Raw genomic sequence first — 69,258 nt, forward strand, 5'->3', positions numbered from 1 at the left:
TGGCCTGCGTACACTCCTTACTTAACTCTCTGTTTAATTGCAAGTGAAAACACGAAAAAAGGAAAGGAAAAAAAAAGGACCGTGCCTCAAACAACAAAACGAACAACGATCCGGAAAAACGGATCCTCAAGTCCGTTTTTTTCTCTTATTGTTCGTTTCGTTTCACAAAGTCCCGTTTGGCAAACTTGTGTCCGAGTGTTCTGCTTCCATTGGAAATAAGGTATAAAGGATATATCCGACTAGGCAACAAGTTACTCAAAATGTTATTGCAACTCAAACAATTTTGTTCGATATGCAATTATTATTTCGCGTTTTCGCGTTTTATATTTAAAGAATATTTATTTCTAATACCATCATTATAATTGTTCATGATAATAATTATACACAAACAAATGCTAAATTTCTAGGGTGCGAAACAGTTGGTTCGATTTTAATTGTTAACTTATTTGCTTTTAACTCATCTCGCTCGTTTGAAGAGTGAGTGAGACAGTGAGAGAGACAATCACCATGGCAACATTAGAGCGTAGGCTCCGTACAAGTCGCAGTCGGCAGTGAGTCGACTTTATAGAAGTCGCAGCCGGCAGAGCGTCGACTCGGTAGAAGTCGCAGCCGGCAGAGCGTCGACTCTATAGAAGTCGCAGTCGGCGCGTTGATGACGGGTTAATGACAGTGGCTATTGATGACACGCGGTACTGCAGGGTTATTTCTTGTGCATGTGTGTGTATATATATATATATATATATATATATATAATCTTCGTTTTATATATTAAAAAGGTTAAATGCAGTTTAATGACGGACACTGGTACTTATGTGTGTGAATATGCCTCTGGATTAAATAATATATATATATATATATATTAGTATATATCTATATATATATATATATGTATATATCTATATATATATATATATGTATATATCTATATATATATATATATGTATATATCTATATACATATATATACATATGCTTGGACCAGCGGATCACAGTGAGACGAAGTAGAGGGTAGATATTGGCAAGCGCTTAACCACTTAGAAAAGAAGAAAATTCACTGTGGGTGGGCATATTTATGTAGGTATTAACTTGGATGCATATATATATATATATATCTACTAGCTGTACCCTGCCACGTTTCTCTGTGGCATATTGTGGTTACACGCATTAGAAATAAGTCTACCGATTGTATTCTCTTTGAAGATGCCAAGGTGTCCTTCGACGGGCTCGCCTCGTTTTCGTCGCGCGAACACTCTTTTAGTGGCATTCCACGTGTAAAAAGAGGGCACTTCTGAATACATCAAGGTTCTGGCAAAAGCATCTTCCTGGCATAAGGTGAAGAAGGCAGTCAGAGTTGTCGCCTGGGCATCTTGAGCATATTCCTGCATGTGGCGTGGACCTATGTATGAGGATACAAAATCGTGAGCTTTTCAACGTTGGTTGTATTACGGTTATTCATCACAGCATCCCGCAAATGGATATATTTCTCGGACCGAAGCTTCGTCTGATTCCATCGGAGGAACAGCAAACGTTCTGTTTAAATTTTTGCATACATATCGACAATGTACTAATGAAACAACTGACGACATTTCAATATATGATTGTCATCGGTCCTTCGAACCATTAATCGGTATGAGTAAAAGTTCATCGCGCTGCACTTTTTATTCGTTTCTACACCATTGACTGGATCTAACATCCACATATTGAAATGGTATCCATCGGCACCATCCCAGAAAATGAGTGGATACTGCAAAGCATCGTAATAACGGTGAGTTTCTGCGACGTTTACCCATCGATCGTTTCGTCGATAGAGAATAATATCTCAAGGTTGGAACTAATTCCCTGACTATGACAATTGCCACTTCGTCTATAGTTCGAGCATTATATCTCCTGATATGGTCTCCAGCAGGCGTTTTGTCTGCATGATTGACAATTTTATGGGTATCCGAAGGCATCATATCGATTGCTGTTTTGAACAAACGCACCAAATTGTTCCTTTCGTGAAAAAGGTTCTGTAGCTGCGAAATAATGTGCCTCTTCAGCGAGGTATTGATTCCATAACGTGCATCTACTTCATCTCCATCATCACCAATGAAGTACATTTGAAGAAATGTGTGTTCGCTGTCTGGGAACGGAAGCAGGGAACCAGCTTTGTGATAGATTTGTCCTTTGATTTTAAAAGTTGGCATGAATTGCGCATTTATAATTTCCGCTCCAAATGACGTCATTTGGAAGCAAGAGTTGTATTTCCTAATGTTCGACAGGAAATGCTTCGATTTAGCTGTAGATCCAGCGAATAGAGAGTGCAGAGGCTCTGGTGGTGCTTCAAGTTGAGGCAATTTCACTTTCCCGAAAGCGCAACACAATCCTTTGGTTCGTTTTTGAATTTGAGAGCTTGACAGTATGTGCACACCTGATGCATCCGGCCAATAACGACATTGCGATTCGAGCTATAATCAACAGTTGTATTATATCGGAATGCAAGACGATTGTATTGCAGATTTTGATCTTCTGCAAGCTTTAAATGCGCTTCAGCTACTCTTGCCCTGTCGCATTCATTATTTTGAGAGTGAATCAAATCGATTGCTGCAAAACGCAACTGCCTAACTCTCAATCGTTTTCTTTTAAGCCTCTCTGCTCGTACATATTCGTAATCTTACGTCTTTTTGCTTCTGTATTGCGAGTACGACGACCCAAACTCGACTTCTTGGGTGGCATGACTTCGTGTCTTACTGAAACTGAACAAAAAAAAAAAATTTTAATCTTCTATTTCTTCTTTCAATATTTTTGGGATGTTTGACAGGAAATGCTTCGATTCAGCTGGCTGCCTGTAGAGGGCGCAGCAGTTGGGGCACGGGGAAACGCGAAAAAAAAATGATATATTCGCAACCGCAATTAAGCTATCAACATCAAAAGTAGACAATAACCGAGCTGGAACCTCAACGCATGTTGTGTCAAAATTTGGGCTTAAACGGTTCAGAACTTTTCAAGTCTATAAAGGAAGTAGACACGAACAGATCATTTATATATATATAGACTTAGCACTTTTCACTTTGGTCGGAATCTGATGAAAAGAAAAAACGCCGATGGAAAAGGAATATGGCGACCACGGACGAATGGACTTTGGAAGGCGAGTCGTACTTATCTTTGAAAAAAATCCGCAATGGGGCACTGGTGGGATCAGGATAGATCCGGCGATCGAAGGACCATGAAAAGGAGTGGGCGGATGGTGTCCAAAAATCTGTAGCCGTCGTCAAACCAATAATTCGTCGGCGGCCGATGGCAGGGGTTGATTGAATGTTCTTGTTGTCGTTGTTCCACGTGGTGTTCTTCCAGAAAATAAAAAAGCGTAGTTGGGCTTCGCTTCCACTTTGGTAGTTTTTATTAGGCACTTTGATTAGAACTGAAACTAAAGCCCCGCTCATGGGCTGCTGGGACCGTGGAGTCGCCTTCGGCTACCGGACGAGAAGGAGCGAGCGACGACCGGGAGCGGCGAGAGCTCGTGCTCCCACACTGCTGCTCGAAATTAAGCGCCCTTGTGGCGCGAACACATACAAGAAAGGTTACGGTATATCATTTACAAAAAATAATAATATCAATAAACAAAAACGCATTCAAAAAAACTACTAAATAAGCTACCTAACATAGCGTTAACGAATTTCGATATATTGAAGTTTGCCTTTAAAAATATTCCTCATTTTCGAGGAGTTTAAATGAAAGATGAAATACCGAAATTACCTCATCATTCTGAATGTGGAATAATAAATTTAGCAGACTCGACATCAGAAGGAACGCATTGGGTAGCCTATTATAAGAAGGGAAAACACTCGTTTTACTTCGATAGTTTTAGGAACTTACAACCTCCATTATGTGGAAGGTTAAACCGAGCGTTTTAATTCGTAATTCTTTATTTCACTCCACACAACCGAATGTCCCATTTCTCCCGTTTCACATGATCTTTACATCTCTTAACATAGGCTTAACACACATAGGCTCAACATACATAGGCTTAACACACATAGGCTCAACATACATAGGCTTAACATACATTGGCTTAACATACATAGGCTTAACATACTTGTCTCTCTGCTAGCCTACTACAATTCGGCCATCCTGACCATCTGGATCCCCTTATCCAGGTTTCCTTTGAAATAAACATTTTTTTTAATCATTTCCTTATTTTCTCATAGTGAATTTATCGAATAATGGTTTCTTTATGATTTCTTTCGTTTTCCTATCCAAGCTTTTATGTTTTGAGCACTCCAAACACCCCTGTATGGATTCCGAGAAACTTGAAAACCTTCAACATCCTTTAACAAAAACCCGTCATTGCAAAGCACTTTAACTATTACATACGGGCCCTTATTCTTTGGTATTAACTTCCTAGCAACTCCCGTAGTACTGTCAAAATTTGTAACCATTACGTAATCTCCTATAGTATAATCCTTTAGCTTTTTTCTTGTTTTATCATAATATATTTCGTTATACGCCTGTGCACGATTTTGATTATCCATAGCTAGTTTTTCTGATTTTCTCTAAGCTTTCTACCTGTGTTGTATCGTTAATTTCTTCCAATCTCTCCCTGAGCTCATCAATAATTTGGGCTTTTTGCTCTACACCGAAGAGCATCTTGCTAGGAACTTGTTTAATACTTCGGTGTATAGTGTTATTGAGTGTAAATTCTACTTGCTGTATTATATTGTCCCAGTGTATTCCATTTTCAGGTTCAGTTAATTTTGCTATCAAAGGTCCTATGGTCCTGCTTATGCGTTCCACTTGTCCATTTGCTTGTGGGGAACCTGTCGCTATCTTCAAATGTTTAATATTGTTTTCCGTTGTAAATTGAGAGAATTCATTAGATGTGAAACAACTGCCTCTATCAGAAACTATACATTTCGGTTTGCTGTACGACCTGAAATAATCGGCTAAAAGTTTTAGAACTTCTTTTGTGCTTGTCGTCTTTGTCGTATATAATCTAACAAATTTCGTGAACCCATCTACTATTAAAAATATGTGTTTATTTGCTCTTCCTGCCGCAACTGGTCCATAATGGTCGATGTATAACAATTCAAAAGGCTTATCCCCTTTTGGAATGCTATGTAAGAAATCTTCCAGAGTTTGGAGAAATTGCTACACATTTTAGGCAGTTCTCTATGTGACTTTGGCATTTTTCTTTGATGTTCTTAAACCAATAACCCCTCGTTATCGCTTCTATCATTTTATCCCTGCCAATGTGCCCAAGCTCATTGTGGTATTTGTGCAAAACGTGACTTTCCATTTCTTTAGGGACAAAGAATAATAAACGGTCGTCATTAGTTTTCCTTTAAACAACGCCATTTCTCATTTCGAATAGTTTGTGCTGATTTCTTTCTAGTTCTTCTTTGATTTGTTGTATTTTTAAATCTTTTGATTGACAGATCTCTTCAAAACTAGTGGTTTCTGCGACTAAAATGTTACATCTGCTCAAAGCATCTACGTGTTGCATCTTTGTCCTGGATCTATGGATGAGTCCATAATCATAATTTTGAAGTTCAAGTGCCCATCGTGCGATTCTAGGATTTAATTCGACTCTGTTCGAAGTAAGCGTTAGAGAATTGCAATCGATTATTATTTTGAAATGTCTGCCTTGTAAATAGATTCGAAGTCTATGCAAGGCGTAGATAATGGCCAGAGCTTCCAGCTCAAAGCTGTGATACTTTGCTTCAGTTTCAGTACTTTGCTTAGAAAAATAGAACACGGGATGGAGTTTTCCATCTCCCTTTCTTTGCATCAATACCACACCAAAGCCCATAGAACTTGCGCCGCATTGCATTTCAACCTCGTCTTTGTGATTATAAATGGCTAAAACCGGTGCCTCTATAAGTTTTTCCTTAAGGTTTAAAAAAACAATTTAGCTCTCATTCTTCAAAAGAAAATTCCTTATCTTTTTTTTAAATATCGTAAAGTGGCTAAGCTAACGTAGAGAAATCTTTTATAAATCTTCTAAAGTAGGAGCATAATCCTAAGAAACTTTGAACGTTGTGTACTTTTCAGAAACTGGAAAATTTTTAATAGCATCAATACCCCTGTCATCAGCTCTGATTCCTTTTTTATCAATGAAAAATCCCAGATACTTTATACTGGATTGCATAAACTCACATTTGTCCATACGAAGTTCTAATTTGTTGTTAACCAGTCTTATGAACACTTCTTTTAATACGATTAAATGATCTTCCATGTTTGCGCTGGCTATCAATATGTCATCCATGTAAACGATGACTTTTTTTGCGTATTAAATCCGAAAATATCTTATTACAAAGCGCTGGAATACTGCTGATGCGTTCTTGATGCTCATGGACATCCTTAAAAATTCGAATTGTCTTAGGGGGGTGACAAATTATGTATATTTCACAGAATCTGCGCCAACGAATACGTGAAAATATCCATTTTTTAAATCTAGTTTTGAAAAAACTCTTTTATTCACTAATTTGTCTAAAAGGTCGTCTATTAAAGGCAACGGATAATTGTCCTTTATTAAGACTTTATTCAATTTTCGATAGTCGATGCATAAACGCAAATCTCCTGTTTTTTTCTTCACCAGCACAATAGGAGAAGCATATTCCGAGTCACTGTTTCTTTTTATGCCCATGTCTAAATATTCGTCTAGCAGCTTCTGAAGCTGCTCCTTCTCACTAAAAGAAAGCCGCCTAGGTGAGCATCTGAAGGGTTTAGAATTGTCTAAACTAATTTTCATGTCGCACTTGGTAAAAGGGGCATCTGGTCTTTTTGCCTTGACACAAAATTCTACTTCGGTGGTCTGGAATACTCTCGTAATCGCTTTCCTTCAAGGATTGTATTGCATTTCCCGTCTCGGTGTCGACCTGTTGGGGTCCGGTGTTGGAGGTACTGGTCTGATCCTCTCCAATTATCTGGCAGTCTTCCTCTTCTGGCAATTGACCTCGTTGTTCAGGTGGTATTTGGCCTAGACCCGCCATCAATTCGGTTTTAACACCTTGGGTTGGCAGCCCCAACGCTGATAGCCACCTTTTCAGCTCGATGACCGAAAAACCCTTTAAATCAATTTCGTTCATTTCGTAGATTGATCCCACTTCTGAATTTGTGGAAGGTCAAACCGAGCGTTTTAATTCGTACTTCTTTATTTCACTCCACACAACCGAATGTCCCATTTCTCCCGTTTCACATGATCTTTTCATCTCTTAAGATAGGTTTAACAAACATAGGCTTAACATACATGGCTATCTGCTAGCCTACTACAATTAGAATTAATAAGATATTTGGGTAAAAATATATATATATATATAAATGCTCTGTTCGTGTCTACTTCCTTTATAGACTTGAAAAGTTCTGAACCGTTTAAGCCCAAATTTTGACACAACATGAGTTGAGGTTCCAGCTCGATTATTGTCTACTTTTGATGTTGATAGCTTATCTGCGTTTGCGAATATATCAATTTTTTTAGCGTTTCCCCGTGCCCCTACTGCTGCGCCCTCTAAAGGCAGCCAGCTGAATCGAAGCATTTCCTGTCAAACATCCCAAAAATATTGAAAGAAGGAATAGAAGATTAAAATTTTTTTTTTTTTTGTTCAGGTTCAGTAAGAAACGAAGTCATGCCACCCAAGAAGTCGAGTTTGGGTCGTCGTACTCGCAATACAGAAGCAAAAAGACGTAAGATTACGAATATGTACGAGCAGAGAGGGAATTATTTATTTATTTTTATTTATTTATTTATTTATTTATTTATAAAAGAAAATAGCAATGAACTGCCATTCTTAAAATTATATTGTACCCTTACCTCTGCACAACAAAAGGGAGTTTTTTTTAACGATGTGCTCCGACTCACATCAGGTTGGCAGAGGTAAGGATAGGTAGGTTAACAGATTTTGGATATTTAACTCGATGACGATGTGGATCCCAGTGTAATCCACGTAGAGCTAACAAAAGGAATTGTTTCTGATCAGATTCAATAAGGTCTTGATACTTCGCATATTGAGGTTACCACACACACGAACAATATTCAAGAATAGGGCGAACGAGTCAGATATAAAGAAGTTTTGATGTGTAAGGATCATCAAACTCCCTTGACCATCGCTTAACAAAGGCGAAAACCCCTCGATCTTTACTAATAATTAGACCAATGTGGTCATTAAAATTAAGGGTGTGGTTAAATAGGACTCAGAGATCTGTTACCGTATAAATGCGTTCAAGATCGCACGCACCTATAGAGTAATTGGCGAGCAGGCAATTCTTCCGGTAAAATGACATAAATTTGCATTTGGAGTTGTTGAGAAAGAGGAGATTATTAATGCACCAGGATTGCATGTTATTAAGGTCAGTTTGCAAAAGGTTGTGTGAATGAGAATTCGTCAATGGCAAACAAAGTTTGACGTCATCTGCGTACATCATCACACTTGAGTGTAGAACCACTTCAGGCAAGTCATTGATAAAGAGGCCGAACAGAAGTGGCCCATGGTGGCTCCCTTAAGGAACGCCAGAAGAAACAAAAACCCGGTTTGAGAGAAAGCGCTTAAAGGCAACACGTTGACTACGGTTGGATAAATATGTTGCAATCCAGTTAGTCAATAAAGCAGGGAAACCAAGAAGCGTAAGTTTTCTAAGTAATAGTAGGTGATTTACCGAGTCAAAAGCCTTGCTGAAATCGGTGAAGATAACGTCTGTTTGAAAATTTAATTTGAAACCGTTTCTAATGACAGCACAAAATTCTAGAAGGTTAGTAGACGTTGATCTGTTTTTCATAAAGCCGTGCTGAGAGGGGGACATAATTGACCGACATTGGTGCTGCAGCTGCGCAGTAATCAGAAGTTCGAATAACTTTGGAATAGCACTAAGCTTTGCAATACCTCTGTAGTTTTCGATATTAGATTTACTGCCCTTTTTATGGAGAGGAATGATGAAAGATTCCTTCCAACTTTCTGGGAAAAATGAAAGACGAAGCGACATCTGAAAAAGAATTGACAGAGGTCGGCATAAAGCACCAGCACAGTGTCTCAAAACACAGCTAGGAACGCGATCAGGACCAGAAGAAAAGGAAGGTTTTGGTGTCTTGAGGTTCTGAAAAACATCGTCTTCGCAAATAGCGGGCATGAAAGTGGAATTAGAAAGTGGAAGAGAATAAGGATACGAAGAGGTTGTATTGTAGCCAATGGATGAGTACGTAGACTGGAAAAATTTTGCGAACAGGTTCGCTATATCAGGCTCGTTAGACGCGGACTCAGTATTGAGATGAAGACAAGAAGGAAAATTTTGGGATCTTCGTTTTGAATTTACAAACGCGTAAAATTGCTTAGGATTAGCCTGAAACTCATCCCTACACCGATTTAGGTGGTTTCTGTAGCATACAGAGTTGTAGGCTAAGAATTTTGTGCGAGCTGTCAAGTATCTAGAAAGGTCCACCTGTGACCCAGTCCTAGTGAATTTCTTGTGAAGCCTCGACTTCAAGTTTTTAAGGTAAGATAGTCGACGAGAAAACCATGGGGGCTTGTAAGACGCGTCAGGTGAAGGAAAGGATGGGACATAAATGTCAAAGGCAGAATATAAAATATCGTAAAAGCGCATAACCATGTTATTGGGGTCGTCTAGAGAATCCAAAAAAGTCCAATCAGCTAGGGATAAATAGGAGTTAATGCCATTGAAATTAGCTCTGCGGAAGCAGCGAAAAGTTGTCGGTTCAACTTCTGGACTAGGAAGTAAAGGAAACGACGCTTCAAGAATTATCTCCAGAGTGGGATGATAAGCATCTTCAGGATAGGAGATAGGGTCAATTCTTGAGACAAGGGCGTTGGCGAACTCGGACGCAAAGATAAGGTCCAAGATTTTATCACTACAGTTCTTGACGTAGTTCAATTGGCCCAAAGAAAGGTCAATAAGACCTTGGACTAAGTCATGAGCTGCAGTGGGAACCAGAAAATTGGTGTCTGGTGATGGCAACCAAGATATGGAAGGAAGGTTAAAATCGCCCATAGCTATTAAATGGTCATTAACACCCAGAGTTGAGTGAATTCCCTGGATTAAGGACAGGTGCTGTAGATAAATAGTAGCGTCAGACCGGGGTGGGATGTAAGAGCATGATACATAGAGAGAATAGTCGTGAACTTGAACACGAACCGCAACAAACTCCAAAATATTATCTGAGTAGGTTGTGGGAACCAGTTCAGAAATAAGGTCAGATTTCACGGCAATAAGAACGCCGCCGCCAGTACGCATTTGACGGTCACGCCTATAGACAATATAGTTGCCAGCGAATAATTCGCAATCGGAAACAGAGGAGTTAAGCCACGTTTCGGTGAAAGAAATAACGTTGGCATCGAAGGAGGCACTATTAGCGTGCAGCTTGCTAAGTTTCCCTAACAAACTACGAGCATTCTGATAATGCAAAGAAAACGAGTTAATTAGTTTTTTGGAGGCCTGGTTGAGGGAGTCAGGGGCACTCCAGCCCGTGGGTTGCTCTTGTAAAGATATTCGTGAACAATAGCATGTACGGGCCATACGGAAGCATCAAGAACCTTACTATATAACGTGTCGGAAAGTGCAATTTTAAAAGAAAAAATATCTCGTTTCTGCTTAAAATTGAACTTTGAGACATAGAATTCAGTTAAAGGAACATTCAATTTTTTGCTCAAGTGGATCGCGACATCTTTCACGGTTGCATCAGGATTAAGGCGAGAGACAAAAACAAGAGGGCTCGCAGGGTCTGCAACAGGCAAAAAATTATTAGGAGAGGCTTAAGAGAAAACGATTGAGAGTTAGGCAGTCGCGTTCTGCAGCAATCGATTTGATTCACTCTCAAAATAATGAACGCGACAGGGCAAGGGTAGCTGAAGCGTGCAGAAGATCAGATATAATCCAACTATTGATTACAGCTCAAATCGAATGTCGTTATTGGCCGGATGCATCAGGTCTGTTTATACTGTCAGGCCTCTTCGATTGAATCAGACGAAACTTCGGTCCGAGGAATATATCCATTTGCGGGATGCTGTGATGAATGCTGCAACTCTTTTGAAGGATGGCAAAACTGCTCATTCTACTTTTAAACTTCCACTATCCGTCAATCTTGAACAACAATCTACATGTTCAAAACGCAAAAATGGACCTATTGGTAAATTACTAAAAGACGCCTCATTGATTATGTGGGACGAATGCACGATGAGCCATAGAGCACATATAGAGGCCGTGAACCGAACCTTACAGGATCTAAGGAACTCCTCTGCAGTCATGGGCGGGATTACTTTTGTATTTGCTGGAGATTTTCGACAGACTCTACCCGTTATTAACAGAGGCACGCGAGCAGATATCATCAACGCCTTCAAGATAATAGAGAACGACAAAAGACGTTAAGAGCGAGAAGTCGCAATCAAGCTTTAGCCCACAGTAAAAGATCGGCTTTTAGATACGATCCACAGATTGATTATGCTCATCAGTCTTCAATACAAATCGGCGATATGAATAAGATATGCCCTAAGTGTTCAGCAAAAAAATGGGTCGATGAAACAAATGGAATGTGCTGTTCTTCTGGAAAAGTTAGTCTCCCAAGTATTCAGGAACCACCACAGCCAATAAAAAATCTTTTGACAAATAATCATTCGCTATCTAGACATTTCATAACCAACATCCGTAAGTACAATAGCCTATTTCAAATGACTTCATTTGGCGCAAAAGAAATAAGAGATGGTAATTTTATGCCAACTTTTAAAATAGAGGGACAAGTATCATCTTATTGGTAGCCTTTTACCACCACCAGGCCAAAATCCACAATACTTGCAGGTATATTTCATTTCAGAAGCAGATCAGCTATCATTGAGGTCAAACATAGCTCCAACGCTGAAAATAAATTTAATTAACGAACTACAGACCGCACTGAATAACCACAATGTATATATACGAAGCTTTAAACAAAACATAGAACGCAATTCTTCAGATAATTTAAAATTAATTATTGATTCCGACCGCCCACCACAGACAGCACACCCGGGTAGATACAATGCTCCAGCTGTAAACGAGGTAGCCGTTCTCTTGGTTGACGAAGAAAAAGGCCCCAGAGATATAGTGATCGACGGAAGAGACGGCCAACTTAAAAGGGTCTCTGAGTTACACCGATCGTATGTTCGTGAAAGGAGAAGACGGTTATTATTTAACCATTCCGCAGGAAGGTACAGCGCGTAACAAAACTGTGACGTGCATGCAATTTTATGCATTTAGGTTGATGATTAGAGCTAACTGTTTTAATGCATTACATTATTACAGGAACTTATTTAGTCAATATATTGTCGATATGATGGCAAAAATGATATCGGAACGATTGAATTACATATGTCGTAACCAACAGAGACTAAGGGCTGAAGAATACATTCATCTCAGAGATGCTTTAAATCAAGACGGAAATGTTGACCCATCAAATATAGGTCAACGCGTAATCTTGCCATCTTCATTTACAGGTTCTCCGCGTTACCTGCATGAAAAAACCCAAGACGCGATGACTTATGTCAGAAATTACGGGAGACCAGACTTATTTGTCACATTTACGTGCAACCCCGAATGGCCTGAAATTAAAGCAGAACTACTACCTGATCAGCGATCTTTCGATCGTCATGACATCATTTCAAGGGTGTTTCATTTGAAAATGAAGAAATAAATGTTTTACTCATGGTCAACTGTATGTTGGTCTATCGCGAGTCGGAGCCCCTGAAAATCAATTTATTTTGCTGCCACAAAATAAAACAACATCAAATATTGTTTAGAAAGCACTAACTAAATAAATGTAATGAACTCAATAATTGAAAAAAAAGGATGAATATGTGTCATATTATTATTATTATTATGAATGTGTTAAAATTGACTAATCTAAATGTAATGTTTAATTCCCGTGCGAAGCAGGGACGGGCCGGCTAGTAATTGAATAAAACACTAAATGCATTGAAAAAAAGTTTTCAGAGTTAAAACAATTTAAGACCCAGAATATTATGGATTTAGAAAAAAACATTTAAACCTATAACTCCATAGGCCGTCAGCCGGCAAGATAGCCAAGAACGAGGCTGAGGGAAAAACTGACCCTCGGTATGCCGAGGACAAGGCCAAATTCCTTGCGAAGATCGCGGAATTCGAGCAATACAAAGCGCTAAACCCATCGGCGTTCCAGCCCTCGAAGGCGAAACGAATTCGTTCACAGGAAGTGAGCGAAAGCGCACCTAAGAGAGCGAAGGACCCACAGGGTAAGCCGCGAGCGACTAACATTGTCAGCAAGACAAAGAAATTTAGCGAGGTGGCCAGAGACAGTCTGGCTATGGCACTGGTGGACGAGCTACATGACGACGGTCGCCTGCTGTCGGAGAAGTGGGAGGAGATCGAGGCCAAGTTGGCCGACATGGTGACCGACTAGTTGGTTAGCATGCCGACCGGTCCCATCCCCTCCTTCGACTCCTCAGACGTGGACAGAGGGCACCGGGTTATCAGGTGTGACGGGTTCTCCGGAAGCTTCCTGGCGGAGTTTGTGGCTAAGATCAGCGACACATGGGCTAGCCTTAAGATTAGGGTAGTCCACGCCAGGGAGATCCCAAGGAGACCCAAAGCTCGCATCTGGTTACCAAAGAGGCAAACTGACCATGCCAGGGTGATTGCCTATCTGAGGGCCCAGAACCCAGACATCCATACAGAGGACTGGACCATCCTTAGAGCGGAGCAGGAAATGAACTGGACTAAGGATCCAAGGATACACACTACTGTGCACAAACTCGAATGGTAGGTCCAGGGCCTGCATAGTAATTAAGAATCATTTTAATGCTTTTCTCTGTCCCAATCTAAGCAACCCTGACCTAGCAGTGGCCAGATTCGTAGTGGCGGATGGGAGCGGAGTCACCATTGCATCGGCATACATGGCCCATGACGAACCGGCCCCGCCTGAGCCGGTAATCAAGCTGCTGCAAGGGGCGGAAGAGATGAAGACGACCCTGGTGCTCGGGTGTGATGCGAGATGCAAGACACACGCTCTGGGGGAGTTCGGAGACAAACGAAAGAGGTGAGTCACTCTTTGACAATATTATTTGCAGAAACGTTACGGTATGTAATAAGGGTAATACGCTGACCTTCATCTTTCCGAGCACGGAAAATTTTCAAGGTTGGGAAGAGGTGTTAGACCTCACCTTACATATAGAACAAAACAATTACAGGGTCGAAAACTGGAGGGTATCGACAGAACACTCCTTCTCAGACCATAAATATATTTTCTTTGAACTAACGATGCCAGTTAATAAACAGGTGCCAAAATGGAACCCCCGTAAGACGGGGGTAAAAACGGCAGGAGAATCAAGACAATATCTATTGCAAAGGCACTCGACAAGGAGGTGGAGAACCTAACGAACATCCTCAACAACACCTTCAATGAGGCATGTAAGCTAACGTTCTCGACCGCGAGAAAGTCCTTCAACAACAGCTATGTAACTCGGGATTGGGAAGCATACAAAGAAGAATTTACAAAAAAGCAGTATATAAGACCAAGAAGAAGTTTTGGCAAAACTACTGCGAATCACTAAAAGGCATAAAGGACACGGCGAGAGTAAGCAAAATTCTCGCCAAGGTGCACATAAGCCCTACCCTGATCAACAGAGCATACGGCTCTGCTACGACTACAATTGAGGAGCCACTAGAGCTACAACTAGTAGACTCCCACTTCCCAGGAAGCCTAAGAGTGAGCTCAAAACCCGAGAGGGGAACGATCGCTCAAATGGACACGCCAACGAAAGACATCATTACCACTAAGCGAATTTAGTGGGCAATACATTATTTCTATAAGTACGAAAGCCCGGGCCCAGACGGCTTAATACCGTCAATGCTACAATCAGTCAAGGATAGCATTTGCAAATGGCTAAAAGCCAATTACGATGCTTGTATAAGACTGACGCACACCCCCCCCCCTCATATTTATACCGAAACCGGACCGAAGGGGGCATATCCTAGCAAAGGATTATAGATAAACAGCGCTACATGTAGTTCTACATCATGTCGAGAAGACATTACGACACAAGCAATACACAATGACCGCCTTCCTAGACATCGAAGGCGCGTTCAATAACGTGAACCCCGACTCTATCCTGGGCTTCCTCAACTTGTTACGTATTGAGAGAGGCATTAGATAGTGGATCGGAGTCATGCTAAAGAGCAGGACGATCACAGCCGAACTGAGTGGCACTTACCTCACGCGGACTGTGAAGAGAGGCATATCTCAGGGCGGGGTATTATCGCCCCTAGTCTGGCTCACAAATATGAACGCCATATTGACAGATCTCAATACGGGTGGAGTTAAAGCAGTTGCATACGCAGACAACGTAGTACTGCTAGTATCAGGACCATACCCTGACGTTATTAGCGAAATATTGACGGGTGCGCTAGATCGATTAAATAAATGAGCAAAAACCTGCGGACTAGGTATCAACCCCACTAAGACAGAGCTTAGCTCTGCACACTAAGAACTAAGATACCACTCTTCAACATGCCCAGTATAAATGGCATGGAGCTAAAACAAGCGGAGCGAGCGAAGTAACTAGGAGTAATTCTGGATAAAAAGCTCTCATGGAGAGAAAACATTGCAGAAAGAGTAAGGAAAGCAAGCATTGCATTCTACTCCTGCAGGAAAATGTTTGGGAACAAATGGGCACTGCACCCAAAGATAATTTTATGGCTCTACTCAGCAGTGGTACGGCCAATACTAACATACGGAGCCCTACTATGGTGGCCGGCACTAACTAGGGTTTACAACAGAACGAAGCTGACACGGATACAACGGGCAGCGAGTGCGGGGGTCGTGGGTGCAATGCGCTCATGCCCCGCGGCTGCTCTCAACGCTATCCTGGATATAATGCCGAAAGAACTGTTCGTGAAGGACATTGCAGCACAGAGCGCAGTAAGACTGAAGGCAAGCAATTGCTGGAGGGAATACGGCGCCGGGCACGGCAAGATTTTTGGTAGCAGCGGCATAAATACAAACGTTAAGACCGACTACATGATCGCGGAGATGAAATTCGGGAACGCATTCTCGACCTCATACCCATCAAGGGAAGACTGGAGTAGGGGCAAAGTAGTAGTGTAGAACGAGGCTCAAAAATGAGCTGCGGCGTAGGGGCTAGGATCTACGCTGAAAATTGGGGAATTTAAAAGGCTTTTAATCTCTCTAACTCAGTGACGGTCTTTCAGGCTGAGTTACTAGCCATAAGGGAAGCAGTCGAACTTTCCTTAAGGCAGGACCTTAGGGGCAACAGAGTTCGAATCTACTCGGATAGCCAAGCGGCTATAAAATCCCTAGCTGCCGTGAAAATGAACTCACGACTAGTGGCAGAATGCATGAAGGCCCTTAACAGACTTGCTGACAAAAATAAAGTACACGTAACATTGTAAAGTACAAGTACCGGGACACAACGAGATCCCAGGAAATGAGAAGGCAGATGAACTAGCCCGTTCAGGCTCGGCAGGGCAAAGTACAGACTTCGAATTACCGATCTCCTAATGGATCAAAAAGGAGCTTAGCTCTAATTGGAGGCCCCAGTATTGGGCCTCACCACTGAAACCTACCTACCTACCATAACTTCATAACATCCATTAAATGAACTTGTTAATCATAATAATAATAATATTAACAAAAAATTCCTGTCCAATACAGGGGGAGACAATCAAAATGATCAATTTGAATTTGACAAAGAGAATAAAACTCCGCTTAGAAAAAAAGGAAACTAACATTTTACACTGCAGCTACAAAAAATTTAAAACCTAAATATGATGCATACAAACCATTGGATTGCATATTAAAAAGTGATGATGAGTATGATAATATTTCTGGTGGGGATGAGGTGGACGAGAACGATCAATTTTATTCCCAATCAGCTATAGATGATGATTCTTCACTCTCTACACCTGATTATCACTCACATCAATCATCACCAGTATTATCAAACCAAGCGACTGCTCACACAACTCAAACCTCCCCCATGCAAAAATGACTCTGGTCAATTAATGTTTGGGAATAATCAATTAAATGTATCAAATAATACAATTGAGTTTGAGGATGGGCAAAACTGGCAACTCACTAGCGGATTATATTCTTTAATATTTCATCATCTTCCAAAAAATTATAAAACACATGATCTGGAGCTATATAGAGAAATTTTCTACCAAACGGACGGAAAGTACTCTCCCTCGAATAATGGATATCGCTTCCTACTAACAGTAACACACTCTCGAAATTAGCGTAGGGTGAAGCGTTTAAGTGCTTTGCAGCTAAGGCTGCAAAATATGTTGTTGAAGCAATGGAGAAAATATTTAAATCTGGGCGTGGAGTACCAAAACATCTACAAACATATGATAGAAAAAAGTTTTTTAACGAACAATATAAGTCTTTGATAAAACATCAAATAAATCATTATTCAACATTTAGTACTTTAAAGCTAGAAACACACGATGCAAACAATTTGCAGCAAGTTGATTGCTGCAAACAAATTTGCACGTTTAAACACGAGTGAAAACATTTTGCTGCAAACAAAAAACTTGCAAAGTTGTTTTGCAGCAATATTTGTTGCTTGTCGTCTGTATACATTTTTTGACAGCTATCTTGGTTGCGTCAACTGTTTGCTTGTTTGCATGTGCTGTTTGCTTTCAGTCGTAGTATTGCAGCAAACAAAGCACAATGTGGTTGTTCCAAGACCATTTTGTCGTGTTCAGTGAAGCAAAAAGTCTTTTGCATATGTATTGGTATACACTCACACGCATAGGCAAGCGTCTGTATTGCAGACGAAATATACATATATATATATAAAAAAAAAATTAAAAAATATATATATATATATATATATACATATATATATGGGCAATTCTCTGGAGAACGCAACCGTGGCCATAAAATTAAAACTCAGTAAATGTCTGTTTTTCTTACATATGTTTATAGCGAATATATTGAATTTAACGAAAATAAGCTTATTTTACATTTATTCATAAAATATTTCGAAATATTTCAATGCAAAGTCGAAGGCGGGGAAATTTCTGTTTCGAACATTTCTACCGCACGTTTTGTTTTGATTATGTCTTTTAATGGAGAGTCACTATGTATTGATATTCCCACTTTTAAATCTTTGTTTACATTCAAAGAATATAAAGGAAAGGTAAAAGAAACGATGCGATACCCAAATACGGTAAATTTTCAACAGAAAACATAAAAGAATACAGCAAGAGTCTCTTGCTCAGAGCGAGAGCGAGAGAGTATGAACTGTTTCGGTTGTGCTCGCAACGAGAGCGCAAGAAAAAAATAGTTCGACAGTTATTTGCTCTGCTTGCAAGCAGTGTCAATAAAAAATAAAAACACGTGTAGACAGTAACGCAATATATTGCACGAAATAGCCATGCAAAAGTTTGCGTGCAAAACAAAAATTTATTGGAGCAAGAAATTTTCTTGCAATATTTGCATAGGTGTAAACATTTGTGCAAACTTTTGCTGCAAATTATTTTCAACTTGCTGCAAATTGTTTGCATCGTGTGTTTCTAGCTTAAAGGCTTCAATTGTTGAGAGATTCAACAGAACATTAAAAGAATTTATGTGGAAAGAGTTTTCTTTCAACGGGAGCTATAAGTGGGTTGAAATCTACAAAAAGTTAATTAACTTTTACAACAACAAAATACATAGGACTATAAAAATGGCTCCTATCGATGTAAACGTTGAGAATGATTAACACATCTTAGGAACGGTATACAATAATATAAAAATGTTTACAGGTAGCAAACTGAAAATTGGTGACAATGTTCGAATTTCAAAATATATGGGAGTATTTGAGAAATCGTACACTCCTAATTGGAATGTTGAAATTTTTAGGAAAGACAAAGTTCAAAATACAAAATTTCTATTAGAAGATTTAAATGGAAATCCAATTAAGGGTGGATTTTATAAGGAAGAGCTGAAAAAACTAGATTTCCCACTACCTACCTAGTTGAGAAGGTGCTTCAAAGAGAAGGAAAAAGATGTCTTGTACGTTGGTTAGGTTTCACGAAAACCGACGACAACTGGATAAATAACTCTGAAATTTTATAAAGAAATAAAGACACAAGGAGTTTTATGTTTTCTTTTGAATATTTATTTTTATTTTCTTCTTTTGATTCAATTTTAATCTTATCTTAATATTATATACACATTAGATTCAATTTATTTTTATACCCTTGCAGGGTATTATAATTTCAGTCAAAAGTTTGCAACGCAGTGACTATATAAATATATATATTCTTGATCGGGATCAACAGCCGAGTCGAACTAGCCATGTCCGTCTGTCTGTCTGTCCGTTTCTAACCAAACTAGTCTCTCAGTTTTGAACTATCTGAAACTTTGTAGTTAGTCTTCTATATACTCTCACTCGTATATATGTCGGAACGGGCCAGTTTGGACGATTATATCATATAGATACCATAGGAGTGATCGGAAAATTTTTACAAAAAAAATAATAACATTTTCAGTTTTCAACAGAATTTAATAAAATTTAAGATATTGCTAATTTATATTATTCTACAATTTTGTGTAAAAAAAAATCGTACTACTATATCATATTGCTCCCATAGGAACGGTCGAGCAAATAATAGAATTAAAATTATACCTTTTCCATTTTTCAACAGATTTTCATATTATACTATTTATATTATATACTAGCTGTACCCTGCCACGTTTCTCTGTGGCATATTATGGTTAAGAGGGCACTTCTGAATACATCAAGGTTCTGGCAAAATCATCTTCCTGGCATAAGGTGAAGAAGGCAGTCAGAGTTATCGCTGGCCGATTCAGGACTCTTTCTTGCACATTTTTTTCTGTGAAATAGACACGTTGACCATTCTCCAAATGGACTGCCACGTTTCTCTGTGGCATATTGTGGTTGAACGCATAAGAAATAAGTCAAACAAAAAATAATCATTTTCAAATTAATTTAATTCTGTAATACTTGTTGGTATACAATATTCTTTGTTTCTCCATTCTCCGCGTAAATATAAAGACTTTTTGGTTTTCCGACTCGTGAACACGCAACATATAATTGTCCGTGTGAAAAACAATCTTCATCCAAATCCAGACCACACAACTCCAGAGATTGACCTTGAGCTTTATTTATGGTCATTGCAAACGCCAAACGAATGGGAAACTGCAATCTCTTGAACTGGAACGGTGTATCTGTCGGGATCATAGGAATCTTAGGAATGAGGACATCTTCACCTTTGAAAGGACCAGTTATGATCGTTGCTTCTACTATGTTGTTCATCAATTTCTTGACTGCGAGTCGCGTACCGTTGCAGAGTTTCGGCTGTTTTATATTCCGGAGCATGATAATCGGCACACCTATTTTTAATTTCAATATGTGTTGTGGCATTCCAGGCAGATCAAGTGAGTTTAGAAATTCGGTAGGGTAATTAACTGCTTCATCTGCCTCCACAACGGTATCTATCGACTTATATGTAATTTCGTCAGTTTCTATGCTTTTTTGGATTACATGATTGAGCTGGTAGACATCTTTGTTCTTGGCAGCGAGAATCGCTCGTCCACTGAGCCAATCGTGATTCCTATAATTTATTCGGATATTGGGGAACACTTTTTGGATAAGTTCTTCCTTCGATGTAACTAAATTACAGAAATTCCCGGGCAATACTATTTTTCTCGACGTCTCATTGACTGACAGCTTTCCGTTCCCAATGTCCAGTAGCTGTCGTGAGAATACGTCGGCTGAGTCATCGTTCTGTAACTGGACACGCATATTCGTCTTCAACTGTAATGTACGTACATGTTTCCACAATATAGAATATTTCAGGCAAGCATTTATCTCGTCAGCTGGTGTCGATCGGGAAATCACAGGCAACGTTCGTCTGAAATCCCCTGCGAGCAATATTAACGCGTTCCCATGCATTGCTCTTAGCCGCTCAGTCTCTCAGAAGGAGGCCCGTTCTTCGTCAGTCATATTCGTAATCTTACGTCTTTTTGCTTCTGTATTGCGAATACAACGACCCAATCTCGACTTTTTTGGTGGCATGACTTCGTTTCTTACTGAACCTGAACAAAAAATAAAATTTGTATCTCCAATTTCTTCTTTCAATATGTTTTTAATGTTTGACAGGAAATGCTTTGACTTGCCTGTAGAGGGCGCAGTAGTAGGGGCACGGGGAAACGCTAAAAAAATAGATATATTCGCAACCGCAGATAAGCTATCAACATCAAAAGTAGTCAATAACCGAGCTGGAACCTAAACGCATGTTGTGTAAAAATTTGGGCTTAAACGGTTCAGAACTTTTCGAGTCTATGAAGGATGTAGACACGAACAGAGCATTTTTATATATATAGATTATATAGCTATTTTATATTATTCTACAATTTTGTGTAAAAATTTACGAAACTGGAAATACCATATAATACAGCTGCCATGCAAAGGATCAAAAAATTAATAGTAATTAATTGTAGTCCGATTTTCATAAAATTTTTCACAAAATTGTAAAATAATATAAAAATGGCTATATCTCAAATTTGATCAAATTCTGTTGAAAACTTAAAAAGTTATAATTTTTAATTGTATTAATTTCTTGATCATTCCTATGGGAGTGTTCACGTCAGAAGGCCCTTCGCGGCGCCGCCTCTGTCCACCGAGCCTACAAAGCTTAGGCCGCTCTTGCACTCCCGCAAGTCGGCTCTTCGCGCACGGCTCATCGAGCTAGTATAAGCGCTCCCGCGTCCACTCTTCGATGATCGCGAACGCCCGCTCCCGAGTTCCCGAGCTTCGCTCGCTGCTAAGCGAGCTGAGGGACGGCTAGTTCGCGCTCCACTTCCCGGGCCCGCTCTCGCACTGTTAATCGGTCGGGAGCGCGGCCCTTACATGTAAGCTATTTAGTACCATGTATGCAGCGCAATAAAGCTGACGATTTTTGAATTGCCCACGACGCCCCTGCCTTACTCTTCAACTTCTCTTGCGACGTGGGAATTTTCACTTTGGTTACATTTTCCAATACAGGATCTTCAGCGGCAGGATCGCCTCCCTACAAACATTGGTCCTTCGAACCGGATCCGGATATCTTTCCGTCCTTTCACCAGCAGTTCCCGGTGATGTTTCCGCTGAGATAAGTATATGCTTGATTCCGTCTTGTTCTCGCTGCCGGTCTTAGACAGTGGGCCGAACATTTAATTTCGGTCGCACCGCTGCAAAATTGATTGTTTTGTTCGTGTCAACTCCCCGTCCGAGTTTTCCTGACACCACGGCAGTGAGAAATTCCACTTTCTATTCGCCTCCGAACTTCGAAATTTTCCATCCATGTCCGTTTTGTGTGCGCCACCATCCTCCTCGCCGTCTCTTCGATTCCCCGTTGTTCATCCACTTGCCAACGGTCGAGGCCTATGTGCAGTCACATACACACACACGCATTCTAAACTTGTACTAATATTTCCGTACAAAAAAAGTTCTCCGTGAACAGTGAAATTGTGTTTCAAAAAGAAAGGCATAATTAATATTGGCCAGCCGGTGTGTGCTTGTTGCGGGAATTCCCCCTGCTCGCCGAACAGTCCGCGGCTTCCACAATTTTTCGCTAATTTTTTGTGCTGTATCCATACACAATTTTTGCTGTTCGCACAATTCAATACAGTCCACTTCTCGACGCTCCACTGTGCCAATACAAACCCTACAGTTTTTCAAGAAACAAATTTCGTCAATCAAGGATTTAAAATTATCCGAATTTTATAAATCCTATTTTTATTTATATCAATTTAAAATACATACATATATTGGGCAAGCTTTGCGCTATTCTGCGCTGAGCATCGATCTCCAAGCTGTTACATACATATATACACACGGCCGCATAAGGGCATATTAAGCGATTATTTGTCTTTTTTTCGTCTCCTCTTCGTGCCTAGAGCGTGTACAAGCACCTGCACTTATACATTCCACAGCCGAACAGTGCCTACGAGACAAAATCCGCCACCTACAGCTTTGGAGAAATTTCGTAAACCAAGGATTTTAAATTATCCGAATTTTATTTATCCCCTTTTCTTTTATATCAAGGAAATACCAATTTACACACCTACATCCATACATTGGGCAAGCTTCGCGCTATTCTGCGCTGAGCATCGATTTCCACAATCTACATACATATGTACATATATTGGGCAAGCTTCGCACTATTCTGAGCTGAGCAGCCAAACTCAAACTCAAACGAGAGTGTTTTTTTTTGGTTTTAATTGTCTTCAATTTAACCGGCGCAACGGCTGTGTTGTTGTTGCCCTGTAGTTCTTTGGGTCCCCCACTCACCACTGCTTTGCCGACGGCTTATCCCAGTAAGCACTTTTCCGCGATCAAAAAATGCATGTTTGTTTTTTAATTCTACCTTCCCGGCGCTAATATAATTAAACATCTGCGGCTCATAGTTCAACATCCATCCAGATCCAGAATTTAAATTTGATTAATTAATTTAATTTCATTAATTTTTAATTTAACCTTTTCAACTTAGCCGCCGCAACGCCCGTGTTGTTCTTGCCGCTTAGTTGTTTTGAGTTCCGCCCATATGCACTGCTTTGCCGACGGCATGACCCATTGAGTTTTCTCTCAAACAAAAGCCAAGGTTTTATTTCGAGCATTTCGGATCCGTGATGAATAAATTTGGCAACAATTAATTACTTCCGACCAATACGTTCCTAAATCCGTATTTAATTTATTACGGGATCCATTCACATTTCGTGACCAATTTCTAAGCAAAATGTAAGCACACTTCCATGTCCGAAATATATTGAAGATAAAGAGAAAATACAAGGATTTCAATTCCCAAATTCACTACTAGGCCGAACTACCACCCATATACAAATAATATATATATCTATACTATTATATAAAGAGGAAAGGTTTGATTTTTTGTTTGTTTGTTTGTATGAATTGAATAGGCTCCGAAAGTACTTGGCAGATTTGAAAAATTCTTTCACTGTTGGAAAGCTACATCACTCCTGAGTGACATAGGCTATATTTTAATAAAAAAAAAAATAGGCATCCTTACTAAAATTACGATAACGTAATCCAAGGTGTTAAAAAAAAATATAAAAAACTACCTTACATCTACCGCCCTCTACAGGCAGCCAGCTGAATCAAAGCATTTCCTGTCAAACATTCAAAACATATTGAAATAAGGAATTGGAGATAAAAATTTTATTTTTTTTGTTCAGGTTCAGTAAGAAACGAAGTCATGCCACCCAAGAAGTCGAGTTTGGGTCGTCGTAATCGCAATACAGAAGCAAAAAGACGTAAGATTACGAATATGACTGACGAAGAACGGGCCTCCATCCGAGAGACTGAGCGGCTGAGAGCAATGCAGATGCACAAGGAAGAATCAGCAGAAAGACGAGCAGATAGGCTTGAGAGAAAACGATTAAGAGTTAGACAGTCGCGTTCTGTAGCAATCGATTTGATTCACTCTTAAAATAATGAACGCGACAGGGCAAGGGTAGCTGAAGCGCGTTTACAGCTTGCAGCAGATCAAAACCTGCAATACAATCGTCTTGCATTCAGATATAATCCAACTGTTGATTATAGCTCGACTCGAATGTCGTTATTGGCCGGATGCATCAGGTCTGCATATACTGTCAGGCTCCTTCGATTGAATCAGACGAAACTTCGGTCCGAGGAATATATCCATTTGCGGGATGCTGTGATGAATGACCGTAATACAACCAACGTTGGAAAGCTCACGATTTTGCCATCCTCATACATAGGTAGTCCACGCCACATGCATGAATATGCTCAAAATGCCATGGCATATGTTCGTTGCCACGGCCGTCCAGACTTATTTATCACCTTCACATGCAATCCAGCTTGGGACGAGATAGTACAGCTGTTATTTCCTGGACAATCGTATAGGGATAGGCATGACATCACAGCCCGTGTTTTCAGACAAAAGCTCAAGTCACTGATGGATTTTATTGTGAAACATGGAGTTTTTGGATCTGTGCGGTGCTGGATGTATTCAGTAGAATGGCAGAAGAGAGGATTGCCGCATGCGCACATACTGATTTGGCTGTATGATAAAATTACTCCAGATGAAATCGACGATGTTATATGCGCTGAGATTCCACGGGCCGAGGTTGATACGGATTTGCAAGAAGTTGTCATCAAGAACATGATCCATGGCCCATGTGGTACCCTCAACCCATGTTCACCATGCATGGTAGACGGAAAGTGTTTAAAGCGATATCCTCGAGCATTTACAGCCAACACCGTAACAGGGGATGATGGATATCCTCTGTATAGGAGACGGTCAACTGAAGATGGAGGGACTTCGGCAAATTTAAACATGAGAATTGGTGATATTGAGGTAGACAATCGTTGGGTGGTTCCATACTCACCACTATTGTCAAAATCATACAAAGCGCACATCAACGTAGAATATTGCAATTCCGTGAAATCGATTAAAGGCAGCAATATGGCAGTTTTTGGTGTTCAGGCAGAAAATGGTGACAACAATGCAGTACGAGTTGTCGATGAAATATCTCAATACCAGGCTGGAAGATACATAAGCAGTAACGAGGCTGCATGGAGAATTTGTTCGTTCCCCATTCATGAACGCTATCCAGCTTTAGTTCACTTGGCAGTCCATTTGGAGAATGGTCAACGTGTCTATTTCACAGAAATAAATGTGCAAGAAAGAGTCCTGAATCGGCCAGCGACAACTCTGACTGCCTTCTTCACCTTATGCCAGGAAGATGATTTTGCCAGAACCTTGATGTATTCAGAAGTTCCCTCTTAACCATAATATGCCACAGAGAAACGACGCAAAAAGGGATGAATATGTGTCATATTATTATTATTATTATGAATGTGTTAAAATTGACAAATCTAAATGTAATGTTTAATGCCCGTGCGAAGCCGGGACGGGCCGCTAGTATATATATATATACATATATATATATATATATATATATAAATTCTAAAATACAAAAGAGTTGTAATTTCAAATTAAAATAAAAATTAGTCCTGTATTTTAATTAGGCCCGATTCCGTGAATCCGTTTGGGAAGATCCCAGTCCGCATCTTCGCGACCCTCTCCGCCTAACTGAAAGTCCACTGCTGTCTGCTCAAGAGCAAACAGCTTTAAATACGAGCCCAGCTCCATCGTCAAGGCTCACTCGGTCGACCACAAAAATGGCTCAAACCGCCATCGACATTGCGTTGAGGAAGTTTATTGCCACGACAGATCGTGTGAGTCAATTTGAGGCAAAGATCCAACCTATAGATGCCCCAGAAACCACCCAGCCCTCTCCTACCACGTGTCAAGTGCGTCGCGACAAAATTCGGGCTTTGTGGGAAAAGGTGGAGAAGAGTTACGAGAGCTGCTCCGAACTGCTCCCCGTGTCCGACGACGGCGCGGACACGTCAACGGTGTTAGAAACTAAGTATAGCTACTGCTACTCCGTTTATTCCAGGTGTGTGGCCCAGCTGCAGGAGATAATAGAACGGGGCGCGGCCCAGCCAACTCTGGCTTCCAGCAGCGTCCACACACCCCCTTCCACCGGGTGTCGTTTACCACCGGTAGACACCGAGGTGTTTGCGGGCGATTATCTTCGTTGGCCCACGTTTAGAGACCTTTTCACGGCGGTATATATTCATAACCCTCGTCTCACCCCGGTGGAGAAATTGTTCCACCTACTCTCCAAAACCACTGGCGAAGCGCACGCCATTGTTTCCAAGGCCCCGCTCGCCAATCAAGGTTTCATCTCGGCGTGGCGAAGCCTCACCGACCGCTTCGAAAATCGAAGATTATTGGTAAACAGCAAGTTGAAAATCCTCTTCAACATCCAGGCTGTCCCTCAAGAATCGGGAGTCTCGCTGAAAGAGCTGCAAAGCACCATCCAAAGCTGCCTCACCGCCCTACAGATGTCCTCCATTCAAGTTGAGGCTTGGGATTGTCTTTTGGTGTATATGGTTTCCTCAATGCTTCCCAAAGTAACCCTTTCTCTGTGGGAACAATCCATCCACAATAAAGACAAAATTCCAACTTGGAACGAGCTAGACGCGTTTCTAACCGAACGCCATCGTACGCTGGAGGCCATCGACGACGTTACGCCTACCAGCTCACGGCATTTTCCGCCAAAGATGGCGACTCCGAGGGCCCCAGCGCCCCGGAAACATTCTTCTGACTCCAACACCCAGAAGGTGTGACCTGTGTTCCAGGGAAAACCACCCCCTGCGAAAATGTCCCCGTTTCCTCAAAATGACCGTAGTCGAACGATCAAATATCGTCCGAAGAAAGCAACTCTGCTTGAATTGTTTGGCACGAAGCCATCAGCAGCGGGATTGCCCCAGTGTTAACTCCTGCCTTACATGCCGCAAACGGCATCACACCCTGCTGCATCCCAAAAACTGTTCCTCCAGTGTTCAGATTGCTCCTGAACCTTCCAGCCCAGTAACCGCACCGATCCAAAGGATATCCGCGTTCTCCACGCGAATCACTTCTCCCAATGCCTTAAATTACTGGGTACCCTACAACATCAAGAGCAGACGTTCCCGAGGTATTACCCTACCCATGCCGAGTGTGCAGCGGAGTCCATCCGCTTCGAAAATGCCACAAGTTCCTCAGGCTTAGTGCTGAGAAGAGGCTCAGCGCGGTGTCCACCAAACGCTACTGTTCGAACTGTTTGGCCCACGAACATTCCCAAGGCAAGTGCCGCAGTGGTGACCGATGCAAGACGTGCAATCAGCATCACCACACGCTTCTGCATATGCCGGGAAGTCCAGTTCCCGCACCCCGATTGCAGCATCGGATTACTCCGTGCTCCCAATTCGCTTTATTTACTGACCGCTCTTCTAAATGATACATTTTTTTTTCCAGTCCGCTTCGAGAAGATGCCACCGCTTCGCACCATGCGAACGCTCTGATCAGAGGTCCAATCCAACCGATTCCGAGGTTGCCACCGAACTTCATCCGCTACCGACGTCGACGTCTCCTCTACGATCCTGGGCCTCTCCCCCGCCCTCCTCAGCCACTCCACGGCCTCCGTCCACCGCACCACTCCGGTGCGCATAGGCAATTTCCGCCGCTAGCCTGGACACCCTGCAGAACGCGACAGTGCTTATACAGAACGAATATGTTGCAACCCGAGTTGTTGCAAGGGGGGGGGGAGAATGTTCACGGCAGAAGGCCCTTCGCGGCGGCCGCGGCGCCACCTCTGTCCACCGAGCCTACAAAGCTTAGGCCGCTCTTGCACTCCCGCAAGTCGGCTCTTCGCGCACGGCTCATCGAGCTAGTATAAGCGCTCCCGCGCCCACTCTTCGATGTTCGCGAACGCCCGCTCCCGAGTTCCCGATCTTCGCTCGCTGCTAAGCGAGCTGAGGGCCCGCTCTCGCACTGTTAAGCGTAGCTTATCGGTCGGGAGCGCGGCCCTTACATGTAAGCTATTTAGTACCATGTATGCAGCGCAATAAAGCTGACGATTTTTGAATTGCCCACGACGCCCCCGCCTTACTCTTCAACTTCTCTTGCGACGTGGGAATTTTCACTTTGGCTACATTTTCCAATACAGGATCTTCAGCGGCAGGATCGCCCCCTTACAAACAGGGAGCTATAGGATATAGAAGTCCGATTTTCATATAATTTTACACAAAATTTTAGTGTAATATGATGTTATTATTTATGTACAATTTTTGGATCTCTCATTTTATCCATCGAAATATAATGCCAAATTAAATTTTCTTCGAATTTGTCGAGCGCACTTTCAGTATCATCTAATTTTCTTTTGAAAGTTACTCTCTCAGCCTCATTATTTGGGGTGTCTTCCAGAGCCGACAATCGGATAAGCCAAACCTTTGAATCTGCTTCTAGAGCTGTCATACAGCCTTCAATATTCCTACGAACTGTTTTATAATGACATATTGCTATAGTGGAAATTCCATCATTACCTATTACTCTTTTGTCATCCTTATTATCTAAAGTTTTTTAAATTTTTAATGTACTAACTTCATGCCCTCTCGACCTAAACATGTACATGCAATCACTGTCTTGTTGTCCTGTGAACAAACAATTTTTATTTTATTAAAAGTAATCTTTTCCAAACAACTTCGTTTCACTCCCTTATTTTTCTTAACACATTTTTCAGGCTCGCTACTTACACTCGCTGCTGTATAGGCATACATTTTCGAGCGAAGACCCACAAACTCTGTCGTTGACCTACCTAGCAGTTCATCTTTGAAGAACCCTAAGCGCTTCTTATTACACTGCTGGAAATTATATAGTCTAGCCAATTGATCTGGATATTCAGATGTATCAAATTTTAAAGCAACATCTTTACGAATGTCACTATATAAATCCTCCGTTTTAATAGAGTAGATAAATGAATCTGTATCCATATAATTTATTTTAAGTGCATTTTGAAATTTGGGTTTCATATATGAGTAATGAAAATCATACATTTTCCATTTGGATAACTACAACTCTACAAAACACAGGTATGTTGGCTTATCACAAACGTTATGAAGTCTATTCATTTGAATTGCATACATGTTTTCACTAAACTTTGTTGCACTATGAAAATTGGACCTGGCTATTAAGTCCCTCGCACATAATGTAGGACGCCCACCTTGGGGACCCACAGGTAAGGCTTCCCATTCTGTTACTAGGCGAATGTCCTTGCGCTTTAAGCTATTCTCCATCGTCTACCCGTAGACACTGTTGTTTAAAAGCTTAAAAAAGTCTTTCTCAAAATTACTTTTAGCCCTAGTCCTATGCTCTGTGTTAATATCAATATATTTCTTAAGCCAAGGTTTTTGCTTTAACTCGAGGATACTATGTACCTTTTTGAGCTCTAAGCCATTATCTATACACTGCTTTAAAGTTTTACAGTGTACGATATATTTGGTTTCATCACAAAGATCGGCTATTAATTTTGGAGTCTATGAGGTTTTTGAAAGGAGCCTGCTTACATGACAGAAAGGCAGGTCATTGTGTTCATTGTGAAGCGAGAATGGATATTTCAAGTCTACCTCAAAAATATTTATTTATTTATTTATTTATATAAAGCTAGCGATTGGTTGTAAACTAAAGGCGAACATAGGATATTGAGCATAGGCTGCTGTGGCCTACCGCTCGATTATATATATACAGATTTTAATATTATACAAAGGACTTAAAGGCTAGATTTTGTGGGTGAGGTTGGCTTTGTGGAGAAAGGAGAGGATTTTCATTGCATAAAGGGCAAGTGTTTTGTATTGTTCTATTAATATAGTGGGCGTTTGTGATTTGTGTGTGGCCTAGACGTAGTCTATTGATTATTATTTGTTGTTGTCTGCTAAGGTTTGTGGTTTTGAGGGAGTAGTTTGAAGGGGTGTTGAGTGCAATATGTTTGTACCAATGGTTGCATTGGTTTTGCAGATCTTTTTCTATGTGACTGTAGTAATTTTTGAGGTGTTGTGCGATATCTTTGGCTTTGAAGTTTTTGGTAAGAATGAGTGGATAATTGTAAGCTTCCTTGGCTGTTCTGTCCGCTCTCTCATTCCCTTTTATGCCTATATGGCTTGGGATCCAGATAAGTATAATTTTGGGGAAGAGTTTGGTTATTATGTTTCTCATTGCGCTGGGGTAGTAGGAGTGGTTGTTGGAGTTGGTTATGGCTCTTAAGGAAGATAGGGAATCAGAGCATATAGCGAACTTCCCTGAATTTTTCTTGTAGAATTGTACCGCTTCTAGTATGGCTATAGCTTCGCTTGTGAGGACAGAAGAGTAATAGGGTAGGAGTCCGGTTTTAATGGTGTTGTGGTCGTTGGTTGTGCTAAAGCTAACAATGTCGTTAGTCTTTGAGCCGTCGGTGTAGAGGATTTGATGGTTGGGGAGGGAGTTTTTTATAGAGTGGAAAAGTTGGTGGAAGGTTATAGGGGGTGTGGTGTTTTTGTTGTTGTGGGATATGGATGTGTTTGTTGGATGGGTAGTTTTCAGCAGGGGAGAGATGGAGGGATAGGGATTTGCAGGAGTCAATTATTGTATCAATTGTGCTGGGGTACCTATATTTTTTTTTTTTTTCGTTTGAGGAATTTGCCAATGGATCATGCGAGTGGATCAGTTTAGTTGCTAGTTTGCTAGTGTGGTATTTTTGTCTGATTAGATTAGGGCTTATTTTTGATTCAGTCAGCAGATTATTTGTTGGTGTTGTTCTGAAGGCACCAAGCGCTGCTCTTATAGCTGCGTTTTGTGAGGATTTGAGTCGGTTAAGGATGGAGCTTGGAGCTTTCCCGTAGATGGGTAGGCAGTAGTCTATTTTGGAGATGAGGAGGGAGTTTGTGATTTGGATGAGGGTGGCGGTGTTGCAATTATATTTTTTTGAGGAGAGGTATTTAATGATGTTAAGGGGATGGGAGAGGGATGTTTTTAGGTTGTTTATGTGAGAATGCCAGTTGTACCGGTTGTTGACTGTCAGGCCAAGGATTTTTATGGAGTCGGTGGTAGGGATGTTAATTGAGCCAGTGACTATTTTTGCTGTGCAGTTTCTTTTTCGGCATATATGTAGGACTTGACATTTCTCTAGAGAGAGGGGGGATCCAGAGGATGAGCACCATTCTCGGATATGTTGGAACAGGGTTGTAAGATTGATTTGGGGGTTTTCGTTCCGGTTGTGTTGGATAATAAGATGGAAGTCGTCGGCGTAGGCAGTGAACTTGACTTGTTTTGAAAGGGAGATAATGTCGGTTAGGGAATTGTAGGCTATTAGGAAGAAGATGACTGAGATAGGGGAACCTTGTGGGATACCATTATCGAGGGGGAAGCTATGGGAGAGGGATGTGCCGTTTTTTATTATTATTTTCCGGTTGGACATAAAGTTGTGGACGTATCTTATAAAGCGGGGGCCTAGTTTCCAATCCTCCAACTGACGGATGAGGGTGTGGATGCTAATTTTATCAAGGGCTTTAGCAAAGTCAAGAGATATTATTGTTAAGTATTTTTTTAGAGACAAAGATCTGGTTGCTAGATGATCTACGTAAAGTAGACTATCTAGAACAGATTTGCCTCTTTTGAAGCCGAATTGGTTGTTATGAATGAGTTTGTTTGTTAAAACAAACCACCATAACCTTTTCGCTAGGATTTTGTCCACTTTGGCCATGGAAGGGTTGAGTGAGAGGGGGCGGTAGGAGTTGGGGTTGGTTTGGGGTTTATTGGGCTTGAGGATGGGTAGTACGAGGCTGATTTTATAGGATTGGGGGATGTGGGAGTCTAGGATGTTGTTGAAGTGGTGGAGGATTCGAAGCTTATAGGAGATGGGTGCATTTTTAATCATAGGATAAGAAATGCGGTCTAGGCCAGGTGTGTGTCCTTTAAGAGAGTTTATGGATGCGTTAAGTTCAATAAGTGCAATGTTTTTTTCAATTTCAAGGGCTGTTGGGGATAAGGGGTAGGGACAGGGTGGTGTAAGGAGAATTTTGTTGGTGCGGAATTCGGTAGGGAAGTTGGAGTCCTTTGCCTCTTTTGACCATAGGTCTCCGAGTGTATTGCCTATTTCGGTTGGATCTACAGAAGTTGTTTGAGTGGAGGGGTTGTGAATGCTATGTATGTGTTTGGAAGGGTACATTCCACAGAGCCGTTTAATGTTCGCCCACATTTTTGTTGGGTCGGAGTTTGGGTGGATTGCAGATGTGAATTTTAAGATGGAGGATTTTTTGGCTTCCCTAATGGATTTTCTGAAGATGGCACTAGCTTTTTTGTATTCGATTATGTTTTCAGTGCTGATGTTGTTTTAAAGTTCGCCATTTGAGGTTTCTATTTTTTTCTGTAGAGCTAGAGTTTTGTTCCACCAGGGAACAGTGTGTGGGAGGGAGTAGGTGGTGTTCTGGGGTATGGATAGGTGGGCAGATTGGATTAGGATTTTTTTAAGAGTAGCTGCTTCCTTGTTTGTGTTACTACTGGGTTGATTATGAGTGGACTGATTGGAAATATGAGTACTAAAGAGGTCCCAATTGGCATTTTTAAGATTGAAGGAGGGTTTGGATGTGAGGTTCGGGGATGAATGTGTAGGGAACATTGAGATTAGAATAGGGAAGTGCTCACTTCCGTGTAGATCATAGAAGACCTTCCAATAGATCTCTGGGGCGATATTGGCTGTGGCGAGAGAAAGGTCGATGTGTGTAAATGTGTTGTGTGTCGAATAGTGGGTTGGAGATTTGTCATTTAGTAATGTGTAGTCGGATCTGTCAAGGAATTTAGCTATTGTGATGCCTCTAGAGTTGGATCTAGGGGAGCCCCAATAAGGATGCCAGCTGTTAAAATCCCCTAGTACGATAGTAGAGGGGGATGTAGGGGTTAGAACATTTTCTAAGTTTTTAATGTTGAATTGTTTGGTGGGGGAAATGTATGTGCATATGAGATCTATTTTTCTTTTTGAATTAATTGTGACGCAAGTGGCTTCAAAGTCTGGGCTGAGGGTTTTATTGGAGTGTGAGATGGAGTTATGCACCAATAGTGCTGCTCCTCCGAAAGCGTTGGTGCTGTCACTGCAGTATAGGGAGAAGTTTATGGGGATTGGTAGGGAAGATGTATTGGTGAGGTGGGTTTCTTGGAGTGATATGATTTGGGGGTGGTGATGCTTAATGAGGATTTATAATTCTGAGTAGTTTTTTCTGTTGCCTTTGATATTCCATTGTATAATATTTAACATGATTAAAATGTGTCCATTTCCCCCGAGTCGCCAGATGCGTCAGAGTTATTTTTGGTGTTTGGCTTAGGTTTTTTAGCATCTTTTTTCATGGAAGCAAATAATCTTTTAGGTGTGTTTAGGGGTAGGGTTTTTATAGATTTGTTTAAGGACTTAGTGGTTGTGGAGGGTGTAATCTTATTGGTTAAGTTGTTACTGGAGCTGGGGTAGATGTCGGCGTATGATATAGGTGGTGATCTGGTTATTTCGTGGTTGCTGGGTCCGGGTCCTTTGAGTTGTTGAGGTTCATCTGCGTTCCGGCTTTGCTGGGAATTTTGGTTCTTGATGACAGATGAGTAGGAGTGCGGTGTGTTATCTGAGGTGCGGGCCTTGACGATTGCGTGGGCTGTTTTGTTGTCGCATTTGTGTGTCCTTTTTATGGCTTGAAGCTCTTGTTGCGTGAGGAATACTGGGCATTTTCTGCTAAAGGAGTTGTGTGGGTTTGTTTGTTTTTGCTCTTCGTTAAAATTGATGCATTTCTGGGGTCTTGTGCATTTTTCGTTTGTATATGGCTCTAGGTGTTGTAGTGATCCGCAGTTGTAACAAATTTTGTTGTTATTGCAGAATTTGTTAAGGTGGCCGAATTTATAGCAATTGTTACATCTTAGCGGCAGAGGGATATAGGTCCTGACCGCTGTTCTCTGGTAGCCAATCATGATGTAGTCGGGAAGGTTGTGTGTGTTAAAGGTGATAGTAATGAGTCCAGTCTCTTTAAGAGAGCCGTTGTCGTGTTTTAATATCTTCCGTACGTCAGTTACTTGTTGTGCCGCTAGTTCTTGTATTATGATGTTCTCTTCAATTCCTCTTAAGTCGTTGGAGTATATTACACCTTTGGTGCAGTTAAGAGAGCTGAGTAGTGTAACTGTGACGTTTATGGTAGGAGCGAAACTTTTGAGCTGCATGAGTTTCAACGCTTGTACATTTGTTTTTGTTTTAATGAGCAGTGATCCGTTGCGGAGTTTCTTGCATTCTTCAATTTCTCCACCACAGGCAAAATCAATTTGTTTTTTAATGAGGAAAGGGTTGACGTTGTTGAGGTCAAGGCCGGGGTCAGATCTGGAGACAATTAGATACTTAGGTCCTGGGGATTTCAGGAGCTGTCCAGTTGGTACAGCATTTGCTGGGTCGGGGTCAGGGGGGTCCCCCATCCCTACGACTCTGACTTGTACCGTTGGTAGTTTTTTCAGTTCTCTTGCACTTGTACTTGTACTTGCACTTGCACTTGTACTTGCACTTGCGGTTGTTGGTAGTTTTTGTAGGTTTTTACTTGTATTTATTATTTTATCTTTTTTACAAGCATCCACATACATTAAATATTCTGACTCCTTACTCGGGTCAAAATCTTCAAGATACTTGTGGTTTGCTTTGGTATATCTATGACTACTTTGAACAAGTTCCCCTCGAATTCCAGACTGAATATATGCAAACATATCAATATCAGTCAGTAATTCGAGGGGTATTCCTGTAGTTTTCAACATCGCATCCCATGACAAGCCCGGAGTTATATAATAATGAGCAGGATCGAGTTGGTAGATATTTGAACAAATAGCCCTAACGTTCTGAAAAACGTCTGTGAGCAACAAAACATCTGTCTTTAAGTAGAGTTCCAAATAATCTCCAAGTGTTTGACAGTTGAAGTGACTCCAAACCTGAACGACATGATGATAATCAGCTTCAGAGCATTCGGAGTCTGTTAATTTACTATAAAATTTTTCGCGAGGTGGGAGAGAGGTTTATAATAATTTTTGATCAGAATCCAAGTATTCATATGGGAATACACCTTTCCTACGAAGTAGGGAACAATTTTTTTCGTTTAGAAATTGATTTCGAAGAACTTTGAAATCCCCTTCATTTCAATTTCCTGCAAGTGTGCCTAGGCTAGAGGGCATGAAGCGAATGGCATCTAAAAATCTTATTTCCATCTTATTTTTCACTAATGAAATATATTCTGATATGGAAATATATTATTCCTTATTCAAAGGAATTATTTTAACTTCTAACTCAATCTCCCCGAATTCTTTCACAAACAAGTGTGAATCGTATTTGGAAAGATTGTGGAAGAAAACAGGTATAAAATCTCCTGTCTTGTATTTAAGGTTGCACTCACTATGTGCTGCACCTCGAAATTGCCCTATAAAATGGCAGTGATCCCTGAATCTATCGCTACCTAAAATTCCCTTACATGTATGACAATTAACGGCCTCGTCAAAATCATTCGAATCCTGTGCTCTCATTTGTGTACTACAACATAATTCATGTAGTTTTGGTATATAGCGGACAAATCGAATTTAAACTATCTACAAAAGTGTGCCTAACATTTAATCCGGTCTAAGATACAAATTTTTCTAAAGAGGGGTCGAATGAATAGGCGAATAATAGGCAAAGGCTACCGGGACATGCTTTTTTACTAATTGAGTTTTTTCACTTACATCTATAGTTGTGGGCTCTTCGAAGTCTGAATACACAGCGAAGGGCACCTCCAGCTGGCGATGGACATTCTTGAAGTTGGCTACATACATATGTATATATTTATTTATTTTTCTTTTATTTATATTTTTTCTTATTTTATTATTATTATTATTTGTATATTTATTTATTTATTTATTAATTTATTTATTTATTTATTATTATTAATTACTTAATTAATTAATTTTTTTTTTTTTTTTTTTTTTTTAGTGTGCTTACCCGGAAATATTCTTGATCCACACATAATGTCCGGCTATCGGTGGTTGGTCCATCCAGATATAATAAATTAATATGGTGTTACTTCTCCGTTTCATTTGTAAAGAGGGTCCAAAAATAGTGTCCTTTTCTTCGCCATACCCAAACACATTAAGACTTATGGGAGAGTTTTGTTTGACAAATACATTTATTTTATCTGTTTTTATTGGGAATGTTAACCCAGTAAAATCGATCCTGATGTTGTTTGTGTGTATGATGGTTGATTTGATATCAACACCATAAACACTACACCGCTCACCCTTTTCCTTTGGGTTTAATCCGGATACGATTGCACACTTAAAACAGAAAACATCCTTGTTCTGTACATTGATGCATGCTCAACGGGCTTTAAGGCGTGCAGGTTGATCGAAATATTCCGATACTTTGAGAGGAACACATTGAAGCATGTTAAACTCCACCCTAAGTATGCATCTTAGGGTCCATCCACTGTCGTTCTCTTGGAACTCATTCATTTTCGATTTTATACTATCCGTATGGGAATCGTATAAATCAAAGAAGTTGGATGATATCGTAACCAAAGTCATCTTATTTTGGAACGATTAAATTTCCAGTTGCGTTTCATGTTCTTTTATTAACATGTATTCCGCAAACAGCTCAAAATTTATTTTTGAAGCTGTATGGAAACTGAAGACTCTTCCAATATGAGGGAGCAGCGCCTGGCCCGCTTCATACAAAAATTGACCAGGAATCCTTAGAGCTGCTCCGTCATTCGTAAACATATGTATATGTACATATAACATGGTGATGCCATTATTGGGAAGGTTCTGCTGACAGGAGTTACAGAAAATTCCTTGCATGTTGTTTTAGTTGATGTTGGCATACATTTTGGTAGTGATGGTGTTAATTAGGGCGGGTCATTACAAATTTTTTTTCGACTTCGAAACGCTAATAGGGCTTACAAGTTGTGTACACATGTCCAGAATACATGTGCAAAATCCGATTGCTGTGCGACGATGTCTTCCGTCTGCGCATTGACGACAAAAATAAAAAAATTTTAGGTGAATGTATGGAAAATTTGGAATTTTGGTAATTTTTTTCTGTATCAATGTTCAACTTTTACTAGCCAAAACGAGAAGAGAGGAAAGCCATCGAGGATAACAGAGTTAACAAGAGACCAATTGAAGATGAGTTTGCCAGTGGTTCAGTGTGTGCTAGTGACGATGAAACAAGTGACAGTGATATAAAAGACGCTGACTTTAGTGTACCCGCTTTATCTGCTGATAGATCTAGAGTGAAACTGCCTAGATTGACCTCTTTTGCCAGCAAGTGTGACAGATTTGGAATTGGAGACAGAGCTGCAGCATCTCTTGCATCATCTCTTTTCCAGGATCTTTCACGGCCAGAGGTTTCCTCTGGCAAAACAATGCCATCTACATTGAAAGGCCCACTTATTATTGACAGGAGCAAAGTAAGACGTGAAAGGACGAAAACACAGCGTCAAGTCACAAAGAAAGAATGTCGAGATACAACCATTGAAGCTTTATTTTTTGACGGCCACGAAGATAATACTCTTACGATTGAATCTACGAGTGATGGCCGGCAACACCAAAGAGTTGTTAAAGAAAACCATTTATCCCTCGTAAAACAACCCGATGATGAATATTTTGGTCATGTGTATCAGAATCTCATAAGGCTGAAGAAGAGTTTAAGTCTATCTGGACTTATCTTCAAGAAAAGACCTATAGTGATTTGTTGACGCTAAAACTCGTGGGATGTGACGGTGCTCCAACAAATACAGGAATACACAACGGCATTATCCGCCGTATGGAAAAGGAACTTGAGCGGCCCCTGCAGTGGAACATTTGTCAATTGCACACTAACGAATTGCCATTGCGTCATGTAATTAAGACAACAACAATTGAGACAACAACTACAGGACCTACTGGATTCTCGGGCCCTATTGGAAAAATGCTACAAAACTGTGAAAGTTTGCTCATAAAGAGGTTCAAAGCAATACCCTGTGAGCTTCCTGAAGTTGAGAAAAATAAGCTCAGCACTGACCAACTCTACCTATATGATATGTGCAAAGCCGTATCATGTGGTGTAGTGTCTGATGAGCTTGCTAACAAAAAACCTGGGAAGATGCATCACGCAAGATGGCTTACCACAGGTAGCCGTATACTTAGACTATACGTTTCTACTCCAAAACCTTTAGTCAATTTGAAGAATCTTACAATGTTCGTGGTGACAGTGTACGCTCCCTCATGGTTCCGTATCAAACGTGAGGGCACTTTAAAAAACGCTTCTAAAATCCTTTGGCATACAATGATTGCTTTACGTACTATCCCCAAGCAGTTGAAAGAAGTAGCACAAAAGGTTCTCCAAGATAACGCTTTCCACGCGCACCACGAAAATATTTTGGTGGTAATGTTACACGATAGAAGTGCGGCAACAAGCAGTTCGTCGAATTTTGCAGGCCCGCAAACGCAGCAACCCTACTATCGTCCGGAAATTCGTCCCACCGATCCCGAATTTCTCTGCAAATGATTATACAGAGATGATCGAATGGCCCGAGGAAAGAGAGGGTTGTCAAAGAAGTAACAGAGGCTTCGAGTAAAATATGTGGACACACAGCGCGCGACGGATTCATACGCGTTAGACTCCAAGATCGAAACCTTATGCCCAAGTTTGAAAGCAAAAAAGACTTTAAAACGTAAAACTCGTCCCGCACGAGAGGGTGGTTGGCTGGGTGTGGGTCGGGAGGGACTCAAATTGCAGCCACCGCCAAGAGGTGAGTTCTGGGCCCTTATGATTCACATATGTAAGTGAATCTAAGGTGGCAAAGAGCTACAAATATCAGAAAATTATTTTTAAAAAATGAAAAAAAAAACTACAAAAATTTTCAATATTAACTTTTTCCACGAAGAAGTGAGTAGGCGGATTTTATGGAAATGAGGTACAATTTGATTACTTTTTTTTGACGTTTTGACAGAGTTCTCTAGAACAGGTATAGATTCTATAAGAATTTTAACGTGTTTTAGTGGCCAAGACAACCGTTTTTGGCTAGTAAAAGTTGAACATTGATACAGAAAAAGATTACCAAAATTACAAATTTTCCATACATTCACCTAAAATTTTTTTATTTTTGTCGTCAATGCGCAGACGGAAGACATCGTCGCACAGCAATCGGATTTTGCACACGTATTCTGGACATGTGTACACAACTTGTAAGCCCTATTTGCATTTCAAAGTCGAAAAAAAATTTTTAATGACCCGCCTTAGTGTTGATGATGATGATGAAGATAATTTTGTTTTTTGATTTTTGATTTTTTATTTCTTTATTTTTATCTTTTTTTGTTCTGTACTTTTACACTTTTGCACTTTTGTAGTTTTCAACTTTTGTACTTTTTCTCTTTTTAAATTTTGAAATACCTTTTAAAAATTGATCCAATTTTCCCACCCTGGATAGTTCAAACCGCAAACTAGAAGTGATTCTTAAGACTCAACTAGTTTATACCCACGAAAATGTATAGCAAACACTTGAAATTTTCTTACCCTTTCCATCCTTTATAAAGCGAGCCCCGTCTTCGCTGTGAAACCGTTAGAAGTATACCCTTTTCACCCTCCACCCGTATTTAGATAAGCTAATTGTACATGCCATTACACGCATTCGATCAACTGCAGATGGAATGAGTGTGGAAAAACCCCCTTTCTCTCATCCATTTTCAAGAAGGCGATTGTGTGTTACTATCCTTCTATGGAAAAACAAATGACCTTTTCAAGTATCTCTCAAAAAAAATCACATCCATCCCTTTTTCAAGTGAGGATCGTGGGTCAACGTCCTTTAATCCGAGCGTGGATTTTCCGTTCCAAAACAAGTAGCCTTCTTTAGGACCCCGTCACTTTTATAAGAGAGGATTGTGGGTGATCGTCACCCTTCTTCAATTCTACCCATGTCCCGTTGTAAGTGAGGATTGGAGGTCAACGTTCACATGCGTGAACAGGATCGATGCGGTCCAGGATCGCTGCGGTGCGACCCTTTCAATTGCTTTCCCCGTCCCTTTTTTTTAAGTGAGGGGTCGTGGGAACGTACACGTGCGCTCCAGGATCACTCCCCTCCCTTTCGCAATCGTATCCACATCCTTGTCGGGGCGCTTGAACACTTGTTCACAAGTGTCCTTTTACATATCCATCCATTGACAGGTTGACAGCTAACCCTCATTAATTGCATTTTTTTACTAAAAGCACTTAAATTTTTGATAGGTAACACATTAATTGCATTTTTATTATCCCTTTTGCCGACATCAAAGGTCCCGAAAATCTTGCATTCTTACTACTGCAATCCACTAAACCTTTCGACACGTCACTTTAGCTCCTACAAATATTTTAAGTTCATTTGGAAGACCTCCTGTCTTATTAATATCACTAGGTATCACAGAATCTAATTCTTTGTTACCTAGATTTTGAGTAGCATCAATGAGTGGTCTTATGCTTTTATCAAATAAATAACTGTCCCTTTATTCTTAAAACTCTGGAGAACTTTTTCGTTGTGTCTAGCAACTGGATCATTTGTTGGGTAGATTCTTAATGCTCTCCTGATCGAGCATAAGCTCTTGCTCTCCTACTCGCTTACGGAGGTTCTATAAAAGAATTTATCAATCCTGACTATCCTAGTCAGGATAATGAACATTTTTTTATTAAATTATTGCATGTCATCGGTCCTTAAGAAGTATGCAAAGTTTCAAGTTTATAAGATATTTGGAAACCCTTGAAAAAAGAGTTTACAGATTCCGTTATATACATAATTACATACATGCATCTCGAACTAATAAAAGCATGTTAAAAATGAATTCATGGCACTGTAAAAAATAATGTCAGTGCACATGCAGGAACCGCACCAATTGAACTCGTTTATACAATTATTCAGCCGTTCAAAGTCCGTCTTGCGAAAACATAGGACTTAATTGGCTGGACGGTCAGAAATATTCTGTACGTCAGACCCAATATCAAGAGTCACATTGAAAGTTGGATAATAAGGATCATCGGGCTGCGTCAGAGGCGCCACCCTTGCTAAGCTGATTCCTTTAAGGAGGATCTATAAAAAATTTTATCAATCCTGACGATCCTAATCAGGATATTGAAAAATTTGTTTATCAAATTATTGCATTGTCATCGGTCCTTGAGAAGTATGCAAAGTTTCAAAGTTTTCAAGTTTCAAGATATTTGGAAGCTCTTGAACCCTTTCCTGCGCAAACTCTGCCGCCTCCCTGATGGGGAAGACTTCCGACTGAAATAGGCTGCATTGGCTTGGTAGCTTATACTACAGCCTCGTCTCGGGGTCTGTACACTATATGCCCGCTCCAACTCCTCCTTCCATCTTGGAACCGTCAGGGTATATGTTGAGGTATCGAGCATGGTCCTGAACTCTTTTCCAGTCTTCAGGTTCATGAATGATGATGTTTTCACATCAGGGAAAGTTCTAGGCGTCATGTTCATGGTTCGACCATTTGAGCTGTGCCCATATCCTTCTGTCGATATGTTTCCGAGCACTATTTGGCGTTGAGCTTCCTTACCCGCGGTCAGTTGCGCATGGATGTCCAGGTGATCAATTCCAATTATAGTCTACACGAGGTTTTGTGGGAGTTGACTTCAGCGCCACAGAAATGCAGAGAAGTGCCTGCCGCTGGATTCTCTCCATAAGCTTTTTAGCTTACGTCGTATTTTCCATGGCTTGCCACCACACTAACCCCGTAATATCGAAATATCGGACGCACCACCAATATGTAGACCCAGTGCATCAGAGCGTGTTTTTTTATATATATTTTTTTTTTATTCGACTTTATTCCTGTTATTTTAGATTAAAAACAACAACTAAAGTAACATAAATGCTTAAAACTAGGAACGAGACAAAGACCCATATTGGGTCCTTGGCCGCAAAGCAATGCTTCGCACAATAGTAGGCCTCTTAGCCCGTCTGCTCCCTTCTACCCCTCTCCAGCATTCTAAGAGCCTTCAACACCTTTGCAGAGAACGCTGCTGTCGCTTCCCACATCCTGAGAGTCTCCATCATCGGCGGCACCAGCGTGTCCACTCTGATCTCCGCTCCTGCTACCTCCTCCAGGGCGGCCCTCTCATCGTCGAATCGGCGGCATTCGAACACTACGTGGTGCACATCCTCAGCAACTCCAGATCCGCACTCCGGCAACCATCCTCATCGTCATGGCCGAACCTCTTGAGGTAGCTACGGAAGCATCCATGCCCGCTCAAAACCTGGGTCAGGTAGAAGTCCACCTGCCCATGCTTCCGCTCCATCCATGCCACTAGATTGGGGATCAGCCTGTGCGTCCAACGCGCTTTGGACGAGGCGTCTCACTTCGCCTGCCAGCTCTCGTAGCTCCTTCCTCTGGCCGCGATTTTCGCCTCGGCCTTGGTTCCGCTTCCTGGTCCTTCGTGTCTTCGCGGCGCACACCGAATCTCTGCCTTCTCACGGACCAGCTCCCTCAGGGGGACCATGCCGGCTATCACCAGAACGGCGTCGTCCGAGACCGTCCTGAATGCGCTTGCCACCCTAACAGCGCACAGTCAGTAAGTGGCCTCTACGCCCCGCATGTAGGACTTCGTCTCGGCTGCTTCTGCCCACACGGGCGCCGCATACATGATCTCGGAAGTTACGACGCTCGTCAGCAGTTTCCTGGTGATCTGCTTGGGACCTCTAGTGTTGAGCAGTATGCGGGCGAAACTTCCTGCCGTCCCGCTGGCCTTCTTCTGGGCATACTCCAGGTGCTCCTTGAATGACAGCCGTGTGTCGATTAGGACGCCGAGGTATTTGATCGCCCTCTGCGATCTGATCACGGCTCCACCGACCCGGATCTCAGCCGTTTCCACCGCTTTCCTGCTCGAGATCAGGACTGCCTCCGTTTTGTGCGCCGCTAGTTCCAGGCCGGCGCTCGTAAGCCATACCTCGATCGATCCGATCGCTTCGTTCGCTAAGTCCTCCGCAGCGGTACGCTCCTTGGCTGTTACGACCACTTCCACGTCGTCGGCGAACCCGACGACAGTAGTGACACTGGACATAGGGAGTCGCAGAACCCCGTCGTACATGGTGTTCCAGAGCAGGGGTCCCAAAACGGAGCCCTGGGGGACTCCGGCAGAGACTTCGTACGCTCTGGAACCCATAGCTGACGCCACTGAGAGCACTCTCTCACTAAAGTAGCTCCTTACTACTTTTAATAAGTACCCTGGGATATTCAGGGCGACGAGGGACTCCAAGGTTCGGCTCCAGTCCGCGGTGTTGAAGGCGTTCCTTATGACCAGCGTTACCACAAGACAGTACCTCTTGCAGTCGCCTTTCCATCTCTTACCCGCGATGGCGGAACGGGCTATATCCTTGACCATCTCAATGGCATCGAGCGTGGACCTCCCTTTCCGGACACCGAACTGGCTCGGGGAGAGACCTCCGGACTCCTCGATGGCCGCAGCCAGTCTGGCTGCCACGATCTTCTCGGACACCTTGCCAGTGGTGTCGGTCAGGCAGATTGGCCTATAGGAGGATGGCTCCCCCGATGGCTTGCCCGGCTTGGAGAGCAAAGATCCCCTCCTCCTCGGCTCCACGGTCACCGGAGCTCCACTCGGGAACAGCGCTCGCACGATGCCATCCAGCTCCTCGGAGTCCGATGGAGCTGTGCTGTCAGTTCTCAGGCCCTTGACCACCATCCGGTACGCTCCGCCCCAAGGGTCGTCCTCCGCCTCGTTGCAGAGCTGCAGGAATCGGTTTCTCTTTGCGCCTCTTATGGCCACCTTGAGGGCCTTCCTCGCTATTTTAAAGGCCTAGCTACACTTAATAGCTCGCGGACAGCCGCGCACGAGTCAGCTGCCTGCGGACTCGATGGAAGGTGGATCGCAGATCGGCGATCTCGTCGCTCCACCAGAAGACTGGCCTGCGACTTCCTCGAAACGACCCTCTCAGCCGCATGCCCTGGTCGCATGCATGCTCCAGCGCTGCTGCCACATGATTTGCCGTCCCTTCGGCTCCACCCGGACCACGCGACCTCTGACGTTGGTCAGGACCGATCCCCACTCCTGGGCCCAAGAATTGAAGTCGCCTCCGACTATGACGTTGGCCCTTCCACGTAGGTCACTGCTGAGGTCCTCAAGGATCCTGCTGAACGTCTCCAGCGGGAGGCTAGACCCAGATAGCAGCTATAGATTTGGAAGCCGCCAACTTCCGTCCTCACGAATCCATCTGCTGCCAGGATGTTGGACATTCGCCGCAGGCCGTCGCCACAGCGCCACAGGGCCGCCTTGCCAGAGCGGTCCTTGGGCCACTCTCCTCCCTCTCTAACCCTGTAGGGCTCGCTGATTATGGCCACATCCACCCCTACCTCGCGCGTAGTCTGCGTCAGCAGGTCCTGCGCAGCCCTACAGTGGTTTAAGCTGAGCTGGATCAGCTGCATTCGGGTCTTGAACGGACGAGCCCGACATTTGTGCCCGGAATCCTTTTTCTGCCCGGCTGGTGGTTAGCCTCTCCACGGCCGACTCCTCTGCCGGAACTGCAGACAGCAGCCTTGTGGCCTGCTTCGCCACACTTGATGCAGGAACCGCTTTTATCCACCAGGCTCTTACACCTGATGGCGATGTGCCCAAGTTTCAGGCATCTTAAGCAGCGATGGGGGCCCTCGCGTTCTCGGACTCTACATCGGGTCCATCCTATGTGGACCTCGCCTCGCCGCCTAACCTCCGACGCCAAAGAGCTAGGCAGGCTGAGGACCACCGTTTTAGTTTCCCCATACCCGGGGCGGAGGCTTCGGATCCTCACTGCACCTTCACTCAGCTGGTATTGGTCTGAGAAGGCTGTGCGGATCTCGCCCTCTGTCGTGATCGCGTCAAGGTTGAGAATCTCGAAGACGCAGACCTTCGACTCTTCTGTCAGCGCTCGCACTTCGGCCCCGTCGCCGAGGACTTGAGAGATGTTGTCCCTCATGGACTCGGCACTCTCGTGACTCCCTCTGGCTACCTCCAGGAGTAAGTTGCCCCTGGCCGTCCTACGCAACCCTCCGAGGTTGGTCAGCTTGCCGTCCTCCCTTCTAGTGACCAGCATCTCGTTGTAGCTTTTTCCCGGTGCCTCTACTATCACCGCGTCGGGACGAGCTTGCGGGTCTGTTTCTTCCTTCTGACCACGGTGCTCCACGAATCCCCGCCGTTCGCTGGCACGGGATCTGGTGGTCTTGTTGGTCCTGCCGCGTTCCCTGTCCGGTACTCTGTTGCCCGAGACTTTGCTTGGGGAGCTCGTTGGGCATTCCGAATACCCTTCGCCGAAGCTGCAGGGCTGTAGCCTGGATTTGTGGCGCTCGCGTCCGCCTTGGGACTTCGCTACTCGCACCCGCGTCTGTCGGCTGGCTGACCCTTCGCCACGGCTCCCGCATCAAAGCGGGTAAGATGCCTCATGTGCTGCTGAGCATCTTCTTGGATGCATATAGCGCAATGGTGGCCTTTTTCACCCTCTCTAGTACATTGGGTTTTCATGTCAGCTTGCTGTCCAGTACAGTGCCCAGGTATTTGACTTGTGTTTTCGGGGTCAGCCTGGTTGTATTTATTTTTGGGAGGATCCATGGCAGTACCTTGTATCTCTTTGTAAAGAGAATGAGGTCCATCTTATCTGTATTGATACTGAGTCCTACTTTGTCCGTCCACTCACATATCTCCCTGAGTGTTTATTCCATTATCGAGCTAAGGGTCGATGGACAAACTCCCGTCGGCAACTTAGTAGATTTCCTATCCAAAAGTTGATGGCATTATTGCGTTTGTGCTTACATTATTGAATGCCCCGGATATATTTATAAAGACTCCGAGCGCATATTCCTTGTTGTGCAGGGCCCTCTCAATGGTGGCTACTTCCCTTTTGTGTATGTGTGCTGGTTGGTTGACAGTTATCTGCCCTCATCGTTCCTGATAGTTAGGTCCAGCAGCTTTTCTAGCGTCTTGAGTAGAAAGGAGGTGAGGCTTATCGGCCGGTAGTCCTTGGGACTGACGTGGCTGCTCTTTCCTGCTTTGGGCAGGAAGACAATCCTCGAGGTCCTCCATTGGAGGAGCTACGTGTTTTGCATATAGCCATGGAGTAATGACTTCTTTGGTCGGCTGCAGTATGGCTGGAAATATTCCATCTAGTCCTGGCGCTCCGCAAAGGAGTCTATAGCCCAATTAATTCTTTTAAAGCATATGAGATCATTTGGGAGATGCTCTTTTTCTGGTTGCTAGTAACTGGTGCTCGTTAGCATCGGTGATCTCTGCGCAACCTGGGAAGTGCGCAAGTTACATAGAGCACCCGATCCTGCCTCTGTACCCTCATCGCTAACTGCCACTGGACAAATATAAGAAGTGTACAAGGCTCATGCATCGACCGGGGATGCTCTCCGATTCTCACTCTCTCGCTCTCAGCAACGGGATCCTAAGCACCATATTAAACGCTCTCTAGCCCTCAGTAGCGGGACAAAAAGCGCAGCTCTTAGTTTTAGTGAAGCATATATAATTCGAGGGAATAAAGCTTTTTTTCACTTTTCGTCATACCACCAAATTTGGAGACACTCATTTTTTTGCTCTTGCTGAAACGCTACGGCATTGAAAAATAACCATGAAGGAACTGAGGATTCGTTACTCCCACTCCTTTGACCACGTCCAACTGGTAACTGGTATGACAATAGTCATACTAGCCTTTACTTACCCGCAAGTAGAAAAAGATATGAATAAGCGAGTATAAAATGGAATCTCGGGATGTAATAAGTAACGTGAATGTGAAGCAAAACTTATATATGTATGAGCAGTACGGTCACGGGACGCACACAAATTTTTTACTGAACAAAATATACAAATATGTACATCAAGCCATACGACACCAAAGAACAACGTATATACATGTGTATGTGTATATAAGTGCTTCTTTGAAATCAAATGCGATAGTCACTGCCGAATTACAAATGGCCAAGCAACGTACGTACATTCAAACACATACATACACATATACAAAAGCGACATGGAAACAAATGCTGTTAACCACTGCCGCAATACAGAATAATAGAGCACCCCGCAAGAGAAACATATCTCACGCTCACACACGCACTCAAAAGCGACTTAAAATCAAACACTGTTTCACCATTCCTGCATTCAAATTGTTATCTAATTTAACTAATTCTGAAATATTGTTGTATTGTGGTGCTATTAATTTAAATACTGAAAGTCGCTGCAGCTGCGTCACAAAAAAAAAAAACCAGAACAAAAAAAAAACAAGAGCACACTGTATGTGGTGCTGTTGATTTTTCATCGATGACAGGACATACAAACTGTTGATTTATTTAACATGGGCATGTCCTAGGCTGTCATCAATAAAAATTCATCAACAATGAATCGATGATTCATCAACAATTCACCAACAAGTTCATCAACAATTCATCATCAATTCATCGATGTTTAACGATGTTTCATCAACAATTCATAGATGTTTCATCGATGTATCATCAAAAATTCATCAATGTTTCATCAACAACATTTTCAACGGCCGGGCCATGGTACTGCCGACGACTGTCATCTAGACTACCGCCGTAACTGTATCGTTGGCAGAGCGTAGTAGTAGAAGTCGCAGTCGACAGAGCGTCGCCTCGGTAGAGGTCGCAGTCGACGCGTTGATGACGTTGATGACAGTGGCCTATCGATAACACGCGGTACTGCAGTGTACCCACTTATGCCACACTGTTTATACTACATACATACATACATATATGATTCATTTCTTTATTACAATTTTGAAAAATTTATATAATAATTGAATAATAAAACACTCTATATTGCAGAGCATAGAAAACAACACGATCACACACACACAAACACTATCAACACAAATATTTATTTTTACTTAACATATAGAATAACTTACCAGCTAACATATAAACACGGCTTATCTACAACTTATTCAACTTATAAGATAAAAGTAGTCACTTAATGTCAAAAAAAAAAATTAGCTGAAAATATGGAGAATACATCGCGTTCTGTTTCGAGGGTTCCAGCAACAACTTCTGAGGTAACTCGCTCATTTAGACACATAAATAACTTTCCGGTAATTGAAGAACAACCCGAATCATTTTCCGAAAAACAACCTACAATAGACTCAGGACACGACTCAAACCTTGTCTCATTGACCCCGACTGTTAGCACCTCTAACAAATCCTTACCAACCACATATAAGCCCAAAGACATTATGATCTTCGTAGAACATTTGCCCACTTTCGACGGCAGCCCTAGGCAATTAGAAAGGTTCATTACAAGTGTCGAAAAAATCATTACGTTCGTTCGAGACACCATTTGTCTTGCTCATCCTAAGACCCATAAGGAACAAGATAATATCTAGGGCTGACGAAGTTTTGGAGTTGGCTAATACTCCATTGAATTGGAATAATATCAAGGCTAACCTCATTCGGCTTTATTCAAGCAAGAAAAGTGAAGCTAGTCTTCTGAGCGAACTCAGAACATTCTCGGACAATCAATCCCTAGGACAGCTTTTCTTTGGCATATCGAAGATTAAGAGCCAACTCTATTCAGTTTTATGAAATAGCGAACAGGGGACCTCTCTTGTAGAAGCCAAAAAAGTTATACATAATGAGGTCTGCTTGAAAACTTTTATAACTGGATTGAGGGAGCCACTGAAAACACTCATTAGACAGCCACTATCGAACAAGCGTATGATCAGTATTAAATTGAACAGTCACTGTATCATTAAAACAAACCCTACTATAACATGGACAATAGAGCAAATCGAGGACACAACGAACCGAGAAACAACCGTAATGCCCGCAACTATCGAAATGATTGGAGCAACAGTAACAACCTCAACGACCGAAACTATCGCAATCATAACAAAGGAAATTACCGTCCATATCCCTACTCAAATTAATCAAGACTCTCAATTATAATTATAATCGCGACAACAAAAGACATAGCAATAGGATTAACCCTTTTAACTCTGCCCAGCCAACCCAATAAAATTCACAACATAGAAGAAGAACGACAAACATCAAATCAAAATTTTCGAATACCTGCCTCGGAAACTCAACAGGATACATAAGTCCTACTACATATGGTTCTTCTCTCCCATTCATAGAAATCGAATCCCTTCGCACCACCCCATTAAAATTCTTTATCGACACTGGCTCGACAAATTTTTTCATCGACCCTAAATTTGTCAATAAAACAAATTGCGTAAGCATGGAAATTCCCATAACATTTAAATCAGCAAACTAATTTATAACCGAACAAAATATATAAATAAGCCTTCCGTTCCCACCAATATTCAAAACCTTGGTAACATGCCCTTGCTACCATGTAAATTCCACTCCTTTTTCGATGGGCTACTGGGCATGAACTTGCTTCAACAACTTAAAGCTAAATTACATCCACCTAATTCAAAATTAAAATTATCCAACACTACTCTACCCATTTTAAATTATAACAACCAAACCTCAAACGTTTACAATATCTCAGCACATACAAAAACTATAGTACTGTTGCCAGTACAGAACAAACAGTGAGTGTACCTATTCGATGCAATTAACATTAATAACGAACTAATCATATCAGGTGGCCTTTACATTGCAAAAGATAATGTAACAAATTTTGATGTAACAAACTTTAGCCATTCAGATCCACTCCTTTATCTTGAAGACCCTATCGAAGGTACACCCTTTTCTGAAACCAATTATATAGAGCTTTTCAACATTTCTTCCGACCTTCCTCAGTCACATGACACCCCGAATTCTCTAGAAGAACTTAACCTAGAACACTTAAATCCCGAAGAAAAACAGGGATTAACTTTACTATGTAAAAAATACATCGATATATTCTATAACAAAGCTAAACCTCTCAGTTTCACGGACAGAATAACACATTCTATTCCAACTCTTGATAATGTTCCTCTACACGTTAAATCATATAGATACCCATTTATTCACATGGAGGAAGCCAAGAAAAAAATAGACACAATGCTAAAATAAGACATCATAAAATCTAGCTATTCACCATGGAGCGCACCTGTGTGGGTTGTTCCTAAGAAAAGCACCCCCACCGAAGAACAAAAATGGCGGCTTGTAATAGACTACAGAAAACTTGACGACAAAACTGTCAAAAAACTGTCAAAAAACGACAAATACCCCATACCAAACATCAATAGCTAGATATTTTTCAACGATTAACCTTGCAAGTGGCTTCCACCAGATTGAGATGAACCCTGATGAAACAGCCAAAACTGCATTCACAGTAGAATGTGGCCACTATAAATTTATTAGAATGCCTTTTGGGATAAATAATGCTTCTGCTACCTTTTAAAGAGTAATGGACAGCATTTTAGGTGATCTGGTGGGAAGTATTTGTTTGGTATATTTATTTATTTATTTATAAAAGAAAATAGCAATGAACTGCCATTCTTAAAATTATATTGTACCCTTACCTCTGCACAACAAAAGGGAGTGTTTTTTAACGATGTGCTCCGACTCACATCAGGTTGGCAGAGGTAAGGATAGGTAGGTTAACAGATTTTGGACATTTAACTCGTAGGACAAATCAACATGTAACAGAAAATAGTACTTATTGTACATGGAACATAGAACACGAAAAGGATCATGCTCGTCATTATTCGTCTTACAAACGTTAAGGGCTATTGGACGAAAATGACGAGAAGGCCTTACAGGGACTGCGAGACGTAATTTGCTTAATAAATACGTGGAGCAAATTTGACCATTGAGAAGCTTAAGTATAAAGATAACGCCGTGGCAGGTTCGACGATCCTTTAGGGTGGGAAGGCTTAAAAGTCTTAGCCTGTCGGCATACGATGGAAGATGACGATGTGGATCCCAGTGTAATCCACGTAGAGCGAACAAAAGGAATTGTTTCTGATCAGATTCAATAAGGTCTTGATACTTCGCATATTGAGGTGACCACACACACGAACAATATTCAAGAATAGGGCGAACGAGTGAGATATAAAGAAGTTTTGATGTGTAAGGATCATCAAACTCCTTTGACCATCGCTTAACAAAGGCGAAAACCCCTCGAGCTTTACTAATAATTAGACCAATGTGGTCATTAAAATTAAGGGTGTGGTTAAATAGGACTCCGAGATCTGTTACCGTATAAATGCGTTCAAGATCGCACGCACCTATAGAGTAATTGGCGAGCAGGCAATTCTTCCGGTAAAATGACATAAATTTGCATTTGGAGTTGTTGAGAAAGAGGAGATTATTAATGCACCAGGATTGCATGTTATTAAGGTCAGTTTGCAAAAGGTTGTGTGAATGAGAATTCGTCAATGGCAAACAAAGTTTGACGTCATCTGCGTACATCATCACACTTGAGTGTAGAACCACTTCAGGCAAGTCATTGATAAAGAGGCCGAACAGAAGTGGCCCAAGGTGGCTCCCTTGAGGAACGCCAGAAGAAATAAAAACCCGGTTTGAGAGAGAGCGCTTAAAGGCTGTTGACTACGTTGACTACGTTGACTACGGTTGGATAAATATGTTGCAATCCAGTTAGTCAATAAAGCAGGGAAACCAAGAAGCGTAAGTTTTCTAAGTAATAGTAGGTGATTTACCGAGTCAAAAGCCTTGCTGAAATCGGTGAAGATAACGTCTGTTTGAAAATTTAATTTGAAACCGTTTCTAATGACAGCACAAAATTCTAGAAGGTTAGTAGACGTTGATCTGTTTTTCATAAAGCCGTGCTGAGAGGGGGACATAATTGACCGACATTGGTGCTGCAGCTGCGCAGTAATCAGAAGTTCGAACAACTTTGGAATAGCACTAAGCTTTGCAATACCTCTGTAGTTTTCGATATTAGATTTACTGCCCTTTTTATGGAGAGGAATGATGAAAGATTCCTTCCAACTTTCAGGGAAAAATGAAAGACGAAGCGACATCTGAAAAAAAATTGACAGAGGTCGGCATAAAGCACCAGCACAGTGTCTCAAAACATAGCTAGGAACGCGATCAGGACCAGAAGAAAAGGAAGGTTTTAGTGTCTTGAGGTTCTGAAAAACATCGTCTTCGCAAATAGCGGGCATGAAAATGGAATTAGAAAGTGGAAGAGAATAAGGATACGAAGAGGTTGTATTGTAGCCAATGGATGAGTACGTAGACTGGAAAAATTTTGCGAACAGGTTCGCTATATCAGGCTCGTTAGACGCGGACTCAGTATTGAGATGAAGACAAGAAGGAAAATTTTGGGATCTTCGTTTTGAATTTACAAACGCGTAAAATTGCTTAGGATTAGCCTGAAACTCATCCCTACACCGATTTAGGTGGTTTCTGTAGCATACAGAGTTGTGGGCTAAGAATTTTGTGCGAGCTGTCAAGTATCTAGAAAGGTCCACCTGTGACCCAGTCCTAGTGAATTTCTTGTGAAGCCTCGACTTCAAGTTTTTAAGGTAAGATAGTCGACGAGAAAACCATGGGGGCTTGTAAGACGCGTCAGGTGAAGGAAAGGATGGGACATAAATGTCAAATATCGTAAAAGCGCATAACCATGTTATTGGGGTCGTCTAGAGAATCCAAAAAAGTCCAATCAGCTAGGGATAAATAGGAGTTAATGCCATTGAAATTAGCTCTGCGGAAGCAGCGAAAAGTTGTCGGTTCAACTTCTGGACTAGGAAGTAAAGGAGACGACGCTTCAAGAATTATCTCCAGAGTGGGATGATAAGCATCTTCAGGATAGGAGATCGGGTCAATTCTTGAGACAAGGGCGTTGGCGAACTCGGACGCAAAGATAAGGTCCAAGATTTTATCACTACAGTTCTTGACGTAGTTCAATTGGCCCAAAGAAAGGTCAATAAGACCTTGGACTAAGTCATGAGCTGCAGTGGGAACCAGAAAATTGGTGTCTGGTGATGGCAACCAAGATATGGAAGGAAGGTTAAAATCGCCCATAGCTATTAAATGGTCATTAACACCCAGAGTTGAGTGAATTCCCTGGATTAAGGACAGGTGCTGTAGATAAATAGTAGCGTCAGACCGGGGTGGGATGTAAGAGCATGATACATAGAGAGAATAGTCGTGAACTTGAACACGAACCGCAACAAACTCCAAAATATTATCTGAGTAGGTTGTGGGAACCAGTTCAGAAATAAGGTCAGATTTCACGGCAATAAGAACGCCGCCGCCAGTACGCATTTGACGGTCACGCCTATAGACAATATAGTTGCCAGCGAATAATTCGCAATCGGAAACAGAGGAGTTAAGCCACGTTTCGGTGAAGGAAATAACGTTGGCATCGCAGGAGGCACTATTAGCGTGCAGCTTGCTAAGTTTCCCTAACAAACTACGAGCATTCTGATAATGCAAAGAAAACGAGTTAATTAGTTTTTTGGAGGCCTGGTTGAGGGAGTCAGGGGCACTCCAGCCCGTGGGTTGCTCTTGTAAAGATATTCGTGAACAATAGCATGTACGGGCCATACGGAAGCATCAAGGACCTTACTATATAACGTGTCGGAAAGTGCAATTTTAAAAGAGGAAATATCTCGTTTCTGCTTAAAATTGAACTTTGAGACAGAGAGTTCAGTTAAAGGAACATTAAATTTGTTGCTCAAGTGGATCGCGACATCTTTCGCGGTTGCATCTGGATTGAGGCGAGAGACAAAAACTAGCCTTTTTGGGGCAACGCCGGCAAGAGGCGCCGGACTCCTTGGGGCGACACCAGAGATAGTTGAAAGTTAAACTCTGGGACTAGAAGTCAGAGGAGATGCGATGATGACAGCCGGGCCAATCGCAGAGTGAGCATTCTTCAGATGGTTTGAGGCCGGCAGGGCTTTGTTTGCTGCGGCAGCATGCGACGTAGACGCCAGATCCATGTTGACTGGCTGCATGGTTGGAGATGCGACGGTATCAGCTAGTCCAGGACAAGGGGAAGCATTCGCTGCTTGACCCGACGCGGCGACATCGGCGGCTGAGTCATCAGCAACACCCGTGGTATGACCATTTGGTGGGTTGCGTGGGCTAAACAGCAAAAGAGGGCTCGCAGGGTCTGCAACAGGCAAAAAATTATTAGGAATATGTCCCGTGTTGTTATTTGGCGTGACACTTATCAGTTTCATGGATTTAAAAAAAGATTCCGTTTTTTGGAAACGGCTTGCCAAATCCTTAAACCCAGCCGCCAAAGATTGAAACTCTAAATGAGTTTGTCTCATAAAAATCCGCATTTCGGATTTAATATGAAGGCAGCTCGGGCACGTCCAATCCAAGCCAGCGTGATCTCGTATGCGGTCGGCGATGCGCGGGCCAACATGCCCAAGATCGGCGCAGCCAGGGTGTGCGGCATTAGTGCACAGCCAACAATAAACGGTGGCCTGCCGCGAAGTAATTTAGATGACATAATAATTTTTTCTACATCTCTCTAAGAACAACTCACACACTCTTTCAACGTCATAGAATTGCAAATTTTAAAATCTAACACTACAAAATCAAACTTTTTTAGGAAAGAAACAGAATTTTTAGGTCAAGCCTAAGAGGGCTTAAAGCGAAACCCTAACAAAATAGCCGCCATCATCAATTCATCAGAGATTTTGCCCGAATCACCCAACCTATGACTAGACAACTAAAGGGCAACAAAGTAATCATAGTCGATGATGAATTTCAAAAGACTTTTGAATTTTGCAAAATTTTTCTCTCAAACGAGCCAATCCTTCAATATCCAGATATTTCCAAACCCTTCACATTAACCACCGACGCAAGTAATTTCGCCTTAGGAGCTGTGTTGGCGCAGGGGTCTGCTGCAAACGATAGGCCAGTCTGTTTTGCCAGCAGAACCTTATCCGACGCAGAAGTTAACTACTGTACTATTGAAAAAGAGATGTTGGCCGTAGTATGGGCAATCCGATACTTCAAACTCATATCTCTTCGATAATAAATTCACAATAATTACAGATCATAAACCGTAGACTTGGCTTATGAACTTTAAACAACCCAATTCAAAAATCATCCGCTGGAGGCTGCAATTGTTAGAGTAAGACTTTGAAGTCGTTCATAAAAAAGTCTCACAGAACGTATTTGCTGACGCCCTCAGTCGAATTGGCACTATACTTAACCACAACAAAGCCCTCATTACACCTAAAACAAATCTTCACAGTCAACTAAACCCCTCAATGAATTTAACAATCAACTCGTTTTCAAAATCGACCCCCACACTGGCTGCACTACATTAACCCCATTTAAAAATAAGCTGAGGAAGAATACCGTAGGCCTTTTTTCAAGTTCAATGATGTTGCAAACATACTCAAGCAGTCATTAAAACAAAAAAAGACACGCAATTTTGGCCCCGATCACATTTTCGAACTAATAGAAAAAGTTTATGAAACTTACTTTTCAAATAACAACACATTCCATTTAGTGAGATGCTTGTTTTTCCTCCCTGAAATTATTGACAAAGCAGAAATAGAAAAAGTCATAATCGACTATCACATTAATAATAATTACAGAGGCATCGACGAAACACTTTTGCATATTAAACGCCAACATTTCTTTCCATATACATATGAAAGACAAAATTTCCCAAATAATCAAGAACTGCGAAACCTGTCTTAAATTAAAATACGACAGACAACCACAAAAAATTGCATTCTAAATTCCAGAAATACCCACAAAACCTTTTTATATAATACATATTGACATCTACACTATTGATGGTAATTATAATCTAAGTATCATTGACAAGTTTTCAAAATTTACTTCGGCTTATCCAATTACCAATAGAAACTCCATTAATGTCATCAAATCTCTAAAACACTTCTTCAGTATATTCGGTACACCTAAAAAATTGGTCTTCGATCAGGGGGCAGAATTTCTAAGCAATACGTTCAACCAATTTTGTCTACAATTCAACATCGAATTACACACAACCTTATTCCAGCAATCTTCGAGCAATTCTTCTGCAGAAAGACTTCATTCCACTCTAACGGAAATCTACAGAATAATACTTGACACTCGAAAACAACATAAGTTGAATAGTGAACATGACGAACTAATGACGGAGACACTAATTACTTTCAATAACGCAATACACTCCGCAACAAAATTAAGTCCTTTTGAATTATTTAGTGGTAGAACTCACTGAAGTATGCACATATTGAATACCCACTGTACCGAGAGTACTTAAAGGGTACGCACTGTAACACTTTGTTGCAGTGTTTACATAATTCATGGCCGAAATATGAACCGATCGCTATGGCTTAGCCCGCACACAGAAAGTGCTAGCGTCGGCATAATTGTAACACGAACGGGCTACATGTGCATATTAAGAGGGCATAGCGTACCCTGCAGTACCGCGTGTCATCATAGGCCACTGTCATCAACATGTCATCAACGCGCCGACTGCGACTTCTACCGAAGCGACGCTCTGCCGACTGCGACTTCTACCGAGTCGACCCTCTGCCGACTGCGACTTCTACTATGAAGCTCTGCCTACGATAAAGTTACGGCGGTAGTCTAGACGGCAGTACCACGGCCCGGCCGTTGAGAAATTTGTTGATGAGACATCGATGAATTGTTGATGAAACAGAGATGTTTTATCTATGTTGATGAAACATAGATGTTTCAGCGATGTTTCATCAACAAAACATCAAACATAAAATACAAAAAACAATAGCGCACTTGAAGTGGCTATTATTTACAAATGAACCACCCCCGTCATTGGCCACAGCTCTTAAACTACAAAGTGAGCTTGATTTTTTAAAATCAAAAAAAAAAATAAATAAAACAAAACACCGCGGTGCACCGATCACAACTCACTCAGTAATAAGATCCATAAATAAAGCAAAAATTAATCCTCCATCTCCCAAGGAAATACCGAAAAGAATTGTTAGCTGCCCTGCCGACTGCCCAGGGCCGCTGAACACCGTGCATTGCAAATATACATGCACAAAGAAAGCGCCAGCACCGGTACCGCCTGAGCCCATAGGCCCAGGACAGCAGCAGCAGATATCAAGCGTGGGAGGCACGGCCGCCACCTGCGTCGCCACCCGGCGACGACCAGCTGACGTGGTCAAAAGCGGCCTAGACCAAGAAGAAGAAAAGAACCGACAGCGTTGCAAGAGGGCATTGTTCGCGCCACAAGGGCGCTTAATTTCGAGCAGCAGTGTGGGAGCACGAGCTTTCGCTCTCGCTGCTCCCGGCCGTCGCTCGCTCCCTCTCGTCTCGTAGCCGAAGGCGACTCCACCGGTCCCAGCAGCCCTTGAGCGGGGCTTTAGATTTAATTGAAAACGAAGTGCCTAATAAAACATACCAAAGTGAAGCCAACTACACTCTTTTTACTGTGAAAGAAACATAAAGTGGAACAATAACAACAACACCAAAATCAACCCCTGCCATTGACCATGAAGAATTACCGGCTGACGACGGCTATAGAGTTTTGGACACCATCCGCCCACTCCATTTCATGGTCCTTCGAGCCGGATCTATCATGATCGCACCAGTGCCCCATCGCGGATTTTTTCCAAAGATAAGTACGACTCGCCTTCCAAAGTCCATTCGTCCGTGGTCGCCATATTCCTTTTCCAACGGCGTTTTTTTTTTCTTTCCATCCGATTCCGACCATATATACACCCAAGTGCATACCTACATACATATGCCCAGCCACAGTGAATTTTCTTCTTTTCTAAGTGCTTAAGCGCTTGCCAATATCGGCCCCCTACTTCGTCTCACTGTGATCCGCTGTTCCAAGCATATGTATATATATGTACATATATATATATATATATATATATTATTTAATCCAGAGGCCTATTCACACACATAAGTACCAGTGTCCGTCATTAAACTGCACTTAATTTTTTTAATATACATTACGAAAATATATATATATATACACAAACACACACACACACATGCACAAGAAATAACCGTATTTGTAATATACAATACGAAAATATATATAAATACACACACATGCACAAGAAATAACCCTATTTTTATTATACAATACGAAAAATATATATATACACACACACACACATGCACAAGAAATAACCCTATTTTTTAATATACAATACGAAAAAAATATATATACACACACACACATCCAAAAAAATATAACCTTTTTTTATATATATATAATACGAAAAAAAAATAAAGATATATATATATACACAAAAACACATTTGCACAAACATTATTAAAAAATAATAATAATTCATACATACATATATATTGGGCAAGCTTCGCGCTATTCTGCGCTGAGCATCGATCTCCAAGCTATTACATACATATATATTGGGCAAGCTTCGCGCTATTGTGCGCTGAGCATCGATCTCCAAGCTATTATATACATACATATATATACACACGCCCGCATAAGGGCATATCAAGTGATTATTTGTCATTTCTTTTCGGTCTCCTCTTTGTGCCTAGAGCGTGTACAAGCACCTGCACTTATACAGTCCACAGCCGAACGGTGCCGACGAGATCGCCACCGCCACCTACAATTTTTAAAGAAATAAATTTCGTGAACCAAGCATTTAAAAAAAAGAATTATCCAAATTTATTTTATTTTATTTTTTAGCTGGTTTTTCCAGCTAGTTTGGCGATTTTTTTTTTCGTTTTTTCGTTTCGTTGCTTCGTGCTCACATCCCTTCTGCGATCATCCGTCGTATTCCGGAAGTCAAAATCGAGGCTGTCGGCTGGAAGCAATTGTCAAGTACCGCTCAATAGGCCTATTTTAGCTGGTTTTTCCAGCTAGTTTGTCGATTTATTTTTGATTTTTTTTGGTTTTTTTTTCGTTTATTTATTTTTTTTTCTTCTGTCTCGCTTCGTGCTCACATCCCTTCTGCGATGATCCGTCGTATTCCGGAAGATCAAATCGAGGCTGCCGGCTGGAAGCAATTGTCAAGTACCGTTCAATAGGCCTATAGCTAATTCCATTAGCTTGGCGAGAAAAGTTATTTTTTTTAATTGTGTTGCGGTATCTGTCCCTAGTTGGGGTTGTTGCGCTATTGTAGCCGATTCCCACCTTTTTTTTAGCAGAGTGTCTGCTACTATTTTTTTATTTATTTAAAAAAAAATAAGAGAGCAATCCTTCTCTCATTTGGCTATTTTTTTTTTGGTTTTCTAGCTAATTGCTTTTTTTTAGCGCATTTGACCAAGCTCGATGGATATTTTTTTTGGTTATCTGCTTTAGCTAACACTGGCAGCCGCATTTCAGCTATTTTTTAGCTAATTTATTTGTTTCTTTTGTTTTTTTTTTACTTTTGTACCAGTGAGGACGGAGTTTTAATTTTTTTTCGAATTGAGATTTAGACTGGGTTGTTTATCCTAGTCCAGGCCTTGTCGCAGTGTTTTTTTTTTTTGTATTCTTGTTGAGCGGTGCGTCAGTCAGGCGGTCTCGGTTTTCGTCAGGCCCTAATTGAGCATGCCCATAGAGGGAAAGTCGAAACCGACATCTGCGCCAGGAAAGGAGTCCAAAGCCACCCCATCCACTCCAGTACCGCCTCGCGCTAGGCCAACACCCAAGTCAGTCAGTTCGAAAGAAAGAACCGTATTGTCGGGATCTCCAGGAAGGGAACTTCCGTCGCCAAGTTCAAAGACCACTCTCCGGATTGTAATTTCCCATCCATTGGCGAAAGCATCCAGCGAATCGTCGCTGGCAGTTAAGCCTGAGATCCCCTCCACTTCCGGGAGTGAATTCCTAAGGGTGATACGCGCGGTCAGCAAAAAGATGGCATCCTCCGACCAGCCAACGGCAGCAACCGCAGCTTTGCGCAAGTTTATTGCGGTCAGCGATCGCGTAAGCCTCTTTGAGGCAAAGATAAACACGCCTGGTCAAGCGACACCGTCCTCGCATACACTACAAGTACGCCTCCAACAGGTGCGAGCTTTATGGGAAAAAGTCGAGAAGGAATATGAGACCTGCTCCGACTTAATTGCCCTAGAAGGATCCCTCAGCACATTGCCGCTGCTGCAATCGAAATATGATTATTGCTACTCGGTATATGAGGCATGTGCAGCACAAATTGGTGAGACCCTAGAAAGGGTAACGCCTCCTACCGTTCCAGCTTCCTCTCAACCCCAACTTTCGTCCGGTTGTCGTCTACCTCCGTGTGATACGGAAGTTTTCGACGGGGACTACCTCCGATGGCCCACTTTCAGGGACCTGTTCACGGCAGTTTATGTTAATAAGCCCAGGCTGACACCGGTCGAGAAGCTGTTTCATCTTCTCACGAAGACTAGTGGCGAAGCAAAGACCATTGTCGCAAAATCCCCGCTGACAAATGAAGGCTTCGCTTCAGCGTGGGAGGCTCTTCAAGACCGCTTCCAGAACAAGCGACTCCTAGTCAACAGCCAACTCAAGCTCCTTTTCAACTTGAGTTCCATTTTTCAAGAGTCGGGACATGCTCTAAAGGAGCTCCAGTCCACGATTCAGGGGTGTTTAACAGCGCTAGCACACTCCCAAATCTCCACAGAGATCTGGGATTGTCTACTTGTTTTCCTGTGCGCAATCAAATCGCCAAAGGCCACCCAGTCCTTATGGGAACAGTCCCTCACTTCAAAATCCGAGATACCAGCTTGGGTGGAAATGAATTCTTTCCTAAGTGAGAGGTATCGGACATAAGAGGCCATCGACGATATGAAACCAACGCAGACATTTCCGAAAAAGCTTCAATCTTTCGAGACAAAGGTCAGCACCAAACACAGAGGGCGTGATTTATGCTCCAAGGAGAATCATCCGGTAAGATTGTGCCCGCGCTTTCTTCAAATGTCCGTCGATGCGCGTTCCGGGTACATCAAAAAGAAACAGCTCTATCTGAATTGTTTGGCGAGGGGCCATCAGCTTCGTGATTGCTCAAGCACTTACAGTTGCTTCACATGCAAGGGGAGGCATCATACGCTGCTGCATCGCGGCCCCCCAAGTTCCGACCATGCGAGTTCCACCTCGCCCCCTACGCCCTCAAGACCCTCCAGCAGCAATGCATCTGCGAGCACATCAACGGTGCAAAATTATTTCGCCTCCGGTACTACAGCCGTTCTACTGGGCACGGCGATTATCGACGTGTGCCACTTGGGGACTAATTACCGAGCATGAGCCTTAGTCGACTCGGGATCAGAGGCGACGTTCATTTCCGAGCGTCTCTTCAAGATTATTAAGTTGCCATTCCGCAACATCTAGACGCAAGTCTCCAGGCTAAACCATTCGGTTTCGGCAAAGTCGACAAGACTTTGCAATTTCGCAATCCGCTCTCCTACCAAACCGGGGCTACAATTAGACACCGTAGCCTATGTCCTTCCGGAATTTTCGGGCAAATTTGCCGTCGCTTCCAATTTCAAAAAATTCCTTGAAGGACCTGCCCGATCTTCAATGGGCGGACCCCAGGTTCTTTGAAAGTGCCCAGATCGACATCCTAATCGGGGCCGATATTCTACCGTCAGTGATGACGGGTGGCACGCGAAGAGATATATGCGGCTCACTTCTAGGCCAAGAGACCATCTTTGGGTGGGTGCTAACAGGGCCGATCTCCAGTATGCAGGCCAGCCGAGTCGCATCCTTCACGACTCAGGTTCGCCATGATCATAATGATGCATTGGACACCCTTCTCAGCTAGTTCTGGGAGGTGGAGGATCTTCCAATGAAGATGGTAGGAGAGTCGGAGTCTTATTGTGAGACAAATTTTATTCGAACTACGAAAAGAGACGCAAGCGGGAGGTAAGTGGTCACGCTCCCATTCTGCGACCCTGAAAACTCCGGATCCAATCTGGGATATTTAAGGTCCATTGCGTTGGCTCAGTTTCTTCGAAACGAGAATCGTTTAAAAAGAGACTTTTGCCTAAAAAAACAATATGACAGCGTGATTCAGGAATATCTGGATCTGAGTCATATGAAGGAAGTTTCACCGACTCATAGTTCTCCTACCTATTACCTTCCACATCATGCAGTACTTAAGCCCAAGAGCACCACGACAAAGCTTCGCGTTGTATTTAACGCCTCCAGTCCGTCTGCAAATGGAACCAGCTTAAATAATATTCTTCATGCTGGCCCAGTCCTGCAATCCGATTTGACTATCCAGATTTTGAAGTGGCGGTACTTTCAATACGTATTTAGTGCAGACATCACAAAAATGTACCGTCAAATCAGGGTCGATCCGAAGCATACGCCCTTTCAAAGAATTCTGTTTCGAAATAAGGAAGGGGATATCCGAGACTTCGAGTTGCAAACGGTTACCTTCGGGGTCAACGGCGCTCCCTTCCTCGCCATTCGAGTGCTAAAAAAGCTGGCAGAGGATGTCCAAGGGCTATTTCCAAAAGCCAGCCGGATTCTAAATCAAAACATGTACGTCGATGACGTCTTGGCAGGAGCAAACTCTCTAAATGAAGCCCAAATCTCAATCCAAGAGTTGCAAGAGGCTCTTAACTCCGCGGGTTTCCCATTAAGGAAGTGGACTGCCAACCACAGGTCCATTTTGGAGAATATTCCAGTCGAGCACTTCCTTCATAGCGAGTTCCTCGACATCGATGCCGAAACTACGGCCAAGACCCTAGGTATTCGTTGGAAGGCAAGGTCTGATGAATTTTATTTCGTCCCTCCAGAAATAGCACTGGAAACCTCCTACACCAAGCGCGAAGTGTTATCCCAAATTGCGAGGTTGTTTGATCCGGCCGGATGGCTCGCTCCGTTCATCGTGCGCTCCAAGATTTTCATGCAAGAAATTTGGCTGAAAGATCTGGGCTGGGACGATACGCTTCCTAGCGAAATGAGTCAGAGATGGCGATCGTTCCTCCTGGAGTATTCCGACCTCAGCCGGATCCGGGTTCTGAGATGGGTCCGGTACCAGCCCGATATAAAAGTTGAGTACCATGGCTTCTGCGATGCGTCCCAAAAGGCTTTTGGAGCGGCTTTACGTGCGCGTCGAGTTTGGGCACGAAACCTTCGCACACCTCCTTACAGCCAAGACACGAGTCGCTCCAGTAAAGACCGTGTCCCTTCCCAGGCTAGAGCTTTGCGGTGCCGTTCTGTTGACCGACATGGTGGCAACAATTCTTCCACATATGCCGACTGCCGGCTCCGACGTACGCTGCTGGACCGATTCCACGATCGTGCTGGCCTGGGTACGAAAGCCTGCTTGCAACTGGACCACGTTTGTGGCCAACAGAGTTGCCAAGATAACCCAGGCAATACCAGTCGACTGCTGGGCACACGTTCGATCCGAACAGAACTCCGCCGATTTAGGTAGTCGAGGCGTGTCCCTACACGAGCTAGCGGACAGTTAACTGTGGTGGCATGGACCTGAGTGGCTGCAAGGGCCACAAGAGCTATGGCCAGTGCAGAGCGATGTGCATCCGAACACAGAGCTAGAGCAATGGGCGGTCAGGGTGCATTTTAGTAAGGCCCCTTCTGACGAGTTTCTGGAACGCTTCTCGAAGCTGGAGAAAGCGTTGCGAGTCCTGTCATATGTTCTACGATTCTTCAAGCGCTGCCGCAAGGACTCAATTTCGCCCACTTCACGACTCACGAGTGAAGAAATTCGAGAGGCAGAACGAGCGCTGATCTCCATTGCGCAGCGTAGAGCATACGGCCAAGAGTACAAGTGCTTGCGAGAGAAACGGCCCCTTCCAGTGGCATCTTCAATTGTGAACTTATATCCGTTCATTGACCGACACGGTCTTCTAAGGGCATGTGGGCGCATCACTGCGTCAAAAGCCCTGCAGTACGATGAGCGACATCCAATCCCGCTGCCCTACGACTGTAGGTTGGCCCGCCTTCTCATTCAGATTTGCTCGACTTCAGACTCACCAGATTAAGCTCCACGACGGCAGTCAATTGATTGTGCGCCTGATCCGATCAAAGTATTGGATTCCGAAGATCAAGAATCTTGTAAAGACTGTGGTGAATCCGTGTAAAGTGTGCACAATATATAAGAGAAGACTTCAAACACAGCTGATGGGCGACCGAGAGACCGAGTCTCCTTCTCCAGGCCCTTAACCTGCACGGGCATTGATTATGCTGGCGTTTTATACCACCAGGGGCTCCACACATGGGGGGTCTGTGGGAAGCCGGGGTGAAAAGTTCCAAAGCCCTTTTCTACAAATCCACGGCTACCCGCAAGTACACATTCGAGGAGCTAGCGACGCTTCTTGCGAAGATCGAAGCTTGCCTCAATTCTAGACCCCTCTCCCCCATGTTCCGAAGATCCATCCGATTTGCTGGCCCTCACACCAGGCCATTTCCTAATTGGAGGGCCGTTGCTTTCCACGGCTGAGCCCGACATAAAAGGCGAAGCAAAATCGATACTGAATCGATGGCAACATTTGAAGGCCCAACACCAGCAGTTAAGTGCATGATGGAAAGAGGAGTATTTAAAAGAGCTCCACAAACGCAACAAGTGGCAATTTCCGACCACGAATCTCAAAATAGACGATATAGCAGTCGTCAAGGATGACAATCTGCCACCGAACGAGTGGCGGCTCGGGAGAATCGTTTCGGCTTGTCCGGGCGCTGACGGCCGAGTTCGAGTGGTGGAGATCCGTACGGCGCGCGGCACAATAAAACGGCCCGTCCACAAGGTCATCCGCCTCCCTGGGGAGAGTAAAGTCCCCTACGTGTTCAACGAGGAAAATATTTCCGTTTCCAACCACATGACCGACTCCCATTAAAGTTTTTCTTTTTCGTTTCCCCGCAGAAGAACTCCACACCATGGTGCCGCGTCCTCGAACCGCCGAAAGCCTGGACAGCAGACTTTCACGAGGTATGAACTCCAACCGCTGCCGAGTCTGCCGGGGAATCCATCCTCTTCGGAAGTGCAAGAGGTTCCTGAAACTGAGCACTGAAAAGCGCCTTCGAGCAGTACTGATCAACAAGTACTGCTCGAACTGCCTCGCCCACCAACATTCAGAAGGAACGTGTCGCAGCACCGATGGCTGCAAAAAGTGTGGCGAGAGCCACCATACGCTACTGCATCTGCACGAAAAGCCGACTTGTTCATCGCCACCAGCACCTCCTTCGAAACGCCCGGCGAGGGAGCCACGGCCGTCCGTGATGACCGTCTCCAGGTCTCCGTCGCCAGCCATCGAGGCAACCCGTCCTGCGGGCTCCACTCCATCCTCGTCGGTGGCAGCATTGCTGCACCAGAAGGTCATTCATGTGCTCCCGACGGCCTGCGTCGTGCTTGATACCGGGAAGACGACCTTCAAGATGGGGGCCATGATTGACCCGTGCATGGCGGTCAGCTCCATTGACCGGTCGCTGGCGGCGTCGTATAGGTTACCCACAGTGGAAGTAGGAGAAGACGAGGTCTGCTCAGCGACCATCCGGTCCCGGACCGGCAGTTTCAGCCTCGAGGTGATTTTGAGGCTCGATCCCAGCCTCAAGATCAGAACCCCTACACGGACTATGAGCAACGCCACCCGGGCGAAGTTTGATGACATCCGTCTCGCTGATCCCTTGTTCCATCGCCCAGCGACAATCTCCCTCGTGTTGGGATCTGACTTGTATCCAAAGCTGATCCAAGCGGGGTTCCTGAAATTGGACGAGGGATTGCCCGTCGCCCAGAGCACCGTATTCGGATGAACCGTCTCCGGAGCATGCCGAGAGGCCTAACGCGGTCCTGCGTGCGCAAGGGGGGGGGGGGGAGAATGGTCGCGCCACAAGGGCGCTTAATTTCGAGCAGCAGTGTTGGAGCACGAGCTTTCGCTCTCGCTGCTCCCGGCCGTCGCTCGCTCCCTCTCGTCTCGTAGCCGAAGGCGACTCCACCGGTCCCAGCAGCCCTTGAGCGGGGCCTTAGGTTTAATTGGAAACGAAGTGCCTAATAAAACATACCAAAGTGAAGCCAATTACGCTCTTTTTACTGTGGAAGAAACATAAGGTGGAACAACAACACCAAAATCAACCCCTGCCATCGACCACGAGGAATTACCGGCTGACGACGGCTATAGAGTTTTGGACACCATCCGCCCACTCCATTTCAGGCATGTTTTTTTTTACGAATGCACTGCGTTGCATACCTTTTTTGATTGCACTGCGATGCATATTTTTTTTATATAATATAATTTAATTTGTAAAATTGAGCGGAACCTTTTATGCCCAATTAGTCGTGTAGTAAAGCTATACAAACCAATAGGTAGGAAACCTGTTAAAAGTAATGAGAAGTAATGCAATAAGCAAATTTTCCATAGAAAATTATTATAATCACAATCATAAATATAGCATAAAAGTATATGTATATACCACCCACGAAAATGACGTTGGATATAAAAACGGTGGATTCCACTGCCAATGTCATAAATAAAGTAGAGTCAAATAATATTGATTTATATTGGGTACATATACTTTTAATAGTCATTGTTGTTATAATGTGCGCAAATTTTTTGTTTAAAAAAAAAAGAAATACATAAGGCGGGCAAATTACCTGGATAAAATTTAAGCAGCAAACTAAAATAAAGAGCCCAAACAACATTGATTAAACACAAATTTTCTACACTTAAAATTTAAGAAAATGTAATAAATAAAAATAAAAAAATAAATAAAATAAATATATACAAATATAATTTTTTTTACTAAAGTATGGCTAAACTAAACACAATTAGAGAAACTTATATTAATGTCTCTTAATATCTTCAATTAATTCATGTCCATAATATAATGGAATGGAACGAACTATATAAGAAAATAAATAATATAAAATTGACTTTGACAAATCATATAAGTCACTCAATCAAAATAGACCAATATAAAAGAACACCATTAAAAAACATGTAGAAATATTAGTAGAATGCTTTAATAAAGCGCGAATAAAAGGGAAAGGGAAAAATTAAATCAAGATCATTGGTCCCAAGTATCGAAATTTTTGATCAGATCTAATTTCAGTTAAACAAAGATTCAATTTAGAAAAATTAGTACCGTCTGTTCTTAACACATTACTGACAATTGACACTAGAAATTAACCAGATTCAACAGACCCAAACGACATTGACGAAATAGAATCAGAAGAGCTTAAGAGGTTAATCCTAAAATAGAAGAGCAAGATTAAAATAATCTTACTATTCCAGCTGTATACATGTCAGATCTGGATAATTCTACAGATTCCGATACTTCAATCATAATAGAGAATAAAATAAGCAACTCTATTACAATGTCACAATCTAATATTGATTTTATTAATACAGCATCCAAGCTTATACCATTTTTTGATGGTAGGGCTGAAAATTTAGCAAGTTTCATTGATGCTTTACAAATAATATAAACAATGAGAGGCGAGCACGAAGCATTAGCAGACTTCATAATTAAAACAAAGCTACAAGGTGTCGCCAGAAATCTAATCGGTTATGAAACAACGATTACTGAAGTGATTTCTAGACTAAGAGGCAACGTCAAAGGCGAAACTGTGAAAGTATTATCAGCGAAACTGATGAACCTACAGCAACGCAATAAAACTGCTAACCAGTACACACACAAGAGGTTCAGCAGATGACGAAAGCTTTAAAAGGTGCATACAAAACATATGGCTTACCTCTAGAGCTAGCCAGAAGTTATTCCACTCAGCATGCAGTCAAGGCAATGACTAAAAATTGCACAATCAATAAGGTTAAACTCGTACCTTTAATACTATGAATGATGCCGTTTCAAAATTTTTCAATAGTTGCACTGAAGCCACTGGACAGTCAAACACTGTCTTATACTACAGGAACTATCCACAGCGCGGCTCAAATCACGGACGTGGAAATTATAGAGGCAACTTTCGTGATAACTACAACAACTAGCAGAATTACAATTGAGGACGAGGCCAATATAGACGAAACTATAGAGGCTGTGATTACTCGAACCGAGGCCACAATAGCAATAACCAAAACAATGTCAGAGTTGCCCAAAATACACCGGGAAACTCCCAAAACCCTTTAAATGTTCAGCAATAGAAGAAGCAAGAGTTCACACTATTAATCTCAGTCAAAATATATTCGTTTTATTTATCAATGTAGCTACTGAAAAAGAACTTGTCTTTTTAATAGACACAGGTGCAGACATATCCATTTTAAAAGAAACTTCTGATATCTTGCAAAACATCCAAGATAATTACATCATAGACATAAAGGGCATAAGTCAAGAAATAACCAAATCCAAAGGTCTAGTTTCTATTGAAATACAGAGGACTAAATATATACATAATTCCACACGATTTTCATATCGTAAGTTTACAATTCCCTATTCCATGAGATGGAATATTAGGCATCGATTTTATTTAAAAATACAACTGCCAATTAGACTTCAAGCCATCTGAAGATTGGCTTATAATTAGACCCAATAATTTAAAAATTTCCAGTTAATGTACCAATAGCTCACGTTCTGGCAACAACTCAATACTTCTGCCAGCAGGATCCCAAGTTATTTGAAAAATTGAACTTATTTCAAAAGAGGACAGTGTATTAATTCCAAATCAAGAAATTCTGCATGGTATTTACATTTTCTTTTCTTCTTGGCCAAAACCCATTTTTTGAAAGTGGTCAAAATAAAATGATTTTGGTCTCGATGGATTAGAAGTAGAGTGACCATCAACGTGGTATACCTAAAATATTCATAGGTGGCGCCACAAAAGGTGTAACACTGTCTTAATCCTAAGCAAACTTAAAGAAATACAATAAAATTGCTGGAGTATAGTCATTCAGATAAGACAAATTACAAAACAAAATTTTTATATCGTAAAAATGGCTTATAATCAATTTTTCATGCAACTATAAGCAAAAACAACACTATATTTCGATTCTTTTAATGAAAACTATAGTAATTCGTTATCCAATTTTGATAAAATTTTGTGAATTTAGTTAAAATTACATTATTTTTATGTTCCTATGACAACTATAAGATATAGTTTTCTGATCTTGAAAATTTTTATCC

General features: G+C 42.2%; 2 protein-coding genes and 1 pseudogene across 3 annotated transcripts; 2 read left to right on the plus strand and 1 right to left on the minus strand.

Annotated features, from left to right (window-relative positions):
- The first annotated feature begins 7,930 nt into the window (after positions 1-7,930).
- LOC147644963 (uncharacterized) lies at positions 7,931-36,408 on the plus strand. 2 transcript variants are annotated; one of them, XM_086836650.1, is made up of 4 exons: positions 7,931-11,774; positions 11,970-13,745; positions 13,810-14,022; positions 36,367-36,408. In XM_086836650.1, the coding sequence occupies exons 2-4, from the start codon at positions 13,396-13,398 to the stop codon at positions 36,389-36,391; spliced, it is 588 nt and encodes a 195-aa protein (XP_086692776.1). In that variant the 5' UTR covers positions 7,931-11,774; positions 11,970-13,395; the 3' UTR covers positions 36,392-36,408. The 2 variants fall into 2 exon arrangements, with proteins under 2 accessions (XP_086692776.1, XP_086692773.1); XM_086836647.1 differs by having other exon boundaries at positions 7,931-10,824; positions 10,874-13,745.
- A 17,347-nt stretch (positions 36,409-53,755) lies between these two features.
- LOC147644964 (uncharacterized) lies at positions 53,756-57,870 on the minus strand. The gene is made up of 3 exons (XM_086836686.1): positions 57,776-57,870; positions 54,152-54,752; positions 53,756-54,100 (listed from the first exon to the last, which is right to left on the minus strand). Exons 1-3 carry the CDS (start codon positions 57,868-57,870, stop codon positions 53,756-53,758), a joined length of 1,041 nt encoding a protein of 346 aa, XP_086692812.1.
- Positions 57,871-59,793: 1,923 nt separating this feature from the next.
- On the plus strand, positions 59,794-65,940 carry LOC147644965 (uncharacterized; annotated as a pseudogene).
- Positions 65,941-69,258: the final 3,318 nt, after the last annotated feature.

Source organism: Drosophila serrata, unplaced genomic scaffold, assembly GCF_035046125.1.
Source record: "Drosophila serrata isolate PLE 108 unplaced genomic scaffold, ASM3504612v1 contig_47, whole genome shotgun sequence".
Classification (NCBI taxonomy): Eukaryota; Metazoa; Arthropoda; class Insecta; order Diptera; family Drosophilidae; genus Drosophila; species Drosophila serrata.

Bases quoted from the DNA above. Each gene is read 5' to 3' on its own strand.
- LOC147644963 (XM_086836650.1), top strand. From the start codon at position 13,396: ATGCCGACCGGTCCCATCCCCTCCTTCGACTCCTCAGACGTGGACAGA. The intron at 13,746-13,809 runs GTAGGTCCAGGG...TCCCAATCTAAG, and splicing joins ACTGTGCACAAACTCGAATG to CAACCCTGACCTAGCAGTGG. The intron at 14,023-36,366 runs GTGAGTCACTCT...TTTTTTTTTTAG, and splicing joins TTCGGAGACAAACGAAAGAG to TGTGCTTACCCGGAAATATT.
- LOC147644964 (XM_086836686.1), bottom strand. From the start codon at position 57,870: ATGGGGCACTGGTGCGATCATGATAGATCCGGCTCGAAGGACCATGAA. The intron at 54,753-57,775 runs GTAATTCTTCAT...CATCTAAATTAC, and splicing joins TCTATAGCCGTCGTCAGCCG to TTCGCGGCAGGCCACCGTTT. The intron at 54,101-54,151 runs GTCATCATCGCA...TAACTTTCAACT, and splicing joins ACTCTGCGATTGGCCCGGCT to ATCTCTGGTGTCGCCCCAAG.